Source organism: Muscardinus avellanarius (assembly GCF_963383645.1).
Source record: "Muscardinus avellanarius genome assembly, chromosome: 5".
In the NCBI taxonomy this organism is placed as follows: Eukaryota; Metazoa; Chordata; class Mammalia; order Rodentia; family Gliridae; genus Muscardinus; species Muscardinus avellanarius.
In genome coordinates this window covers 130607018-130679106 of record NC_137790.1, presented here as the reverse complement: position 1 = coordinate 130679106, position 72089 = coordinate 130607018, and the positions used below count along the sequence as shown (strand labels likewise).

Below are 72089 nucleotides of genomic sequence, written 5' to 3'. Positions count from 1 at the left end.
TGTATAGGATCGATCCCCCTGCTCACCACCAGTAGCTCTCATGATACTAACAACCAGCTGCTGCTGCTGGGAGGACATTCTCAAATAGGAGAAAATAGCAGATCAGAGTGAGTCCCTCCATCTCAGCTGGGAGCCAGCTCTCCTTCCTCCAGCGCCACAGCTCAGCTCCTTAGCCCAAAGCTCAGAGAGAGGGCCATCCCACTTGCCCCTGCCTCTCCAGCACCCACCAGGAGCCCAGCTGCCAGCACCCCACCCATGTTTGTGGAAGGAATTAATGACCACGTTTACGAATAAGAGCAGTGCATGGATCAGGCCCAGGCAGGTCCTCTCCTAGATATTCCCTGAACACAGTGCTCCCATCTGGGAGTCCTCCCACCCTGTGCCTGCCACTGATGGGGACAGGAAACAGGCCCCATACCTGTGCCAATAGGGCACTTGCAGGGGGGCACCAAAGACTGGCAACAAACTGCCTGGGCAGCCCTTCAGGATGGCATCTGAGCTGGGTCGGGGTTAGCCTGAGTGAGGATGATGTCAGTACCCAGCCCAGGAGCCAGGTGCGCAAGGTCAGGAGAGTGCTCAGGAGAAAGATGGGGCAGAGACCTGGGACACGGCATACTTCAAAGACAATCGAAGCCAGGTGCCCCTGGTGCACATCTGTAATCCCAGGGTTTGGGAGGCTGAGGCAGGAAGATCGCAGGTTCCAGGGCAGCCTCGGCAACTTAGTGAGACCCTGTTTCAAAATAAAGAATAAAAAATAGGGCTGGGAGCCAGGTGTGGTGGCGCACGCTTGTAATCCCCACGCTTGGGAGGCTGAAACAGGAGGATTACACAAGTTCAAAGCCAGCCTCAGCTACTTAGTGAGGCTCTCAGCAACTTAGTGAGACCCTATTTCCAAATAAAAAACATAAAATAGGTCTGGAAGTATAGCCCGAAGGTAGAAAGCCTCTGGGTTCCACCCCCAGTGCCACCAAAAAAAAAAAAAATAGGGTTGGGGGTGTAGCTCAGAGGTAGAATGCCGCTGGGTTCCATCCCCAGTACCAAGAAAGAAAGAAAGAAAGAAAGAAAGAAAGAAAGAAAGAAAGAAAGAAAGAAAGAAAGAAAGAAAGAAAGAAAAGGAAAGAAAGAAGAAAAATATAAAAGAGCTGGGGTATAGCTCAGAGGGAGCATGCCCCTGCATTCAATACCCAGTACTCCCCCACACAAAAAAAGACAATTGAAGCCAGGCACTGTGGTGCAGACCTGTAATCATAGCTACTTAGGAGCCTAAGGCAAGAGGATCACAAGTTCAAGGCCAGACTCAGCAAGTTAGTGAGACTCTCAAAAAAATAAAAAATAAAAAGGGCTGGGGGTATAGTTCAATGGCTGAACACCCTAAATTCCATCCCCAGTAGCACAGCAAAAGTAAAATAAAAATAAAGTGTGACCTGACTCCTTAACCAATCACATTGCTTCCCTGTCCCACCTACGGGGGAAAGGCAGATGTTCCAAGGTTTACAGAGCTCCTATGAGCCAGATGTGCTTCTAGGTACCCCCCCATACATAACCTTAGCTATCCCCCCCCACCCCCCAGCACACAGAAAGCATTAAATCTACGCCTGTGCAGATGAGGAGCTGGAGGCTCAGAGAGGCCCCAGGCCACTGGCCCCACGTCACACGGCTGTGGCGGTCCAGTTCCCCCACTTCCTGCAGGCCACCACCCCACGGTGGCTTAATGGGTGGGTGATCTGTGCAGTAACACTGGGGGCAGAACCTGCGAGGCCTCTCTGATCAGGAAGATCAGCCCACCTATGACAGGGGCATGGGTGGCAATCAGCTGTCCGCAGAACACAGATGCTGGCCACTGGCCAAGGCTTGGGTGCACTAGTGGGTGAGCGTCCGGCTCACAGCAGAGACCTTGTTTCCCACGCTCGGTCTCCATCTAGCTGGGCGGCTCTTCTCCCCGGTTACTTTGGCTCCCAGCCTTGGCTCATCCTTGGCCCCCAGGCTGCCGGCAGGACAGCAAAGTCCAGAGACTTAAAGGCACCATCAGGAGGGAGAAAGAGATTCACAGTGCGTGTGAGCTACTCGGGGCTGGAAACCTTTCTACCCACAGACCTCAAGGGCCAAAAGGAGGCGAGGGAATTATGGGAGGCCAGTAACAGCTGGAAACAGGGGAGAAGGCTGCCCGCGGGAACTGATCCTATGTCAGAGGTGGCGCACACTTGTAATCCCAGCATTTGAGAGGCTGAGACAGGAGGATGTCGGTTTGAAGACAGCCTCACCTCCTACTTAGTGAGGCTCTTTGCAACTCAATGAGACCCTGTTTCAAAAAATAAAGAATAAAAATAAAAAATAGGGCTCGGGGTATAGCTCAGAGTTAGAATGCCCCTGGGTTCTATCCCCAGTACCACACCAAAAAAAGAAAATTGGAGATTTGGTTTGAAAATATATACTATTACAGGATTTGGCCATAAATGCTTAAAGCACCTATCTTTGTATTCATATACATGATTTTGAGTTTAGGGTTCAAGCATATGAAACAAGTAAACTTGAAATTTAAAATAAAATTGCAAGCCTGGCGTGGAGGTACACGTCTGTAATCCCAGAGCTTAGAAGAATGAGACAGTAGGATGGCAGGTTCAAAGACAGTCTAAGAAACATAGACTCTCAGCACCCTAGCAAGACCCTATTTCAAAATAAAAAGGGCTGCAGGTAAAGCTCCGAGGTCGAATGGCCCTGGGTTCAATCCCCAGTATCACCAAATAAAATTGCAATAATTTCAACCAGATATGGTGACACAGGTTTGTAATCCCAGTACTGATAAGGCTGAGACAGGAGAATTGCAGGTTCAAAGCCAGCCTCGGCAACTTAGTGAAGCAGTCAGCAATTTAGTGAGACTCTGAGTATAGTCCACAGGTAGAATGCCCCGGGTTCAACCTCCAGCACCACTAATTAATATTAATAATAATAATAACGATGATGATGATGATGATGAATTTTAAATAAATAAAAACAATTTTAAATGTTCGGGAGATAGGAAGTTTAACTCCATTCCATTTGCTGTTTGTGAATGAAAACATTAACCTTTGCTAATGGTTCTTCGACAGTTCTTCCCATGTCTCCAGAGGCTATCGCTAAGACTGAGGTAATTTACAAACCGCAGCTCCCAGAACTCAGGCAGGATTGATAAGAAGAAAAATCAGGTCAGCACATGCCCCAGGGAGGGCTGAAACAGATACAAGTGTGGCTTAAAGGCCATCCACCTCTGAGAGCTTCATCCTAAGCCCCTGAAGACCTCCTGCCTCAGCAGTGCCCCGTCCCCTGCTGCCCCAGCCATCAGGACCTCCTCCCCTTCCTCTCTTGGTAGCTCTGCTCTCAACCTAGAAAAGCTTAGAAAAGCCCCCCCCCGGGGGGGGTCTTTTTTGTGTAAACACTCCCTCACTGACAGTGGCCACCTGTGTTAATAAAGATCATGGGACCCTTACCTGGGCCCATTCGAGAAGCAGAGCAGTCCATTCATCCGTTGATGGAGACCTAGGTTGGTTCCATATTTGGCTATTGGGAATTGTGCTGCTATGAACATGGGTATGCATATGTTACTGTAGTTCTCTGATTTCAACCCCTTTGGAAAGATACCCAGGAGTGGTATAGCCAGATCTTATGGTAGATCCAGTCCCAGTTTTCTAAGGAATCTCCACACTGATCTACATAGCTGCTGAACTAGTTTGCAGTCCCACCAACAGTGTAGAAGAGTTCCTATTTTTCCCCACAGCCTCACCAACATTTGTTGTTATTTGACTGTGTGTGTGGGGGGAGGGGGGAGTGGTATTGGGGATAGAACCCAGGGGCTTTACCATCTGGGCTATACTCCCAGACCTATTTTATACTTTATTTGGAAACAGGGTCGCGCTAAGTTGCTGAGAGCCTCACTAAGTAACTGAGGCTGGCTTCGAACCTGCACCATCCTCCTGTCTCAGCCTCCCAAGTACTGGTATTACAAGCATGCGAAACCACGCCCAACTGTTATTTGACTTCTTTATGCTTGCCATTCTTATGCCTGTGACTATGTGTATACATGTGAATATAATAGTCCTATTGGGAGGAAAGGAAATGGGAAGGGGGGACACCAAGCACTGTGTGAATGTATGCCACTGTCAACATGATCTCTATTTTGATGTGAGACTGTAAAGTACAACAGAAATATATATGTAAAAAAATAGAAAAGAAAAAAAACAGAACAAGTGTGGTGGCACATGTCTGGAAGCCCAGTACTTAGGAGGCTAACACAGAAAGGTTGCAGTTTCAAGACCAGCCTCAGTAACTCAGTGAGACTCTCGGCAACCTAGCAAGACCCTGTTTCAAAACAAAACAAGTTAGCTGGGTGTGGTGGCTCACACTTGTAATCCCAGCATTTAGCAGGCTGAGACAGGAGGATCACAGTTAGCAGATAGCCTCAGCTACTTAGTGAGCCCCTCTGCAACTTAGTGAGACCTTGTTTCAAATAAAGAATAAAAAATAGGGCAGAGGGTATAGCTCAGAGGTCAAATCTCCCTGGATTCCATTCCCAGACCCACAGGAAAAAAAAAAAAAAGAACTTTTTTTAAATTGGGGGGGAGGGGGCTGGAGGTATAGCTTTAAGGTAGAATGCCCCTGGTTTCAAATCCCAGGAATATTCAGAGAGAGAGAGAGAGAGTTAATGTAAGAGAGAAAGATACAGATGAGGAGGGAAGAGGAAAGAGAAAATATGAGAGAAAAATCAAGAGACGAGAAAAAAATAAGAGAGAAAAATCAAGACCCTCCATTCTCATGGAAAGAACGACTCCAGGTCGAGCCTGCGTGTGTTGTGATTCTCGGAGGCCTCTCCCTTTGGGATTTAGAGCCTTCTCATCACCACCTTGGCCCAGCTGCAGCCGCCTCCTGGATTTGACTGCCCCGGGAGCAGCAATAGGACACTGCTTAGGAGAACCCAAATGGAAATAGGTGAGGAACACAAAAGAACAGAAATGCCTGCCTTGCAGAACTGGAGGAGCCATCGAGAACAGACAGGGCTGGAACGGGGAGGGCCTCCAAATTCAGCACAGGAACAGTCGACAGCACGGGGCACTCCCGGTGAGCTGGGCCCTGTACTGTGTCCTGGGGACACAGCAGTAACAGGCCAAATGAGTTCATTGCCCTCGTACTGCTTACGTTCAATAAAACAAGTAACAGACGCAGGAACAAGATAACTACCTTTGGTAAGGGGAAAAAAACGGAGCAATGGACAACTGCCGGAGGAACTTTAGACCCACAGGTGGTCAGGGGCAACAGCTCCCTGGTATTTAAACTCAGACTGAAGAATCGCACTTTCCGATTTCATTGAGAAATAAAAACAAGGAATTCTGGGAAGATATAGACCAAAGGAAGTAACACATACCAATTCTGACACCCAATCTCCATTGCCTTAAAAACAGCATTCTACAAAGCCAGAAAATACTATCAGTAGAGGAATAAAACAATAGGTACAGCCGGGCGTGGTGGCGCACACTTGTAATCCCCACGCTTGGAAGGCTGAGACAGGAGGATCACACAGGTTCAAAGCCAGCCTCAGCTATTTAGTGAAGCTCTCAGGAACTTAGTGAGACCCTGTCTCCAAATAAAATATAAAATGGATCTGGGAGTATAGCCCGGAGGTAGAAAGCCTCTGGGTTCCACCCCCAGTGCCACAAAAAAAAAGAAGAAAATACTATTAGTAGAGGAATAAAACAACAGGTACAGCCGGTCGTGGTGGCACACGCTTGTAATCCCCGCGCTTGGGAGGCGGAGACAGGAGGATCGCGCGGGTTCGAAGCCAGCCGTGCTGACTTAAGAGACCCTGTTTCCAAAATAAAAAGATAAAAATGGTAGAAAAATAGGTCTGGGAGTATAACCCAGAGGTAGAAGGGATTCCAGGAACCTCAGTACCACCAAAACAACAAAACAATAGGTATAAGTCGGCAGGAGATAAAAAGGTTAGAAGACTGATCAGAGAGTAGAAAAAAAAACCTGTTCACTTTGCAGCCGCTGGCACCACAACAACACCATCTTACTTCACTGCACCCAACCCCAGAGAAGAACAGGAAAACAACTAAGAACCTGAAGTGAACAGCGCAGATCATAGGAGTTGTCAGCCATCAGTTCTTCCTGCACAAACACCGGCTACTACTTCCACCAGTGATGGCCGAGCTCACCACGCCCTCCAGGGATCCAGAGCTGCGATCAACACCAGAGGGGGGAAAAAAAAAAATCCCCGCACTCCTTGCAGCCGCGGCACCACAGCAGCACCATCTTGCTTCTCTGTACTCGACTCCAGGGACAATCAGGGAAACTATCAAGAACCTGAAAAAGTAAGCAGCTGCAGATCATCAGAATTGTAAACCATCAATCAGTTCCTCCTGTGCAAACACAGGCTACAAATTGCAGCAGTGGGGCCGGGCATGGTGGCGCACGCTTGTAATCCCAGTATATGGAAGGCAAAGATCAGATGATCATGGCTCACAGACAGCCTCAGCTACTTAGCAAGGCCCTTTGGAACTCAGTGAGACTCTGTTTCAAAAATAGAATGACAGCCGGGCGTGGTGGTGCACATTTATAATCCCAGCGCTTGGGAGGCTGAGACAAGAGGATCACACAGGTTCGAAGCCAGCCTCAGTTACTTAGTGAGGCTCTCAGCAACTTAGTGAGACCCTGTTTCCAAATAAAATATAAAATAGGTCTGGGAGTATAGCCCAGAGATAGAAACCCCCTAGGTTCCACCCCCAGTACCACCAAAAGAAAGAAAGAAAGAAAGAGAGAGAGAAAGAAAGAAAGAAAGAGAGAAAGAAAGAAGGAAAGAATACAATGACTAAAGCCGGGTATGATGGTGCAAGCTTATAGTCCCAGTACTTGGGAGGCTGAGACAAGAGGATCACGCAGGTTTGAAGCCAGCCTCAGCTCCTTAGTGAGGCTTTCAGCAAATTAGTGAGATCCTGTCTCCAAATAAAATATAAAATAGGTCTGGGTCTGAGACTTTGTGGTTCAACTTAGAGAAGTTGGAGATGGAGTCTGCTGCTGGATATAGCAGAGGCTCGAACAGACTCAGGCTCTGATCAGTGCAAAGTGTGGGAGGAGACCTACACTTAACACTAGACCCACTAGTAGGATCTCTGGGACCACCACACACCACCCAATCATGGTGTATCCAGAGAAGTCAGACCAGACCAGCCCTAGCTGTGGAGAACAGAAAACAGAAACTCTTACGTTGAGTTTGGTCTCAGAGGCATACATCACCCATGGAGACAGGAAGATATGAAGACTTCCCATCCGTGGAAAGCGTGGAGGGTGACCGTGTTTAACACTAGATCTAGCCCCATTGACACTGGCCATCTGCGTAGACTGAGAAAGACTCAGAGAACGGGCTTGCATCAGGAAAGATGCCAGTGGCACTCAGTGTCTGCATAGAGAGACCACTGAGGCCCAGTCTGTTTAATATTCATTTGTCTGTAGAGTTGCATTAATTTGTTGTTGGTATTGTTTTGGCCTTTTGTTCTTTATGTGTGTGTATGCCTGTGTTTTTTAACCCTCTTTACAAACCCTCTACCAAGCATCTTCCCATGTACATACCTACTCTCTTCTCTCTATCCCTTTTCTTCTTTTTTTTTCTTTTTTCTCTCTTCTTCTCTCATACTTGTCTTGTATTAAATCCACTTTATTTCACAATACCAGAAACCCTACATCGGTTACTGGACTACTACTACATTTTCACTATCTCTAAACTCTAAAATATACCACCTTACCAAACTCATACTCTTATTCTATTCAGTCCTAGCTGAGGCTTTACTCTATTCTTCCATTTATGACTCAGCACTAAGAAAACAAATAACCCAATCAAAAAATGGGCGAGTGAACTAAACAGACACTTCACGAAGGAAGAAATTCAAATGGCCAATAAATGCATGAAAAAAAATGCTCAACATCTTACCAATCAGAGAGATGCAAATCAAAACTACCCTTGAGGTTTCACCTAACTCCAACTAGAATGGCGATCATTCAAAACACAAACAACAACAGATGCTGGCGAGGATGTGGAGAAGTGGGAACTCTAAGACATTGTTGGTGGGGATTGCAAATTAGTGCAACCGCTTTGGAAACCGTATGGAGGATCCTCAGAAGAATGGGAGCAAACTTACCATTTGATTCAGCAATACCACTTCTGGGACTGGGACTAGATGGTCTCAAATGGCTTTACACACGTGGGTGGTGACTACTGGCTATTGCCAGCCGGCCAGGGGCTCATTTGGAAGCGAACACCTCCGTCCATTGCGATCGCTCGTCTTCCAGTAGGCTGAACCGGGTTTCTCACCTGTTCATAACAAGAGAACGAAAGTAGAAGCTACATGCCAGGTGTGATTGTAATCTCAGCTACTTGGGAGGCTGAGGCGAGAGGATTGCAAACTTGAGGTCATTCTGGGCAACATGAAAAATAAATGGGCCTGGGAATGTAGCTCCCTAGTAGAGCATCCCTGGGTTCAATCCCCAATAGTGCAAACAGCAACAACAAAGAAAGCAGATGTTGCAAGGCTCTGAGATGAGCCCTAAAAGACTTTAGCCCTAATGTCAATTGAACCACTTTTTTTTTTTTTTTTGTACTGGAGATTGAACCTAGCACCAAAAAAAGAGACTCTGTTTCCAAATAAAAGTATAAAATAGGTCTAGGGGTGTAGCCCAGATGTAGAAGGGTTTCCAGGAACCCCAGTACCACCAAAAAATAATAATAATAAATAAATAAATCACAAGCCCAGCCTCAATTCAAGGGATGGGGAAACAGACTACTTGTGAAATAGGTGGGCTCTCAATATAAAAAAAAAAAAAAACCCTTAGTATATGGAGACCTGGAACTGTGAACATAATCAGTCATGTTTGTCCCGGTAGTTAGATGAACAAAATCTCCAGTGAATGCTTGTGACAGATAAGCTAGGACAGAAAACATAATTAATTCAAATGTCACCAGATTCCAAGACTTACACCATGTACCCACACATGATTCATGGCTCGACTACTGAGGCAAAAAGAAACATTCTGAACCCCAAATATCAAATGACTGTCACGGGACTTGATTTTTGAAGAAGCATCCCTGTCTACCTCTATATTTCTTCCCCAAAAATCAGAAATCAAAGAACTCAACCCTGGTGTGGCCCCCACTTTCTCTTCTCTGAAAGGCCAGGGGCACCCACACCCTGCCTTTGCGAGTGTGTACAACTTTGCTGGCCTTAAATAAATCTTCGCTTGTGCTTTGCTTTTGATGCATCTGGAATTCTTTTCAAGGGTGACCAGTCAAGAACCCACTCAGGCTGAGCTGAGGTCCCCGTCTTTTTGCAGGAACCTCATTGGACCCCTGTCTGGAGACACTCGTTCCTGAGGAACAGCAGTCACATTGTACAGGGCGTACAAACAGGAACCAGAGGAATCTGTGACAGTCTTTACAGTCCACTCCATCAAGCAAGGCAGTCCATACTTTTACCCCAGAGCAGCAGGAAGTCATATCTAGGTAAATCTGGTTTTTGCCTTTTGAAGTTCACTCTGGTGAATGGGTAGAGCAAGACAGACGGCCAGGCAAGAATGTGAGCTAAGCCAGGCATGGCGGCGCACGCTTGTAATCCCCGCGCTTGGGAGGTGGAGACAGGAGGCTCGCGCTGGCTTAAGAGACCCTGTTTCCAAATAAAAATATAAAAAATAGGTCTGGGAGTATTGCCTGGAGGTAGAAGGGTTTCCAGGAACCCCAGTGCGACCACCAACAAAAAAAGAAGAAGAATGTGAGCTAAGAAAACAGCTAAGCAGCTGGCTGTCACCCAGGCAGGAGATGAGGGAGCCTGGGCTGGGCAGAGATAGCAGAGATGGTGAGAAGCGGACGTCTGAAATCTATGTGAGTCGTGGAGAAGAGAGTGCATGCTCAGAGATGAAGAGGTGGGAGACAGAAAACAAGGCCTGACTCAGAGGCTCTTTGATTTGAGCCGGAGATGGAGAAGGTTGAAAGATCAGGTGGGTGTGGGAGCAGAAGACCATCAGAAGTTTAGTATAGAGAATGGCAAGTTGGAAGCCAGGCATGGTGCCACATGCTTCTTATCCCAGTACTTGGGAGGCTGAGACAGGAGGATCGCAAGCTCAAGGCCAGCCTCGGCTACTTAGTGAGGCCCTCCGCAACTTAGTGAGACCCTGTTTCCAAATATAGAATAAAAAAATAGGCCTGGGGGTGTAGCTTGGAAGTAAAATGCCCCTAAGTTCAACCCCCAGAATGTCAAATAAATTAATTAAAGGCCTGGGAGTATATCTCAGAGGTAGAATGCCTCTGAGTTCAGGGAGAGAGACAGAGAGGGAAGGTAATACAGACAGAGAGAGAGAGACAGAGAGAGACAGAGACAGAGGGAGACAGAGAGAGAGAGAGAGAATGTCAAGTTTGAAACACTGGTCATATCAGGTAGAGAGTTGGATATTCAGATCTGAGACTCAACAAAGAAGTTGGGATTGGAGACGTCAATTTAGAAGTTCACTGGCCAGTTTTATGGGTAACCTTGCCTATGCTACAGTCCTTGGTAACTCAGACAAATATCATCTAGAGATTGCTCCAAAAATATTTAAAAGATGCAACTGAAGTTCATAATCACTTTAACTTAAAAAAAGGGAGATTTTCCTTGATAATTGTGGTTGGCCTGACTTGATCAATTACAAGACCTTAAATACAGAGCCGAGGCTACCCTAGGAAAGAGGAAATTCATAGTGCCACACGACTATCATCCCAGTACCTGAGAGGCTGAGACAAGAGGATCATAGGTCTAAGACCAGCTTAGCAAAACCCTCAGCAACTATTTCAAAAAATAAAATAAAAGCCGGGCGTGGTGGCGCACGCTTGTAATCCCCGCGCTTGGGAGGCTGAGACAGGAGGATCGCGCAGGTTCGAAGCCAGCCTCAGCTACTTAGTGAGGCTCTCAGCAACTTAGTGAGACCCTGTTTCCAAATAAAATATAAAATGGGTCTGGGGGTATAGCCCGGAGGTAGAAAGCCCCTGTGTTCCACCCCCGGTACCACCAAATAAAATAAAATAGGGCTGGGGCTATAACTGAGAGGTAGAATATCTCCGAGTTCAATGTTTGGCACTGCAAATAAACAAGCAAAACGGTTTCTACTTTTTTCTAAAATTTTATCTTCAGAGCTTTCCGCAGTGTAATGCTGTTGATCCAGGTCTCCTCCCTCTAAGCCTGCGTAGGAGAATTTTTTTTTTCCCACCTTAAATGAAATTCAACTGGTTCAGTGGTTTCGTTGTATAACATTCTAGAATTTCACTCAAACACTGCTCTCGCGACTCAGGTTCCTGCGCCGTGACCCTATAATTATATACTCTGGGAACTTGTGCAAATACTTGCTTTGGCAGCGGTCCAAGGAGCTTTCGACTGAGCCCTGTTGTGTACAGAAAGGTGTCTGTGTGACCTGCCGGTACATGTTTGCTTGGCAATGGCAGGGGTCATCGAAGTCAGGGAAATCCTAGAAACCACAGCCTCCAGTACGGTCCCTCGGTAGAGACCAGGCACCCGGACGCAAGCACCCTTGGACGTTCCCGTGCCTGTGGCCGATCCCGCTTTGACACAACTGGTCCCTCTTTCTACTGCAGTTCACAAAACGCGAATCAAGCTAGTTGAAGCACAAAGGGGAATTTGTCATCTCTGCAAATGGACACTTGAGGGGAATGCTCAGGCATGACTGGATCCAGGTGCTCGGCTGACGTGAGCGGGGATGTCTTTCATCTCAGAAGCCCCGTCTTCTTCTTCTTCTCCCCGCACCCCAGAGATCAACGAGGCTGTCCAGCAAACACAGGCCCAGTTTAGGTCAGAGCAGACCTGAAGAGGGTGTCTGCTCAGGAAGCTATTTGCCAAGCAAGAGAAGACCAAGTGTTTGCGGCCAGAGTGGTGACCTACTGAACGGGAACGTCCGCCCCAGCAGAAAAGGAAACTCCATCACTGGTGGGGTCTAGAATATTCTCTCCTGTGCTCATGAGGATAAAGAGCAGAGTGACTTGTTTTACCATTGTGTAGGGGTGGCGGGTTACTGAGGATTGGATCCAAGGACATTTTACCTCCAATCTACACTCCCAGCTCTGTTAGGGTTTTTTTTTTTTTTCACTTTGTTTTGTTTTGAAACAGAGACTCACCAGGTTGCTGAGAGTCTGGCAACATTTCTGAGGCTGTCGTCGAACCTGCAATCCTCCCGTCTCAGCCTCACAAGTACTGAGGTTACAGGCATGCACCATCCACCCACCTAACGCAGCTTTAAAGTTACCTGCAGACAATGTTCCCTCAGTTTCTGCTCCCAGACCACCGGCTCCCTTTGGTACACACTGCATGGAGGAGTCCCTCCTCTCCGTCAAAGGATGCTTTCTGGAAGAGCTTATCAACTACAGCTCCACCTGCTCCTCCTGGATGTAACTTCTGAGCCCTTCTCTCTGATCGTGGGACCGTCCAGCTGCTTAAAGGACACTTTCCCTTAACCATCCCACCACGTCTAATGCTAAGCTCCCCTTGGCTTCACCCCCAGGATCCTGACCTCAGAAACTACATCTCTATGACCAGCGTTTAGGAGAGCTCTCCAGGAGGAAGAGATATCCCTAATCCTGAAGGCAAGTCAGCACCAGCCTCCCTCCAACCGACTCCTCTTGGGGGCTTCTCAAGACAAAGTTTGGCTGGGCGTGGTGGCGCACACTTGTAATCCCCGCGCTTGAGAGGCGGAGACAGGAGGATCGTGCAGGTTCGAAGCCAGCCTCGCTGGCTTAAGAGACCATGTTTCCAAATAAAATATAAAATAGGTCTGGGATTGTAGCCTGGAGGTAGAAGGGTTCCATCCCCAATACCACCAAAAAAAAAAAAAAAAAGACAAAGTTTGAGGGTATATGACCTAATATCTTCACCAAGTTATTTTTTAATAAATCTTCTTTGCTAATGCCTAGGATACACAGAGCCTAGTCTGGAAAGAAAAGAGAACAAAGCATGAGTCACGTTCTCCTCACTTCTTGTCCTTTGATCCCACCCAGATGCCCACCTTGTTGACAATCTGCAGGGGCCAGGCCTGGAGGAGTCATTGAAGAATGCCAGCAAAGGTTCTCAGGTCCAGCTGGGGCAGTAGAGGCCGGGCTTGGGGCTCAAGAAGCACCCCAGAATTCAATCATATCTGAAATTTATCTCTAAAACCAACCACTAGATACCAATGAAATTGTTTCTACTCATTTCCACAGCACCTTGACTCTGATGCCAAATTCTGACAAAGCTAGTCTGTGCATGACGTTAATTGCCATACCGGCCAAATCCCCAACAGTTTGACACTTACACACTTAACCTATTCTTTCCAACTACACTCTGAGCATTGGAAGAGTCACTTCCCCACTTCTGAGAGGGACAATAGAGCTCTGTGAAATTAACAAGACTTGGCTAAGATTCTACCACTGGTGAGTAGGGGAACCAGGCCCCAAACCTGGGTCTTCAGGCTTCGAGATCCATGCCCCCCACATGAGCAGGGACAGGTGTCACTACCCTGGGCAAGATGACTTCGTTCTCAAAGGCCTGTATCTCCATCCTGTCCCAGTAATCGCATCTGCCACCCTTGAAGAGCCATCTCTTTTCGTATCAGAGTTGAGTTGTTATACATTCCCCACTGTGAATGCATTCACATTCCAGGTGTTACCTGACTTTGACTTCGCCAAGGAGAGACTTCAGAGCACCCCAAGAATTAGTGAGCTGACTGCAGACCCCAAGGAGCCCCACCTGCCATATTACAACCCCAATGACATGTCCCAATCGCAAGCCCAGCTGCATCCCAACCAGAATAACAGAGTCTGACATGTCCTCAAAGGTCCCATCAGGACTCAGGAAATGACCCAAACATCCTGAATCATCTTGTGACTACAGGATTGATGTCATCATCATGTACCTCCTCCTACCCACCCCTCACCAAAGTTTTATATAAAAGAGGAGCGGTAAGCTGGATGTGGTTGCACCTGCCTGTAATCCCAGTGCTTGTGAGGCTGAGACAGGAGGATTGCAGGTTCGAGTCCAGCCTCAGAAACTTAGCAAGGTCCCTTAGCAATTTTACAAGACCCCGTTTCAAAATAAAAAGTAAAATAGGGGTGAGGGTGTAGTTCAGAGGCAGGATGTCCCTGGGTTGAACTCCAGAACCAAAAAAAAAAAAAAGAGCCATAAACTGGATGAAGTGGTACAATTTTGTAATTTTTAAGTACTTGGGAGGCTGAGACAGGAGGATCACAGGTTCAAGACCAGCCCCAGCAATCTAGTGAGACTCTCAGCAACTTAGTGAGATTTTGTTTCAAAATACAAAAAATAGCTGGGTGTGGTGTTGCATGTGTGGTCCCAGCATTTGGAAGGCTGAGACAGGAAGATAGCAAGTTCATGGCTAGCCTCGGTTATTTAGTGAGGCCCTCCACAGCTTAGTGAGACCCTGTTTCAAAATAAAGAATACAAAATAGGGCTTCGGTGTAGCTCAGAGGTAGAATGCCCCTGGGTCCCATCCCCAGTAGCAAATGCACCTCTCTCACTCTGAAGGTGGCCCACGTTCTCCCTTGTGTATATCTTGCTTTGCAAAATAAACCCGTCTGCAGCTCTACCCTTTGTCTTGGAAGTTCTTTGCCACAGCATGAGGGGCTCACTGGGAAGAGAAGGAAGGCACGTGCAGAAGCCCAGCCCTGCCGGGAAAGAGGAGGCTAGCCGGGAAGACCTCAGGGGGACCGAGCATCTTAGCCACAGGACCAGGACCAGCGAGGGGATTGCGCAATCACCTTCTGGCTCTATCCACAGTCTCTGTCTTTGATAAGGTCAGAGTTTGGGGGCTGGCATGCCCCTCCACTTTTGCATTTACCCATCTGCAAGCCCAGGGCCATCTTGCCCAGAAGAAGGATAAGTAGGAGGAAGAACAAAGGAGTCTATATATGAGGTCGCTTCACCAGCTTTGTTCTCCCCACCTGTCTGGCTCCGTCATGCTCTCGGAGAGGCATCTAACCATGGCTTTTGCCCTTTCTCCATTCAAACAACATTTCCTGGGTGTTCTGTGTGGCTTTATGGCTACACCGTCCAGGCCATCACTGGCTTCCTGGCTCTAGCTCCCTAGTGCATGACAGCCCCAGTCTCTTCCTAAAAGAAAACTGTTGCATTTTTTTTTAACTTTGAAACAGGGTCTCACTAAGTTGCTGAAGGCCTAGCTAAGTTGCCGAGGTTGGTCTCCAGCTTGCAATCCTCTCATCTCAGCCTCCCGAGTATTGGGATTACAAGCTTGCACCACTATGCCTGGCCCTTGCATTTTTATGACTAGGAATTTTTCTGGAAAACAACCGCTTCCTTGGCCTTATCAATTACCCACAAAATGGTCCAGTATTGAGGTCATTATGAGAAATGTTCTGCAATTCTATTCAAGTACAGGAGCTTCCAACAACACACACAAGCTACAGAAAATGAATCCTTCAAGTCCACACTCACAGGTAGTATAGAAGAGTATGTGTGCAAACGAACCAAGCCTGTGGTTCAACCTTATAATAAGGTCATTCTTTAAGCGAGGACTAATTTTATTCACATTTGGTAACAAGACACTCGAGCTGTCAACACAGATGTTTGTAAGTGTCACAAAGGCCCTAAAATAGCACTTGTAGCCAGCCACCAAATTCCATAAAGCTGATGGCTAAATGGGACCCTTCTTCCCTGCTGCAAAATAGTCTCCACATTGAAAAACATGTTGTCAGTAGCGGCAAAGAAGCGTAGGCTTGTTTTATTTTTAAAGAGTAGCGTTGTTGCTGTCTTGCAGGGAGAACTGTTTACATTATATTTTCACATGCAAAAATTAGATTGGGATATTTTGAGGTGAACCCTGAAGGGTGAGAGCCTATTTTCCTCTGCAGAGGTCAGACTAATTCACACTGTTTTAAGGAACTGAATTCAATCTGGATTGACAGTTCCCCCGCTGTTTGCTATCCACACTGAGGGTTTCAGCAGTAAATTTGGAATCCTAACAAAATCAGAGCAACTAAAATACCATACAAAATCATAGCAAGGTCGTGTGACATTTTATATGTAGGGAAATTCATGGCATTATCTTTGCTAAGCAACTATTTCCCTCTCTCTTCCCTGTTTTCCTTGCCTGGTAGTTTTCTTTTTTTTTTTTTTTTTTTTTTTTTTTTTTGGTGGTACTGGGGGTGGAACCCAGAGGCTTTCTACTCCCAGACCCATTTTATATTTTATTTGGAAACAGGGTCTCACTAAGTTGCTGAGAGCCTCACTAAGTAGCTGAGGCTGGCTTCGAACCCGTGCGATCCTCCTGTCTCAGCCTCCCAAGCGTGGGGATTACAAACGTGTGCCACCACGCCTGGCTGTACCTGGTAGTTTTCTGATCTCAGAACAGAGGATCTCCTTGCAGTCAGCTTCCCAAGAATGGTATCCACAAAAAAAAAAAAAAATCCAGTAATTATTGAGTGACTATTGCATACCCTGGCTCATATTGGGCTTTATTAGAGGCACTTCAGAAAAAGAACTGAAAATAGAACTGTCAAGATGGGCATGACACACACAAAATAAGTAGAAAGCACGTAAGTGGATAGGTAGCTAAATACTGAATTTCAAAGTGTTGATTCAAAGTGCTATTTGAGTTTAGCGAACAAAGATGGTGTGATTCTTGGAAAGAAGAATCAAAAGAGATATATATCTCTTTGAAGTAGAGATAAATATTAAGTTAGATCTCCTCCCCTGATCCTGATGATAATAAAACCAACACAGTAAGTAGAAAAAAGTAAACAAAGTACTAATTTTTATAATCTACTATGTACCCACAAGTGCTTGGCATTAATTACCCCCATTTAATCTTCAGAAAAACCCATTTTACAGATGAGAAAACCAAAGCTCAGAGAGGTTAAGGACCTTGGCCAATGACGGAATCAGGTTTGTCTGCAATCTAAATACGTATTCTTTCTTTCACATCACATATCCTACTTCCCCCCAAGAGGCAGACAATAACACTCTTCTTCTTTGGATGGAAATTATCTTTCATTACTTTGGAACTACAAAACTAAAGTAACAATATTCAAGAAGAAGCCAGCGGTGGTAGTACATGCTTGCGATCCCAGTGCTTGGGAGGCTGAGACAAAGAGATCACAGATTCACGGCCAGCCGCAGCAACTTAGTGAGGCCCTGTGCAACTTACTGAGACCCTGTTTCAAAATAAAAGAATGAAATATGGCTGCAGAGGTAGCTCAGAGGTAGAATGATCCTGTGTTTCATCCCTAGTCACACACACACACACACACACACACACACACACACACACACACACACGGTTCAAGAAGAGGAAACCCTGGCTGAACCTAGACTTTCAAAAAAGTAGTAATGGAGCCGGGCATGGTGGCACATACTTGTAATCTCAGTCCTAGGAAGGCTGAGACAGGAAGATTGCAAGTTCAAGGACAGCCTCAGCAAGTAGTGAGATTCTCATCAACCTTGTTTCAAAATAAAAATAAAATAGGGCTGAGGGTATAGCTCAGAGGTAGAATGTCCCTGAGTTCAATCCTCAGCACACAAAAAAAAGTAGAAATGTTTTGTTACACAGCTTGAAAAAGGTGCGGCCACTTATTGGCTCAGAGTGTTCTAAATCCCCCAAGAAGTAGAAAAGGAAATAGAAGACTTCCAGAAATTAGAAACAAGCATTGAGAGGTCAAAAAGAAAGCCCTCACTCCCAAAGTAGGAGGAAGCAAGGAAGTATATAGCTTCCTAAGAGTCCTAATCCAAGGCGGAGGGCCCCAGGGACCCACACAGATGCTTGGGAACCAATCAGCACCCAGGACTCGGATCTCAGGTGACGCTGCCCAGTTTAGCCACAGGAAAAATAGTGCCCAGTCTTCAAGATGGTCCCACGATCCTCACCTCCTACACTCACACATTTCTATAGTCCCCTCCCCTGACACCCAAGGTTGGTCTGTGTGATCAACAGTATTTGGTAGAAGTAATGGGATGTCACTTCTGATGCTAGGTTATAAGATCTCTCCTCTCTTTCTCTCGTCTCACTCTAGCAAGAGCCAGTGACTGTCTCATGAACATCCCTCTGGAATGGGGAAACGCCGAAGTTTGCCAACAGCTCCAGCAGTGAGATTAGAAGCAGACTCTGGCCTGAGTCAAACTCTGAGATGATTGGCTCGGATGACATCTAGTTGGCAGTCTCAAGAGAAATCCAGAACCAGAACCACCCAGCCAAGTTGCCTCTAGATTCGTGATCTCAGAAACTATAGGAGGTGAGCCGGGCGTGGTGGCGCACGCTTGTAATCCCCGCGCTTGGGAGGCTGAGACAGAAGGATCACACAGGTTCAAAGCCAGCCTCAGCTACTTAGTGAGGCTCTCAGCAATTTAGTGAGACCCTGTTTCCAAAAAATATATAAAAATAGGTCTGGGAGTATAGCCCGGAGGTTTTAAAGTCCCTGGGTTCCACCCCCAGTACCACCAAAAAGAAAGAAAGAAAAAGAAAGAAAGAAAGAAAGAAAGAAAGAAAGAAAGAAAGAAAGAAGCCATAGGAGGTGATAAAGTTTGTTGTGTTAAGCTACTGAACTTCCTATTAAGGTACTGAACTTCCTACTGGATCTAGGGTAGGATGGGGCTTAACAATAAGATAGAAGAGTGAATCCTGACACAAATGAGCTGGGTGATTCCTCAGTCTCTGGGGCTCACAGCTCACTCTCGTGCATCTTGCTTCCACATTAACTAGGGTATCATCCTCTAAGAAATCTCCCATGTGTGTGTGTGTGTGTGTGTGTGTGTGTGTGTGTATGTGTGTGTGTTACTGGGGATTGAACCCAGGGGCATTCTACCTCTGAGCTCCAACCTCAGTCCTACTTTATTTTGTTTTGAAACAGAGTCTCACCAAGTTGATGAAAGTCTCACTACTTACTGAGGCTGTCCTTGAACCTGCAATCCTCCTGTCTCAGCCTCCCAAATCCCAGGATTATAAGTAGGAATTTATAATTTAAGTAGGAATCTGAGCCACCATGCCCGGCTCAGATTCCTTTATGACAATCATGATCTGTTAGGACAGATTTAGTTGTCTGTCCACCCCACAAAACTGTGAACCATTTGAGAGCAGTGTGTGATGAAACTCTTGTCACATAGTAGGTGCACAGAGAAGTGAAAAAGACCTCCAGGAGCTCAGATAAGGGAAGCCACAGCCAAGCAAAGCAAACAATAATAAGAATGGCCGGAAGAACAAGGAGAGAATCTTTTTTTTTTTAAATATGAAACAGGACACAGAAACAGACACAGAAAAGGAGCTTCTCCTAAAAGAAGCTGGGCATCCAGCAGCGCAAGGATCAAAGCACCAGGCAGCCTGCCTCGGGGTGGAAACTTAATTCCCAGAGAGTGGAGGAAGGCGAGCTGAGGTCCACAGCCTGGCCAGAGACCAGGACACCAGCTCTAGACAGGACACAGCCTTCAAGCAGGCCTGGATGCTATCCCAACACAATCGACCTTGACCGAGAAGCCAGGCTACCTTTATTTAGGATCCAGGCACAGCTGCCGTGATGGAAAGGAGTCGGGCCAGGTGTGTGCTCAGCAGGGTCAGCCAGTCTAATCTGGGACTAGGCTTTGGTTAATCAGAAACTAGGTTTCTAGAAGACGCTGGGATGTCAGGCGAGGGAGGAGGGGACCGGAGCACATGAATTTTACATTTGTTTCCTTTTTTAAGATTTGATTCGGGAAAATTCAGCCGAAATTTAGCAGATGGAAATTCTTTCCTACATCTTGATCCAGGCACAGGGAGAGGGAAGAAGAGAATAGAAATCTTCTTGGAGGGCAGAGTCTTCCCCTTCAACCTTCTACCCTAAATCCAGACATCTGAGGCGCGCGGTGATCTGAAACGAAGAGTGTGATGGTGAATTTAATATGGCTGCATCTCGAGTCCCTTTGGGGAACTTCCCAAACAAGACAGGTCCTGGAATTACCAACCACTTCATCCTGCAAACCAAGCAAGAAGAGGCTCCTCCTCCATTCGAGCAAAGCCTGTGCCACCACGACGCACTGGGTTCCTGCCTGGGACACTGCTGCTCCCTGCTCCTGGCTGAGCAGCTTTCTGTTCCTTCAAACCGTGTTCCTGAGCCCGATGCAGCGCCCCACACCTACTATCCCAGGACTTAGGAGCCTGAGACAGGAGGACTGCCATTTCGAGGCTAGTCTCAGCAATTTAGTGAAGCCCTCCAACTCGGTAAGATGCTGTTTCAGAATCTTTAAAAAAAATTTTTTCAAAAGGGCTGAGGGTGAAGCTCAGAGGTCGAATGACCTTGGGTTCAATCCCCAGTGCCCAAATAAAACAAACAAACAAGCAAACAAACACCTGGGTTCCTGGCTCTGGGCTCCCTGCAGAGAGCGCAGCAATGTATGCTGTGGACCAAGTAAAAGAAATGACCACCTGTGTTAGTGTCCAGCACTCACAGCCCTCCCAGCCAGCAGAAAGCTCTTGGTGGAGAGGGGCCACCTGGCACCCAACAGCCAGCACCTCAGTGGGTCCTGTTCCCACCCAGGGAGGCCCAGCTGTGGGGTCTGGACTGGGAGAGGAGATCTTCAGTGTGACCTCTTGCGGTTCCCCACCTCATCTCCTCTGGGGTTACCTGGCTCTTCCCAGCTTCGGCAGCCACGGCTGGCCCCACCCCAGGCCTTCTCCTCCCTTTCTTTGCCATTGTACATTTTGGTTTTCTTATCATTAAAGTAAGTTTGCAAGCTGGGCATGGTGGCGCACCCTTGTAATCCCAGCATTCGGGAGGCTGAGACAGGAGGATCTCAGTTCACCGACAGCTTCAGCTATTTAGTGAGGCCCTTTGCAACTCAGTGAGACCCTGTTTCATATTTAAAAATAAAAATTCAAAAATAGGGCTGAAGGTAGCTCGGAGGTAGAATGCCCCTGGGTTCCATCCCCAGTACTGCATAAATAAATAAATAAATAAATAAATAAATAAATAAATAAATAAATAAATAAATAAATTTTCAGCTTTTACCAGCAGGACAGATGGAGTTGAGCAGAGTCGGCTGGGTGGAGTGATTATCTTGGTGTGGCAGAGAAAGGGATCTGGAGATGGAATCTGCTCTAAAACCAGAATTGGGAGATCCTCTGCACTTTCCAGAATGACATCTGGGTGTGATGGCCCATAACTGTAGTCCCAGCACTTGGGAGACTGAGACAGGTGGATCGCAGGTTCAAGGACAGCCTTAGCAAGTACTATGACTCTTAGCAACCTAGAAAGACCCTATTTCTTTTTTCTTTTCTTTTTTTTTTTTTTTGTGGTACTGAGATGGAATTCAGTGGCATTCTACCTCTGAACTAGACCATCAGCCCTATTTTATTCTTTATTTTGAAACAAGATCTCAATAAGTTGAGGAGGGCCTCACACGTTGCTGAGGCTGGCTGGCTGCAAACCTGTGATCCTCTTCTAAAGACACTATTTCAAAACAAAAAATAAAGGGGTTGGGGGTGTAGCTTGAAGGTAGAATATCCCCAGAGTTGAATCCCCAGTACCACACACATATACAAAAATAGAATGATACAAATCCTCTAGTGTGGTGGTGCATGCATGCAATCCCAGTACTTGGGAGGCTGAGACAACTGGATCTCAGGTTGAGGCCAACCTCAGCGACCTAATGAGACCCTCGGCAATTTAGCAAGACCCTGTTTCAAAATTTAAAAAATATATATATGGCTGAAGTTGTAGCATGGAGGTAGAACACCCCTGAGTTCAATCTCTAATACCAAAAAAAAAAAGATATAAATCAAGGTTACTGGCTGCCCCCCAGTCTTGGGGGTAGCAAGAATCCAAGATTAATATTTCATGGAGAACTAGGTAATAAAGCACACAATTAATGCCCTTTTTGGTACCTCTATCTCATCGAAGCCTACAGCCTTGGGTGGGAGCCCAGGGCAGGAGATGTGCAGAGCCCAAGGCTGTCAGGCAGGCTGGGGGTGGGAGAGCCCATCCACCAGCTCGGATGCTCAGATGCACACCAGTCACCTCCTGCACCCCTGGTTCCTCGTCTCTTCCACCATGGTGCCAATGCCCTGTCAGGAATATCATAAGGATGGAATGAAACTGCATGTACAGCATGTATTTTTTTTTGTTTTGTGATTTTCCACACTGAGGATTGATGCCCAAGGGCACTCTACCACTGAACTACTTAGCAACCTGAGACCCTGTTCCAAAACAACAACAACAAAAATTTAAAAAGGGCTGAGGGTGTAGCTCAGAGGTAGAATGTCCCCAGGTTCAATCCCCAGTAATACCAAAAAAAATTAAGATAAAATCAAGTTATTAGGATGGGACTTAATCCATATGATCGAAGTTTTTATAAGAGGAGGAGATTATGACAGGCATGCTCACGTCGAGGGCCACCATGCGAGTCACAGTGAGAAAGAAGATGATGTCTACAAGACGAGATGGGGACGCTCACAAAAAACTACACCCGCCAACTCTTGATCATGGACTCCTGGTTCCCAGAACCGTGAGGGAATTTCTGTCTTTAAGTCACCAGGTCTGTGGCACTTTGTTGTGTCAGCCCCAGCAAATGAATACAACCCCCAGTCCCCAGTCCCAGCTCTCAGCACCAAGGTCTCATCCTTGGAGAGGATGTGCCCGCCCACTCAATCTACACAGCGCCCTCCACTCCTCTGTTTTCTTAGCCATGAATTAATTTCACAAACAGAAAATCATTTTATCTGGTGGCCGACATAGTGTCTACGTTAAACTAGAATATAGCTTCAGTAAGAAGTGGCTTTTACAGGACGGAGCCTGGCACAGTGTGCCCCGAATGTCTACACTGCCAAGAGCCAAAGAAGTTACAAAGATAGCTATGATGGGTCCCCTGCAGCCTGCTGCCTGGGTGTGCTAAAAATCCTGGTACTCCTGGAGTGCGGGAGCCCAGGCTGCAGACAAGCAAGCGAGGGTGGTCTGGAGGGTCAGCGCAGAAATGCACAGGGATGGAGGGGAGGAGGTGTCCCAGAGGGAGTGGAACGGCCAGAGGATTAAAACCAGTGCATGAGTGTGGGCAATGCACTCGGTCCGATCGGTCCGATCGACCTCCAGTAACCTGTCCTGGCAGGAAGCATAGGAGCAGGAAGAGAGGTAGGCAGGAGCTTCACCACAAAAAGCTGGCATTCCAAGCTAAGGGACTTGAATTCATTCTCTCTCTCTCTCTCTCTCTCTCTCTCTCTCTCTCTCTCTCTCTCTCTCTCTCTCTCTCCCTCCCTCCCTCCCTCTCTCACTCTCTCTCTCTCCCCCTCCCTCTCCCTCTCCCTCTCCCTCTCCCTCTCCCTCTCCCTCTCTCTACAACTTCCTCTGCCTTTAAGTAGAGGAAAAAAACAAACTTGACCTCTTCGGTTTGTTGTGCAAACAGAAGGAGATAATAATATGTGAAAACATCCACCAATAGGTCCAATTTATAATTCATTTAAAAAATCAGTTGAATAAAAGTTAGAACAGGCATGGTGACACACACCTGTAATCACAGTACTTAGAAGGCTGAGACAGAAGGATGGCAGGTTTAAGGTCAGCCTCAGCAACTTAGCAAGCCTCTGTTTCAGAACAAAACAACAACAACAACAAAAAAAAAAATAGTAAAGGGCTAGGGGTGTAGCTTGGAGGTAGAATGCCCTGGGTTCAATCCACAGTACAAACAAGGAAGAAAAGGAAAATCAGGAGGAGGACGAGGACGACGACAGGGAGGAAGGAGGAAGAAGAGGAAGAAATTCTTAAAAATCAGTTTCATGCCGGGCGTGGTGGCGCACACTTGTAATCCCCACGCTTGGGAGGCAGAGACAGGAGGATCGCGCAGGTTCGAAGCCAGCTGTGCGCGCTGGCTTAGGAGACCCTGTCTCCAAATAAAAATGTAAAAATAGGTCTGGGAGCGTAGCCTGAAGGTAGAAGGGCTTCCAGGAACCCCAGTACCACCCCCCAAAAAAAATCAGTTTCATGCTGGGCATGATGGCACATGCTTGTAATCCCAGTACTTGGGAGGCTCCAACAGGAGGATCGCAGGTTTGATGAGAGGATCGGCAAATTGTGAAACCGTCATTAACCTATTGAGACCCTGTTTCAAAATAAGAATAAAATATGTCTGGTGTGTAGCTCAGAGGTAGAATGCCCCTGGGCTCAATCTCCAGTCACACATACACACACACACACACACACACACACACACACACACACACATAGTTATGTAACTTTCTGTACATGTTGTGTTTCATACGGTCACCCAGTGGGTGGCATACTAGTTCTCATCCACATTCACAATTTTACCAATTGATTCTTCAGTTATCTACCCCTTACCTATATTCATCCAGCAACTTATTCCATTCTGGTTACACGTCCTTCTTTGCCCATGTAAAAGTAAAACTGTGCGCACAAATTTATAGAAATCACATACAAGCAGTGGGCGCCCTTAAGGCCAAAACACTCCTACAGCTCAGCTAAAATTATTGTTGCTAATCTAATGCCATTGTGATCAGAGGACATAACTGATATAAATTGAGCCTTCTTAAATTTCCAGACATGTGTTTCTGTGGCTCAGTATAGGACCTCTCTAGTAATCATCCTTTATACACCTGAAAAGAATGTGCATTCTGCTATTGCTAAGAGATGTGCGCTGTAAATGTCAGGACAAGTTGGTTGACAGTGTTGTTCAACATTAATCTACCCTTGCTGACTGTCTATTTGCTCTACTAATTATTTAGACAAGAGTATTAAAAGATCTCACTATAATTGCGGATTTCTCTACTTTGCAATTCTTATTAGTTTCTGCTGCATGTATTTGCACTACTGTTATTAGGTAAATAAAATATTTAAGATCATTCTATCCTCTTTTTTATTTTATTTTATTATTTTTTTTGTTTGATAAACTGATTTTTTTTAAATTGGTGCACTGTATTCATACATCATAGTGGGATACAAACTTTTATAGACATACATGCACACATCGCCCAGTCAGCCCCCACCCGATCCCCACCCCATTCCCTCCCCATCCCTCCTTCCCATGCTTGGCTTAGTGGTTGACTTCTAGTATTATAGCAATTTATCCAAAATTAAAAATGATAATTTCACATAACAGTTTCATTTGTCTGATACCAAGCTTTTGATGACTTAAAGATAACATTTCAATATTTCTTTTTGCTTTCTTTCTTACCAGAGAATATTTTTTTTTCTATTTTTTTAGGTGAAACTATCATATATTTATATATTTATTTTTCAGAAAAAAAATCTATCCTAATATGGAATATGGACTCTAGATACCCAAAACGATCTTGACAAAGAACAAAGCTAGAAGATATATATTTTCTGATTTCAAACCATATAAAGCTACAATAATTGAAACAGTGTAGTACTGTTCTAAAGGCAGATATATAAACCACTGGAGTTAAATAAAAGCCTAGAGCTAAATTCTTCCCTATATCATCAAGTTATTTTTGACAAGGTTTCCACGAACATTTGGTGGTGGAAATAATAATCTTTTAACTAAATATTGTTGAAAAATAATACTTACATGGAAAAGAATAAAATTGGACCCTTACCTAATCCCATATACAAATATTAACTCAAAATAGATAAAAGACCTAAATATAAATCTTAAGACTATAAACTTTTAGGAGAAAATCTGGGTCATAAAACCTCACAACATTGAAATTGGCAGTGATTTCTTGGATATGATTTCAATGGCACAGGCAACAGAAGAGTATACAAACTCCCTAAAAAATAAAAAAAATATTGTATATCCAAAGACAATGTAAACAGAGTTAACAGTTACTAATAGAATGGGATAAAATATTTCCAAATGCTATATCTGAAGGTATATTAATATTGCAACTAGACATCCTAAAAATTAACAACAATAAAGGCAAACAATACCATTTAGAGATAGGTAAAAGACTAACATAAATAATGAATCTCCACAGATAACCAATCTTAGTTGTCTGTTGGATGGAAAATCTTGTTTCTCTGGTTCTGGTGTGTGTTACCTATTTCTTCTTTGTAGTTAATCTCTTTGAGTATTTTCTCTAGCGCTGGTTTTGAAGACATAAATTCCTTCAGTTTCTGTTTGTCATGGAAGCTTCTTATTTTTCCATCTAATTTGATAGAAAGTTTTGCTGGGTAGGAAATTTTTGGCTGGAAGTTGTTTTCTTTCAGAGTTTGGAATATGTTACTCCAAGCCCTTCTGGCTCTCATGACTTGGTTTGGGAAGTCTGGAGTGATTCTAATTGGTTTGCTTCTGAATGTCACTTGGTCCTTTGTTTTTGTTGCCTTTAAGATTCTCTGCTTGGCTTCCACATTGGTCATTTTGACAATTGTGTGGCGTGGGGATCCTCTTCTCCGATCCTGTCTAAAGGGAGTTCTATAAGTTTCCCGGACCTGTGTATCAACCTCTTGCTCTATGTTTGGAAAATTTTCTGCTATTACTTCCTTGAAGAGATTGTTGATCCCTTTGGTTTCACTTTCTTTTCCCTCCTCTATTCTAATTATTCTTAGGTTAGCTCTCTTAAAATGGGCCCATATTTCTTCAATGTCAGATTCCTGCTGTCGGATATTTTTTTCTAGATTAGAAACTATGCATTCATTTTTGGAATGATCATCTTCTAAGAGTGAGATTCTGTTCTCTATGTGGTCTAATCGGTTGTTCATGCTTTGAATTGAGGCCTTTACTTCATTAATTGCATCTTTTATCTCTTTTTGGCTCTCTCTGAATTCTTTTCGAAGCACCTCTATTATTTCTATAGTTATTTTCCTAATTTGATCTTCTAGAAATCTCTGATTTTCTGTTTTATCAGGTTCTGATGTTGTGGGGTTGTGGGCATTCATTGCTCCATTGTTATTCCTCTTTCCCATGATTTCGGAAGTTTGTGCCTTCTCTGGGTTCTTCCCTTGGGTCACTATGACTTCGCTTAAGGTGCTCTGGATCTCGAGTCTGTAGTATCTCTGACCCCACTACTCCTTTACTGGGTTGTATCACAGAGTCTCCAACCAAGGGAGTCAATAGAGGCTGCTTTAGACTATGGGGGGGGGGGTGCCATGTTGCACATTCTCCTATGGTGTGATATCTCTGCCACCGCCCCTCCCCCACTGGGTCAAGTCCCAGGGAGTACAGTACTGGGATTTCTCCTCTGTGGCCCACAATTTGACTCACTGTTCTTGAGTACGCAGATGTAGCTGTACTGGACTTGGTGAATTCGCTGCTGCCGCCGCCGGTGGCAATATGGCACTGCTGCCACGCCCTTGGCCATGAGGCTGGCATATTTTTTCTTCTCTGGTTTTGATTTCCACTCTGAGTCCCTGCAGCGTGTGCTGAGCTCAGCCACTGGGAGCTTTAGATGTTCCCTGCGCCAAGAAATCCCGCCTGGCTGTTCCGCAGCGGCTCACCTCGGCTTGCTGTAGCCGTCCTGTGAATTCGCCGGTTGGCCGGCAGTATGGCGCTGCTGCCGCGTCCTCGGGCGTGAGGCCGGTGTATCTCCTCTGTGGCTCTGAGCTCTGTTCTCAGTCCGCTTTCTCTCTGGAGCCTGGTAATTTTTTTGTTTCTCTGGTGATGGTGTTTTCTGGCTATGAAAGGCGCTGATTTTTTGGTAATGGAGATTGGTTGTTAGCGGTGCTCTTAAGCCCCACTTTTCTCGGTCGCCATCTTCCCGGAAGTCTCCATTCTATCCTCTTGAAGAATTAACTCTACTATAATTAAATGACCTTCTTTATCCCTGGTAATAGTCTTTGCTCTGAAATCTCATAGTAATTTAGCCATTCCAGCTATCTTTTGACTAGTAATAGTATGTCATATCTTTTGCATCATTTTTACCTTTACCATATTTGCATCTTTTTTTTTCCAAATCTGGGGATGAAACCCAAAGGCATTTGACCTCTGAGCTACACACCCAGCCCTGTTTTTTATTCTTTATTTTGAAACGGGTTATCATCGAGTTGCAGAGGGCCTCACTAAGTAGCTGAGGCTGTCCACGAACCGCGATCCTCCTGTCTCAGCCTGCCAAATGCTGGGATTACAAGCGTGCGCCACCACACCAGAAGCATATTTGCATCTTAATATTTAATTCTTTTGTAGGAAGCTTATAGCTGGATCTTGTTTTTTTGTTTTGTTTTGTTTTGACCAATTTGACTATCTCCTTTTGATGGGGGTGTTTATACCATTTACATTTAATATGATCACTGATAGTTAGGTTAAGTCTATCATCTCAACAACTGTTTCATAGTTGTCTCATCTGTTTTTTGTGTCCTTTTCCGCTTTCACTGCCTTTTATTTGATTTCGTTTTTCTCATGATTTCACTTTACTGCTTTTGTTGGCTCATTAGCTAAAACTTCACTTTAGTGGGTTCAAGATTTGCAGTATACATCTGAAACATATCCTAATCTATCTTCAAGTGACACCATGCTTCACATATAGTATAAGAAATTTACAGTAGTATATTTAGGGGTCACACTTTCCCCACATCTTTGCATGGCTGGTAACCTTGGATTGGTTACCAAATGTTGTGTATTTCACCTTGTCAGGTATGGATATCTTTGTATTTATATAAATCTTTTTGAACTTTGTTCTGTACTGCATTAATTTCCACAAAGTTTAATCCTTTCACATCTTGCTTTTAAGATGTATTAAGCAGGACCAGGACAGGGTTTGACCTATGGCTAATTTTTCTCTGCTAGTGAGGCAAGACTCTTCTTTTCTTGGATACTCTACCCAATTTCCCCCTGATTCGTGAGATTTTGCCATCCTTAGCTCTGTGCGAATGCCACATACTAGTCTTTCCAAGTCTTACAGGAGAATCTTTCCTTCTCTCTAGCAGTTTCCTCCGTGAATGCTCTTATCAGTAGATAAAAGTGCCAGTTTCTGGGGTTCTTGGGACTCTGTCCCACACACCCTAGCTACATTGGTCTCCCTGGACTTTCAGCCCATGTCCTCATCCCAGGGTTGTCTGCCTGGTTCCCATCTTCCTGAACTGTGGCCTGGAAACTCTCTGCAGGCAATAAGCTGGGTTATGTGCGTGGCTTAATTTGTTTGTTTTCCATCCGGCAGGAATCAATCTTTCCCTGCCTAATGTCTTAGAAACCATAGACTTATATATTTTGCCTAGTTGCTAATATTACTTCTCATGCTTGTTATTCCATCTTGGTTAAATGTGAGAGTCCTAGCCAAAACCATGGGGACACTGTGAAAAGAATTCTAAGTATTATCCAATCAATAAAAGGATCAAAGACCAACTGTTGAGTGTGGCCAAGAGATTGGGATGATAATGATTTCACTGACATCCTAGAATCCAAAACATTTCTTGTCCCAAGTATTTGGACAAAAGATACTCAGTTTGCATGCACATAGTATTTACTAGTTAAGGACATGTAAAAATAGCCACCTACCTTTTCACACCTGAAAAATTAGTAATTCCCTATTATTAAACAATAATTATTCTGCATTTAATTTTCTTTGGTTGTCCCCAAATTATCTGTTCACATTTGGCCTTATATAAATAAAAAAGTGAATAAGTGCTGGGGGTATAGGTCAGTGGTAGAACACTGCTGAGTTCAATCCCCAATACCACCAAATCGGGAGGCTGAGACCGGAGGATCGCAGTTCACGGACAGCCTCAGCTATTTAGTGAGGCCCTCTGCAACTTAGTGAGACCCGGTTTCAAAATAAAGAATAAAAAATAGGGCAGGGGTGTAGCTTGGAGGTCAAATGCCCCAGGGTTCCATCCCCAGACTCGCAAAAAAAAAAAAAAAAAGAAAAGAAAAAAGAAAATCTCCATAGATACCTATAGGAAGAAAAATGAGAAGACAGGGAGGAAACCTATAACTTTTCTAGTACTATATATTTGCTTTTTTACAACTATATACACTCCCTATATATTTTTTATTGAAGTAAAATAAACAGCATAAAATTCAACACACTGAGCATACAAGTAGCATTAAGTACACCCACAGTATTGTATAACCACCACCTCTACCCATCTCCAGGACCTCCCTATCATCTTAAGTAAACTCTGGACCCATTCAACAATAGCTCCCTCCCAGTTCCTGGTTCTACTTTCCTTTTCTACTTTCAATGTTCTACTTTTCCTTTTCTACTTTCAATGTTCTACTTTCCTTCTCTGTGAACTTGACTCTTCTAGGTATCTTGTATAATTAAAATTGTACAAGATTTGTCCTTCTGTATCTGGCTTATTCCACTTGGCATGTTTTAAAATTGTTTCCATGTTATAACATGTGTCAAAATTCCATTCCAGGTATAGTGGTACACACCTGTAATCTCAATACTTGGGAGGCTGAGACAGGAAGATCACAGGGTTAAGCCTAGCCCTTGATAATTTAGTGAGGCCTTGTTTCAAAATAAAAAATAAAATGGGTTTGAGGATATAGCTCAGAGGCAGAACACCCTTGAATTCAATCCCCTGTATCACCAAAAAAAAGGAAATTTTCTTCCTTTTTAAAGCTAAACACCATCATATTATGTGTATATATGCCATACTTTGTTTACCCATTCAATTTTTTTTTTTTTGGTGGTACTGGGGGTGGAACCCAGAGGCCTTCTACCTCGGGGCTATACTCCCAGACCTATTTTATACTTTATTTGGAAACAGAGTCTCACTAAGTTGCTGAGAGCCTCACTAAGAAGCTGAGGCTGGCTTCGAACCCATGCGATCCTCCTGCCTCAGCCTCCCAAGCACGGGGATTACAAGAGTGCACCACCACACCTGGCTACCCATTCAATTATTGATGGACATTTTGGAGGGATATTTTCCTCTTCCGGCAACGTGAATAACATTGCTATACACATTGTTAGGCAGTATGTGTTAGAATATTGGCTCCCAACCTTTTTGGGTATAGACCCAGGCGTGGAATCACTGGAACCTATGGCAATTCTAAAGAACAGCTCCAATCTGTCCACTCTGTGGCCAACACCTGATATGTGGGGCTTTCTTGTTTTGTTTTTGTCTGCTTATTTCTAGCTTCCAATGGGTGTGAAGTCTATCCCGTTTCCGTTTTGACTTACATTGCCCTAGTAATTGGTGATATCGATCATCTCTTCATGGATCTATTGCCATTTGTCTATTTTCTTTGGGTAAATGTCACTTAAGTGCTTGGCCCTTTTTTAATTGTTTAGTTGACTCTCTTATTTTTCAATAAAAACAAATAATTATTCTTAGAAAGATCCAAATTCCAAAAAGTAACTTAGGTTCCAAAGCAAGGGCCTTATTAAGCAAGGCCCTCAGGTTCTTATGTATGTGAGTGTGAGTGTGTGTGTGTGTGCATGTGTGCACATGCGTGCAGTGTTAAAGGTTGAATTTAGGGGTGTTCTACCTCTGATCCACACCCCCGGCACTGTTTTTGTTATTTTGAAATGGTCTTGCTAAGTTGCTGAGAGGCTCACCAAGTTGTTGAGGCTGGCTTTGAACCTGTGACCCTCCTGTCTCAGCCTCCCAAATCCTAGTTACAAGTGCACACCACCAGGCTCGGCCTTTAGGTGGGCTTTTTTTTTTTTTTGTGATACTGGGGGTGGAACCCAGAGGCTTTCTATTTGCAGGCTATACTCCCAGACCTATTTTATATTTTATTTGTAAACAGGGTCTCACTAAGTTGCTGAGAGCCTTACTAAGTAACTGAGGCTGGCTTCGAACCTGCGCGACCCTCCTGTCTCAGCCTCCCAAGCTCGGGGGATTACAAGCATGCGCCACCACACCCAGCTACTCTTTATTACATTATTGAAGTACAGGCATGTTTGAGCAAAGTAGCAAGTGTGTTATGCTCTTAGCTCAATAAAATCTAAGCTTTGCTTTATAAGATGTCCCCATTCCTCTCCTGGAAGATAGGAAAAGTCATTCAAACCCAGGGGCATTCTACCTCTGAGCTACATCCTTACTTTTTATTCTTTATTTTGAAACAGGGTCTCATTGAGTTACAAAGGGCCTCACCAAGTAGCTGAGGCTGTCCTCAAACTGTGTTCCTCCTGTCTCAGCCTCCCGAATGTTAGGATAACAAGCGTGCACCACCACGCCCGGCTAAGTCATTCTTTTTTATTTGAAGTTTTTCTCTTTTTTCCATAGCTCCTGGGACAAGCAGCTGAATTAGAGCCTAAGAGACACAGTGTTTCCCAGAAGGAAAAACTTGATTTGCTGCGGGGGAAATCCAGTTTTGCTAGTAAAAGCTCCTTATCTATCTCCAGTACAACCTCTATATGCTTATCACTCTGGTACATATCTCGGAACTATTAGACATTACTGAATATAAAAGTCACAGAGTGATGGGTGTGGCAGCTCAAAGAGAGATTAGATCTGCATTGGGCAGCAATTGCCGGGTGATTTTCCATCTGGGGCTCAGGTGTAAGTAGCAGAGCATGCGTTGTCCAGCACCTTATCTTTTGACGTTCCTCCAAAAGCAGTGTGTGTGTGTGTGTGTGTGTGTGTGTGTGTGTGTGTGTGTGTGTTGTAGGAACTAGAGCTTCTACTCTCAATGAACAACAACAACAAAAAAAAACAATCGAGATAGTGTTGAACAGAGGATAAGAGCACAGACTTTGAAGCTAGACTACTTAGATTTTTAACCCAGGTACTTACTAATTGGGTTTTCTAGACAAATCCTTTAATCTCTTTGCTTCTCAGTTTCCTCATCTGTGAAATGGTACTTCCGTAAAATGACTGCCAAAAGGATTTCTAGGTGTACACATACATCAAGACAAATCAAATTGTATTCTTTAAGCATGTGCTATTTATTGTGTGCCAATTATAACTCGGTAAATTTCTTTTACAGTTAAAACACAAGACAATATGTGGCCACAGAAAATTCTAGAACAATTTGGAACATTTTGAGATTATCGCCATCATAACACAGAGATCCCAGAAGGATATTGGCCCAGCTAAGAATGGTTTCTGCTGAGAAGTGGGACTTAGAAAAGGAAGCTGAGCCTGGCGTGGTAGCGCACGCTTGTAATCCCAGTATTTGGGAGACTGAGACAGGAGGATTGCAGGTTCGTGGCCAGCCTCAGCTACTTAGTGAGGCTCTCTGCAACTCAGTGAGATCCTATTTCAAAATAAAGAATAAAACATAGGGCTGGGGGTGTAGCTCGGAGGTAGAATGCCCCTGGATTCCATCCTCAGTACCATAATAAAGAAAAGAAAAGAAAGCCGATAAGAGTGCTGACCCCCTGAACTTACTATTTATTACTAAAGTAAAATAAAGAAAAAAAATTAAGTAAAATTGCATCTGGCTAAAAAAAATATATACCCAAGATCCCAATTTCCCATTAAAACACCTAAGAATACTTATAAACAACAAGACAATAACAATTTAAAAAAAATTTAATGATATTTCCAATTCAAGATTTGGTGCCTACAGTAATTTTCTGAGCCTACAAAACTATTAGAAACAAAGTGGGAGGGCAAACACACACACACACACACACACACACACACACACACACACACACACATATATATATATATATATATATATATATATTTTTTTTTTTTTTTTTTTTTTTTTTTGCGGGTCTGGGGATGGAACCCAGGGGCATTTGACCTCCGAGCTACACCCCCTGCCCAATTTTTTATTCTTTATTTTGAAACAGGGTCTCACTGAGTTACAGAGGGCCTCACTAAGTAGCTGAGGCTGTCCAGGAACCGTGATCCTCTGATCTCAGCCTCCGGAATGCTGGGATTACAGGCTTGCGCCACCACGCCCGGTTTAAACATAGTTTCTTCTATGCTATAATGCAGAGAGAAAGAGAGAGAGATTTTAAGAACTTTCTTTTCAGCCCCTTAGCAATTAAGATTGACAAACAATATCAATTGGGAAGCCGAGACCCCTTTACTCCACAGGTGCGACCTCCTTTTCATTTGTTCTTAGCCAGGCATCGGTCCCAGGTACCTTGATGGAGAGGAGTTTCTGTCCATGCCAAGAAACTACAACTCCCAGGAGACCCCTCGGCAGGCACTGGGCGGGAAGAGGCGAAGGTGTGTCTGACGTCAGGTGCGGTCTTGACTCCACCCACTGCCTTGCGGCATCCTCCAAGAAAAGCTCCCTGGAGCTTGTAGGTGTCTGGCCCAAGGGCTGATCATGGAGTCACTAGACGACATTCTCTGGTCAAGACGCGTGGGAAGGCGGGTGTAAAAGCGGGCTGGTGCAGCGCCGCGGCTCCTCTGCAAGCATGGCAGCCGAATTGAGCCTCAATTCTGCAAACGGCCGCACCCGAGTGGGCAGCTCCCAAGACGCCCCGGCTAGAAGGTGCAGGGGCAGAGTCTACTTCCACAGTGGCACCCGATCGAGGTTCAAAAGGAAACGGCCTTTGTCGCGGGAAAGCCACTGCGCGCGAGAACCCTGGCTCCCTGCCAGCCCTAGAAACTTCATTCCGTGGGACTATTATGACAGTCTCTATGTCAGAAACATGGAGCTATACTGTAGCCATTATCTGGAAGAAATAAAATGGTGAAGCTGCTTTGGAAAACTTGGGCACTTTCTCAAAAGGTTAAACGTAGAGTTATCATCTGACCCCCAAACAAAACTCCTAAGTAGATACATAAAAGAGGTGAACATACATGCCCGTGATAAAACTTGTGCACAAATATTCGTGGCAGCATTTTTCATAATAGCCCCGAGGTGGAAACAACCGAAAGGGTCACCCATTGAGAACAGATAAAACAAAAAGTGATACAGCCATATAAGGGAATAATATTCAGTTATGAAAAGGATTGAAATACTGATATATCCTCCACCATAAATGAGACTTGAAGACATTGTTTCGTGAGAAAACCAGACACTAAAGGCCATGGGGCACAAGATACATTTAAATTTAATGCTCAGACTGTGAAAAGCCGGAGAGATAGAAAACAGATTTGTGGTTTTCAGGGAATAGGGGGAGAAGGAAATGGAGTAACCTCGAACGGGAACAGGCTGCTTTGGGGATGAAGACATTTTCTGGTATTAGGTAGTGGTGATGGTTGCACAATGACAAAAATATAAAGCCCTAAACACTAAATCACACAATTTAAAAAGGTGAATTTTATGGTATGAGAATGATACCTCAGTAAAGCTGTTGTAATAAAGAAAGAAATAGTCCTCAAATGGTAATAGGCAAGTTTTCAGAAATGGCCAGTTGTTTCTACTTTTCTGTTTTTGACAAGATCTATCTATCTATCTATCTATCTCTCCCCCCCCCCACCATACCATGCTGGGGATTGACCTTAGAGCCATTCTACCACTGAGTTACAGCCCTAGTCCTTTTTATTTTGAATTTTGAAACAGGGTCCTAGTTACAGCCCATTGGCCTCAAACCTGCATCCTTCCTGTCTTAGCCTCCCAAGTACTTTGATTACAGGTGCGTGCCACCGTACCTGGCTGAGAAACCCTGTTTCTTAAAAATAAACTAATAAACCAGTCGTGGTAAACAATGCCTGTAACCTCAGTATTTGGGAGGCTGAGACAGGAGGATTGAAGGTTCACAGCCAGCCTCAGCAACTGAGAGAGAGGGTTTTTGCAAGTTGGCAAAACCCTGTTTCATCCCCCCCCTCCCCAGTACTGGGGATGGAACCCAGGAGCATTCTACCTCCAAGCTACACCTCCAGCTCTATTTTTTATTTTTTATATTTTATATTTTGTTTGGAAACAGGATCTCACTAAGTTGCTGAAAGCCTCACTAAGTAGCTGAGGCTGGCTTCGACACCACACCCGGCATTGGCTTTCTCTCTCTCTCTTTTTTTGAGGTACTAGGGATGGAGCCCAGGGGCTTTCTACCTCCGGGCTACATTCCCAGACCTATTTTATATCTTATTTGGAAACAGAGTCTCACTAAATTACTGAAAGCCTAAGCAGCTGAGGCTGGCTTCGAACCTGAGATCCTCCTGTCTCCTTCCTCCCAAGTACTGGGATTCCAAGCGTGTGCCACCACGCCCGGCTTATTCTTTATTTGGAAGCAGGGTCTCACTGAGTTGCAAAGGGCCTAAGTAGCTGAGGCTGTCCGCGAACCGCCACCCTCCTGTCTTGGGTTTGGGGGCTCGAAATCCAGGCGGCTTTTCCTTCCTACCTCTAGGAGCGTCCCGCGCAGCCCAGACCGCCCGAGTGCGCAGGCGCAGGCGCGGCGCAGTTCCGGGTTAGCGGATCAGGTGCGAGGGCGCGGCCGCCTGCGCGCCTCGGGGCACGCTCTCTGGCCCCGCCCCGCGGCCCCTTTCATTGAGAAACCCCTTAGCGATCACGTGAACGCGGCGTGCGGCCCGTGACGTCACGCCGCCGGGACCAATGGGCGCCTCTGTTTATGTGGGGCCCGGACGTCTTCACGCCCGCGCCGCGCGTCGGCGGCCTGTGCTGGGGAGCGCGGAGCGGGAGCGGGCGGCGGCGGCGAGGGATCTTCTGCAGCCGCGCGTCTCCTTCCCGGAGCGAAGCCGCCGGCCATCGCGGGCAGCTGGGTCCGCGTCCCGCCTCAGCGCCCGGAGGACATGCGGGAGAGAGGATGAGCCAGAGGGACACGCTGGTGCATCTGTTTGCCGGGGGGTACGGCGGCGGGCTCGGGGCGGCCTAGCGGGCGCGGGCGCGGGGTGCGGGGCGGCCCGGGATCCAGGCCCCGCGCAGGGTGCGCGGCCGCGGAGGGCCGGGCGGGACGTGCGGAGGCCGAGGACAAAATGGGCGCCCGGCCGCCCAGCCTCTGCACGCCGCGCACGCCCGCGGCCAGCGGGGCGAGCTGGGGGTGTTAACAGCGCTTGGAGATTTTCCCCGTTTGCGCGATGGGGCGCAGATCAGCCGCGCCTTTGGCGTCCCGTGGCTTTTTTTTTTTCTTTTCCTCTCTCTCTCCCAAGAAAACCGATCGCCCTCTTGGCACACTCGCTGCGGCTTAAAGGAGAAAGTAGGGGCTGGAGAGAGAGGTCAGATATACACTCCGATGCTCGTGGTCACTGTGTGTGTACCAGAGTAGGACCGAGCCTCAAGTCTTCGTTCCGTGGTGTCAGCAAGAGTGCTACAGCCATCTTGCTGAGCTGGTTTAGTCTCCCCGTTAGATAGGTGCCTTTCCAGGTTATTTGGGGAATTGAAAGTAATTTCAAGTTTTAGGTTTGTTACTGGAGATTGAACCCCAAGGGCATTCTATTTCTGAGTATCCCCCCCCCGTCCTTTTTTTTTTTTTTAACTATGAAACAGGGTCCTACTTAGTTGCTGACACTCGAGATTGAACCCCAAGGGCATTATACCTCTGAGCTATATATACCCCAGTCCTTTTTTTTTTTTTTTTTTTTTTAACTGTGAAACAGGGTCTCACTAAGAGATTCGAGATGGAACCCCCCCAGGGACATTCTACCTCTGAGATATATCCCCAGTTCTTTTTTTTTTTTTTAACTGTAAAACAGGGTCTCCCTAACTTTCTGAGACTCTAGATTGAACCCCCCAGGGGCAGTCTACCTCTGAGTATACCCTCAGTCGTTTTTTGGCTGTTCTTTATCTTTTTTTTTTTTTTTTTTTTTTTTTTTACTGTGAAACAGGGCCTCGCTAAGTTGCTGAGACGCGAAACTGCCCTGCTCTGTCTCAGCCTTCTAAGTACCAGGATAACAGACATGCGCCACCATGTCCGACTTAAGTTTAAAAGTTATCTGTAGTATTAAATAATTTTATCAAAAGTGGCTATAGTGAATTATGTTAAGTCAGCCAGACTCTTCTCACTATATAACCATACAAAATAGCATCCCCTTGAATCCTGTCGTTTGTTCTTGGATCAACCACTTTACAGATATTAAAGAAATACAAACGTAGTTCTGTTTGTGATTGTCTTGCCTTGAGTTCGATCTACGGATTCTCTTGCCAGTGATGGCAGTACTTTCCTTGGTTGGCACACATTCATTCTCCAAACTGTTCTGAATAAAATATTTTTATATTAACTTGTGAGACCCACTTTTCATATTTTTGAAATCTTTATGTCCAGTAATGAGACAAGTCATTTTAAAAATTTAAGCAATGTATATGTTAGCAAGAACTAAAATAATTGTTGTTGTTGTTGTTGTTGTTTGGCAGTACTGGGGATGGAACCCAGGGGCATTCGACCTCCGAGCTACACCCCCAGCCCTATTTTTTATTCTTTATTTTGAAACCGGGTCTCACTGAGTTACAAAGGGGCCTCACTAAGTAGCTGAGGCTGTCCGTGAACCACAATCCTCCTCCCGTCTCAGCCTCTGGAATGCTGGGATTACAAGCGCTCGCCACCACGCCCGGTTTAGGATTATTTTTAAATAATTGGATTTCCTCATGAAAGTAGTCTAGTTCCTGCCACTCAATCTGGATAAAAAATGGACAAACCCTTGATTTTAATTCCTTCGTCTATACAAAAAAGGAGGCTGTATTAGATGACATCTAAGGCCCTTTGGGATTCATGTATCAAGTTTTGTTAAAGATAGCACACTGATATTTGAAAGAAATTGTACTATTTTCCCAGTTTGTATTAGAACCAGCCCCTTTGTTAAGTTTATGCCTTTCTATTTAGGTTTTCATTAAGAATAGGAATGGGGGGTTTTTGTAGTAACAGATTCAGACCTCCCTCCATCTCCCCAAAAAATCTAGCATGAGCAAGTCATTTAGTTGTAAATTCCCTTCCTTTGCATTTCGTTTTGATGTTTACATGTAGTTCCATACGTAATTTCAACAAAACATCTCTTAGAATAAGAGAGAATGGAAAGTGTCATCTGGGTCAGCCCCTTCAAAATACGGAAAAATACTCAGGTGTAAAAAATTCACTTTCCAAAGGTCAAAGAGCTTTTCATATAAGTGAAATGAGGTATAAGTAATATTAAAAGGTCCTGCCAAATGGTATGTTACATAAATTCAATTTCGTACAATATTGTGGGAGTTGCTAGTGCTAAGAAATGGAAAGTATATTGTATTGGTGAGAGTGTGTGTGTGTGTCTGTGTGTGTGTATAGCACTGGCGATTGAACCCAGAAGCATTCTACCTTTATGCTATACCCCCAGCCATTTTTAGTTTTTGTTTTGAAACAGAAGCTCACTAGGTTGCTGAGAGTATCACTAAATGGCTGAGGCCAATCTCGAACCTGCAATCCTCCTGTCTCAGTCTCCCAATTACTGAGAATATGTGTGCGCCACTCTGTCCCGCTGGTAAGGTTCTCGTTAATTGAAGAAGTCTGGTTCTTTATATGCCAAAGTTATTTGTTTAGACAGTCATTTTTTAGAAAGTTCTTTAAAAATAGCTAGACTTATTTCTGGTCTTGATAGAACTGTGTAAATTGGAAGTTGTGAAATTTATTTTTACTTTAATAACCACTTAGTAAGAGGAGGGGGTCGGTCTCTATAGGCTGCTTGTCTAGACTACTTCACATACAGGTATTCTTTGGGTTAAGTTCAGTATACTTTAAAAGAACCAATTTGTGTTGCTGGGGACTGAACCCAGGGTCTTGTACAGAGTAGGGTTGTACCTACTATGATTTGTACCTCAGGCCCTGTTTTTATTGTTGTTTGTTTGTTTGTTTTTGGTACTAGGGATTAAACCCAGAAACATTCTACCTCCACGCTACTCCTAGCCCTTTTTATTTTTTATTTTGAAACACAGTCTTGCTGAGGGCCTCACTGAGTTGCTGAGGCTGACAGAACCTGTGGTCATCCTGTCTCAGCCTCCCAAGTATTGGTATTACAGGTGTGCCCCACCACACCTGACATAAGATTTTCTTAATATGGAGTTTCCTGATGTCTATTTTCTAGTAATATTATGGTGTATTTATGAGAATCTCAGAAGAGAGTGTATATGTGTTGCTAAGAATTGAACCTAGGAGCATTCTACCTCCAAGCTAGACACCTAGCCCTTTTTATATTTGTTTTGAAACAAGGTCTCACTGGGTTGCTGAGTCTTGCTGAGCTGCTGAGGTTGGCCTTGAACCTGTGATCCTCTGGTCTCAGCCTCCCACATATTGATGTTACAGGCCTCCAGCCTGGGACTGGTTTTTTAGGTTTTTGGGTTTTGTTTTGAGTGTGTGTGTGTGTGTGTGTGTGTGTGTGGTGCTAAGGATGGAACCCAGCGGCTTTCTACCTTTGGGCTACACTTCCAGACCTATTTTCTATTTTATTTGGAAAAAGGGTCTCACTAAGTTACTGAGAGCCTCACTAGGTAGCTGAGGCTGGCTTTGAACCTGCACGATCCTCCTGTCTCAGCCTCCCAGCACTGGGATTTGCACGCCTGGCCAGGGCTGTATTTTTAAGTAGGAATATTTGAAACAGATCAGCGCTGGACCTTGGGTCTGGGTGACACACTCACATGTATAACTCGTGCTTTAAGACACCCTTTGGTCCCATTTCGCTTTGCCAGAGTTAATATTCAGAGTTTGTAAGGTCATTGGTTAGGTTAATTGAGTTACAGAGGCATATCATGGCAGTCTGGAAAAAAAGAGGTAAATATGATTTAAGTGTAGCAGTACCCTTGAAAACACTGTGCCTGTATAGAGAAATACAAGGAAAATGAAATGCATTTGAAATACATTGATAGAATTGTCCATTGTTTATTGTATCCCCTGCGTAGGTCTATCAAAAGTCCACTTTTTTCCCCTCTCCTACTTGAGGGAGAGATTTTCTCAAAAACGAGCAATAAACTTTCAGACTTAAAGTGGGTGAGGTTTTCTGGATAGCTCTTATGACAAAATACATGTACTATGAACTATTACAGATTATCTTGAAACTTTATTTTGGCATCATTGAATTCATTAAATCACTTTTCTCTCTTAGTCCATTTAGACTCCTGTAATAAAAATACTATCATTTGGGTAGCTTGTAAATGGCAAGCACTTACTTCTTAAGCTCTTGAACCTGGGAAGTCGAAGATTAAGTCCCTGGCACGTTCTGTGTCTCATACTGATGGCAGAAAAGCAAACCATGAAGGCCACAGACTAATAGTCATCGTAGTCTTCATCGTGGGCCACATGGGGAAAAAAGGCCAGATGTTCTTGACAGAGTGAAACTTAACTGATTCTACTAAATTTTGATACCTGAATGCACATCTCTTTGTGAGAAAATGATAAGTAGGCATAAAGCCTATTTTTGCATATGAAAGTATAGTTAGGTAGCTCCAGTTGCAAGCTAAACTAACCTTTTTTTAAAAAATCATTTTTAAAAGAACTGTTGACTAATCGGACTTGACTATTTGGCAGACATTTTCTCAGATTTTGAAAGTAATGATAATAAGATTAGTAACGTTGGATGTAGAATGTAAAAAAAAAGTCTCAAGAATAACGTCAGTGTTTTTAGTTTGGGCGCCTGGAAAGCTGGAATTGTCAACTGAAGTGGACAAGATTGCAGATGGGGTAGGGAGAGATCACAAGGTCAGTTTCTAATCACAGTACTTGGGAGGCCTGATAGGAGGATCACAGATCTGTGGCCAGCTTCAGCAACCCAGTGTTTTAAATAAAAAATAAAATAGGGCTGAGGTGGGCAGTGTGACTTAGAATATCCCTGGGTTCAATCTCCAGTACCACAAAAACAGCAGGCAAAAAAAGTTCAGTTTTAGATGTTTGGATGAAGTTTGAGAAATAGTAAAATTCAAGAAGGTAGTTGTGTAGGTGGTTGGATGTGTTAGCAGGAAGTTCAGGAAAGAGGTCTGGATTAGAGGTGAACATTTAGTAATCACTGGAATATGGTGCCAAAGCCTAGGTGAAACCATTAATTAAGCAAATGAATAAAGAGGACCAAGGACTAACCTTTGAGGACTCCAATAAAAGGAACCAGCAAAGTAGACAGGGGGAGACTGGGAAAATGTGACTTTCTAAAACCCAAATGAAGCAAGTGTATTGTATCCAGGAAGGAAGAAGTAACATTCAGATGTTACAGTTGCTGAAGTTGATAGCAGAGTGTTACCATTAAATATAACAGGGACTTTTGCTGATTTTGATGAGTTGTTTCTGGAGCAGGGAAGTAAGTTTGATGCAAGTGGGGGAGAAATTGGAGTCAACAGATGAACAATGTTGAAATTTGATGTTTGGGGGTGCACAGAAACAAAGTAATCGTTGATGTGGGAAGTTGGAGTTGTGCTCTGTGGGGGTTTTGTCTGCCGCTGTTCATCCTGAGAGAAGGTGGTCAGCTGCCTCTTGGGCTGTATGACAGGGTCTCCTTCCATGTTTGTCAAAGTTGTTGGGCTAACATTTTCTGGTTTTCCAAATTAGTCTCAATTCTGCTTTAGCATTCCTAATAAAGGAAGAGCTTGGTTAGTTTTATCCTGCATCAGAAACACTACTTGTATTTTTAAAAAATACCCTGTGTGTGTGCATGTGAGAGAGAGTTTGGGAGAAAGAGACTAGGAATTCAATCCAGGGACATTCCACCTCTAATCTACAAGCCCCACCCTGTTTTTGTTTTTTTGTTTTTTGGGTTTTTTTTGTTGTTGTTTTGTTTTGGTGGTACTGGGGGTGGAACCCAGAGGCTTTCTACCTCCGGGCTATATACTCCCAGACCTTTTTTATATTTTCTTTGGAAACAGGGTCTCATTAAGTTGCTGAGAGCCTCACTAAGTAGCTGGGGCTGGCTTTGAACCTGTGCCATCCTCCTGTCTCAGCCTCCCAAGCGCGGGGATTACAAGCGTGAAACTGGGTCTCACTAAATAACTGAGGGCCTTCCTGAGTTGCTGAAGCTGGCCTTGAACCTGTGATCCGATCCGGCTATCTAGACCTCCTAAGAACTGGGATTACAGGGTTGTGCTGCTATGCCCTTTTTATTTTGAGACAGCATCCTGCTAAGTTGCCCAGGTTGGTCTAAAACTTGTGATCCTCAGCCTCCCTGAGTCAGTGGGATCACAGCTGTGCTGTGCTTTTCTTTTCTTTTCTTTTCTTTTCTTTTCTTTTTTTTTTTTTTCTTTTTTCTTTTCTTATCGTACTGGGGATTTAACTCTGGGACCTTTTACCTCCAAGCGACACCCCTAGCCTTATTTTTATTTATTTTGAAACAGGGTCTCCCTAAGTTATGGAGGCCTCAGTGAGTAGCTGAGGCTGGCCTTGAACCTCTGATCCTATCAGCCTGAGCCACCACACCTGGCCCCAGCCACGCCCAGGCCGGGTTTTTGTTTGTTTGTTTACTGAACTGGGGATTTAACTCAGGAGCATTCTACCCCTGAGCTACACACCCAGCCTTATTTTTTTTTATTCTTTTTCTGTCCTCTCCCTCCCTCCCTCCCCCTCTCTCTCTTTCTCTCCCCCTCTCTCTCTCTCTCTCTCTGTCTGTCTGTCTGTCTGTACAGGGGATCTCAGTATTCGGGAGGCGGAGACCTGAGGATCTAGGTTTGTGGGCAGCCTCAGCTATTTTTATTCTTGATTTTGAAAAAGCAGCTAAGTTGCGGAGGGCCTCACTACATAGCTGAGGCTGGCTGAGAACTGCCCCCCCCTTTAATGTTTTGTTTAATGCTTGTCTCTTGGTTACTATGTATCTATTAAACAAACAAAAACCTCAACTCCACATAGCTTTTTGCCTCTACTTCAGGTGGGTACAAACATTTAACTAGACTGCTGGCGTGCCAGAATTTTTATCCTCATTCCATACAATAAGCAGCACTTGGAAGTTTTTACATAGTTACACTCCCAAAACTTTGGTTTTATTGCCATCTACAGTTTTCCTGTTGACTGACAGTGTAGCTGTATTCTGGTAAATTTCTGATAGGGTTTGATTGACATATTTCATGCTTGGCATTCAAGACAGTGGAAGTTTTAAGTGTCTTATAAAAGGTGTTCAGTGATAGCTATGTTAAACAATTCCTAGGTAGTTTATAAAATTAGTGCACTATCATATGCCATAATTATGGTGATATATGACATAATAATCTAAAGAATGATTATCTAACTCCAGAAAGGAGCCTGGCCTTCTCATGCCTTTAAACTATACATGACATTTGTGCATCAGACATTTGTGTGTTGGGATGGTATGGGGGATAGAACCCAGGGGCATTCTCCTTCTGAGCTACCACCCCAGATGTTTTGTTTATTTATATATTTATTTTATACTAGGGATTGAACCCAGAAGCATTCTGCCTCAAAGCTACAGCCCCAACCTTATTTTCTATTTTGAAACAGGGTCACACTAAGTTGCTGAGGCTGGCCTCGAGCCTGCAGCATCCTGTCTCAGTTTCTCTAGTACTACGATCACGGCTATGTGCCACTACACCGGCCATATAGCAGACTTTTTTTTTTTTTCCAGTGTGGGATTTATCATTTTATTCTATGAACATTGTCTTTGAAGGACATGTTTTAAATTTTGATTAAGTTCAGTGTATCATCTTTCCTTTATGGATCATGACAATATCTTTTTTAAGGATTCTTCCCCTAAAACCAGGTTGAGCTTTCTTATGGAATTTTTACATTTCACGAATGACATTTAGATTGATGCTACATTTTAAGGTAATATGAATATATACTAGAGAATTATGGGTTAAAACTTATTTTCCATTCGAATATTCAAGTACCATTTTTTGAAAAGTATTTTCTTTCTGCATAGAATTGGCATTACATTTTTAGAGAATATTTATTAGCCATGTATGTATGTGTGTCTATTTGTAGACTTTCTTCACTGAATTATCTGTATAAGAAAATTCACATTCTTTTGTTTACTATTGATTTTTTTTTTTTTTTTTTTTTTTGCGGATCTGGGGATGGAACCCAGGGGCATTTGACCTCTGAACTACACCCCCTGCCCTTTTTTTTGAAACCGAATCTCACTGAGTTGTAAGGGGCCTCACTAAGTAGCTGAGGCTGTCTGTGAACCCAGATGCTGGGATTACAAGTGTGCGCCACACACCTGGCTATTATTGATTTATAATAACTTTACATCATCAAACTTTATTCATTTCAAAGTTGAATTAACTATCTCAGTCCATTTCTTGTATATTTTCATATTACTTTTATAATCTGTTTGCCAATTTGCAAACTTATACTTACACTGAATCCATAGATGAATTTTATTTTTTTTCTTCTCTCTGTGTGTGTGTGTGTGTGTGTGTGTGTGTGTGTGTGTGTGTGTGTGTGTGTGTTGTCCTGCTGGATGGAACCCAGGGGCCTCTACCTTTGGCCTGTGCCCCCGACCTGTTTTATTTGGAAATAGGGTCTCACTAAGTAGCTGAGGCTGGCTTCGAAACTGTGTGATCCTCCTGTCTCAGCCTCCCAAGTACTTTTGCCTGGCTTATTTTCCATTTTTAAAAATACTGATTTTTGCCGGGCGTGGTAACAAGAGCAGAGACAGCCTTGGCAACGTAGGGAGACGCTCGGCAACTTGGTGAGACAGTCTCAAAAAGTAAAATAGTCTGGGAATTAGAATGTCCCTGTGTTCAGTTCTCAGCATGGAAGGGAGGGAGGAAGGGAGCACTTTAATGAGAAGTGTGAGGAAACTGAGACTATATAGCCACAGGTTCACGGCCAGGCTCAGCAATTTAGTGAGGCCCTGCGCACCTTAGACCCTGTTCCAAAATAAAATAGGGCTGGGGTGGAGTTGAGAGGCGGAACGCCCCTAGGTTCAATCCCTGGTGACACAAACATACAACCAGTGAAACGCATAGATGAGTATCAGAAGGCCTCTGTAGCCCTTTTCCCCATTCCCCATGATTGCTAGCCTTTCTTCATACCTAGGGAATCACAGGCTCTTTCGGCTAGTCAGTCGTCTTGGTTCCGATTCTTCCTCGTTTCTGGATTCTTTCCAGCCTCAGTATGTTATGCATAGTCCTATCTTGACAATTTTTTAACTTTAAATTGGTTATGCAAATTGATGTTTGTGAAGAGTTTGTTTAGTGTGTTACAGAAATAATTGGAGTCGTGTCCATTGCAACCTGCGTTGGTCCTGTGTCCTGTCAGCCGGCTCTGCTTTAGTCTCCTCCGGCTTCACCTCATCTTGAGCACTCAGTGCCCTTAATCATTAGGCTTCCTGGGGATTTTGCAGGACAGACCTGTTTGCTGCTTTCTCGGCACTCGATCACTGACCCATGTGCCTCACTGAAATCCTTCTCCAAATGGCGAATGTTGTGCTCTGTCCAGTTTTTAGCTGTAAAAAGCTGCTGGGCAGGTCCTTGTGTGGCCACGCCTGTCTTTCTCCTGAGTCCTGAGTCAGCACATAGAGTGATACTGTAGGGTTACTTGCAGCTGTGTGTTGTAACTTTGTGAAGACTGCTGCCCTTTTTTCTAAATGGGTGTACCATTTTGCACTCTTCCCAGCAACGTGAGAGGTTTTTAGTTGCTCTTTATCAGCCCTCGCCTTTGTGAGTCTCTTTGATTTTAACCATTAGTGGCTGTGTATCTCATAGGGATTTCCTTTGCGTATCCCAGGTGACAACTTCTTGAAAAGCCTCCCGTGCCTCTGTCTATATATCATTGCAGAAGTATGTTAAACCTCTTTACTGAGTGGTTCTAGGCTTGTCAGTGGTTTCGAATACAGGCGCTTTATCTGGTGTATGATTTGCAAATGTGTTCTCTTAGTCTATAGCTTGTTTTTCATTTTCTTATCAATCTATTTCATAGTGAAAGTGTAATTTTGGCAAAGTCCAATTTTTAAATGTTTTCTTTTATGATTCATGCTTTTTTGTTGTCGTTCGTTTAAGAAACCTATTCCTAAACCAGAATTAAAGAGTTTTCTCCAAATGTTTTCTTCTACGAGTCTTAATAATTACATGTTTTTACACTTAAGTCTTTGATCCTTTTTGGACTATTTTTTAAGTATGGTGTGAGTTTAAGGCCATGTACTATTTTACATATGGGTGTCCTCAATTTTTAACTTTCTGTGTAAATACTTACATTTTTCTATTGTATTTTCTTGGTGGCATATACTGTTGCTTCAGGATGACATGTTCTTCATCTTGCTTAATGACTTTCACTTTCCTACGTTCCTTCTGTGATGTTTTCTGTGTATTTGTCTCGGTTCTGGCTGGCTTTGGGTAGTATTTTCCTGTGGTGGGCTGCTTTCTTCTGCTTCCTGTCGGGCCTGGTGTGGAGAGAGTGCTGGCCTGACTCACTCAGCTTTTCTGTTTCGCTGCAGTAAAAGCTCTCTCCAGCCGTTCTCTTAAGTTGAAAGCGGTTCTCAAGGCCTCTTCTGGTGGCTGTGTGTGATTGAAAGAAAGTTACTTCCCTGCGCTTGAGAGACTGAGACAGGAGGATCACACAGGTTCGAAGCCAGCCTCGGCTACTTAGCTACATAGTGAGGCTCTCAGCAACTTAGACTATTTCCAAATAAAATATAAAATAGGTCTGGGAGTGTAGCCCAGAGATAGAAGGCCCCTGGATTTCATTCCTAGCACCACCAAAAAAAAGAAGAAAGAAAGTTACTAATTACTCAGCCTTTCGCTTACCTACCTCTTACAGTTTAAAAAAGTTTTATATCATTTTAAAGAGTTTTTATTGTTCTGATTACCAGTCTTTTATTCCTCTTTTAAACTGGTCAACCTGTCACGCATAGGTTTCCACATACAGATCTTGCACATACTGAAATCTGCCTGGTAATATTTTTTGTAAATAGAGTATTTCTGAGTACTTGAGTATTTAAAGTAAGCAGATATATATTTATCTATCAGTGATTTATTTCTGTATTATTGCTCAGAGTAGCATTTCTTAAGTTTTTAACAGGTAGGAGTTTGAAAGATAAGATATACTTTGAATAATCTAGGTTTTAAGAGAGCCACAAATCATACATAGGCCAGGAGCCCTAAATCAAGTCTTAGGACAATATTTAAAGCCCCATTGTTAGTCCAGCGTGATAGCACACGCTTGTAATCCCCGCATTCGGGAGGCTGAGACCAGAGGATCGGGGTTCTTGAAGAGCCTCAGCTACTTAGCAAGGCCCTTCACAACACAGTGAGACCCTGTTTTAAAAATAAAGAGACTAAAAATTAGGGTTAGGGGTGTAGCTCAAAGGTAAAATGCCCCTGGGTTCCATCCCCAATACCACAAAATAAATAAATAAAGCTCCAATGTGATTTGGTGTACATTTTAGTAACAATACCTACATTCAGAATCATCTTTAGCTAACTATTCTTGCTGGTTAGATACTAATCTCACTTCTTTTTAACAACTGAAGCATTTATATGCAGTTAAGTAATTGAAACTTGAAAGTATTAGTCTTCGCCGGGCGTGGCGGCGCACGCTTGTCATCCCCGCGCTTGGGAGGCAGAGACAGGAGGATCCCGCAGGTTCGAAGCCAGCCGCTTGCTCTGGCTTAAGAGACCCCACTTCCAAATAAAAATATAAAAATAGGTCTGGGAGTGTAGCCCGGAGGTAGAAGGGCTTCCAGGAACCCCAGTATCAAATAATAATAATAATAATAATAAAGTATTAGTATTCTAAAATCATTAAGATTTTAAAATTCTACTAAGTTGTCAATGCTTGGGTCCCTACGTGGGTTACAGCTCTGGTGTGTGCACTGCTGAGTAGATAAGTTCTGTTCTGTCTCCTGTAGATGCGGTGGCACCGTGGGAGCTATCCTGACATGTCCACTGGAAGTTGTAAAGACGCGGCTACAGTCATCTTCTGTGACACTCTACGTATCTGAAGTTCAGCTGAGCACTGTGGCAGGGGCCAGTGTCAACCGCGTGGTGTCCCCGGGACCTCTGCATTGCCTGAAGTGAGGCGTAACACCGTGACCCAAGAGAGGGGAAGGGGAGGGGGAGGGAGGGAGGGAGGGGGAGAGAGGGGGGGGGAGGGAGGGGGAGGGGGAGAGAGAGAGAGAGAGACAGACAGACAGACAGACAGACAGACAGACCGACCCCTACCATGCTTCAGACGTTCTTTACAAACTTACTCTGGTTTATATTCATTAGAAATGATAACCTCAGAAGTAGGACTTGGTGGCTCAAGCTTGTAATCCAGTACTTAGGAGGCTGAGACAGGAGGACAACAGGTTAGAGGCTAGCCTCAGCAACTTAGTGAGACACTTTCAAAATTTAAATAAGTAAATAAAAAGAGCTAGGTATATACCTCAGAGGTAGCACGCCCCTTTGTGGTTTTTACTGGATTAAACCCCAGTACCACAGAGAGGGAGGGAGGGAGCTGATCCCTAGTAGAGTACAAAAGTTAGATGGATAGTGTAAAATGTTATTTCCAAATCATGTATACTTCGGATAGTTTTCTACCTTTATCCAATGGGTTTCTTTTCTAAAGCTATTATAGGTGTTTTATTTTAGATTATTAACTCACTTATTTTTAAAATGAGGTAGCATTAATGCTAATTCTGCGTGTGTGTGCACACGCATGTGTGCACGTGCATTTAATTTTCTAAGCACTCGTGGAAGTAATTATATTTAGTTAATGGCAGTGTATGATTTTTATATAACCTGTTAAAACCTGTTTCAGTTCTCTTTATAACTGAAACAGTCGTACCAGTTTTAAGTGCTTTCAGAGCTGCATGTGGTGGCGCACACCTGTAGTCTTAGCAACGTTTGAGAGACTGAGGCAGGAGGGTTAGAGGTTCAAAGTCCACCTAAACAACAAAAAAAGATGCTCTTCAGTGTGGTTTGACATTTCCTCGTGGCTTAAAAAAGATTTTGTTGTTATATTTTACTACACATCATATTTTATGCCTGGATTTAAAAGTTTAAAACTATTAAAATCAGGTTTCACATGTTCAAACTTGTGCTTATAACTGAAAACCTTGTTGACTGCCTTATCAGCTCACTTGCATTTAATCTATTTGAACTCAGTTCAGTAGTGTTTATTTTGTAGTAGCAAATAAGCTCATCCACTCGTTTACCTTTGCTGTGGAAAGATTTCATCACATTTTACTTTTTTTGAAGTTGGTTACTAAGTACATGAACAGGTAGAATTGCTAACAACTGTGAATTCAAATGCCGCCGTCGTTAGAAATAATTACTTCTCTCTGGTTAACCATAGAAAACCTGTTTCAATGAGGCTTTGACGTTTATTGCCACAAATTGTGTGTCCTTGGAATTCTTCCTTTGTCCTCCATGAGACTTTTTCTATTTTTCACAAGTTTCGCTTTTGCTCCCTCATAGGAGTGTTAAAAATCCCTCTGGGCTCTCTTGGAGTTCTGGAATTCCTCAGAGGCCCTCTGTAGGCTTGCTCACACACACTTATCTTCCCGGTAACCCAATAGCACGTCCTCTTTTTCCTTACTACTGGAACTAGCATGAACTAGCTGACGCCTGGCCTGGGTCGGTGTGGACTCCGTGTGAGAAGCCTGGCCTTGGCGCTCAGCCGCCTCGCGGAGACCGTCCTTACGCACGTAGACACGAGAGCCACTCGGCCTGTCCAGTCTGTTCCTCTGAATTCTCCGCTCTCCTCCAGACTGTTCATTCTCGCCTCTGAAACTTAACTAATAATGTCCTCTTAGAAAGCGCTCTGTTACTGAGATGCACCTCTGTCCTTTTCTGCCAGGGTATATGTACCTGCCTTATTAACAGCATTTGTTAATATCTATTAAATTCGTTTTTGTTACTGTTTCGCGCTTAGCAAAGTTCTCGGCCTCGGGGCTTTGCCCTCCCTTCCCACCCTTTCCTGGCTGCCCTTGATACAGTGAGCGCAGGGTGCAGCCAGCAGTCCTCCTGCCCTGCGGGGGTTGGGGCTGTAGACTTTGCCGTGGCATTTCAGCAGCCTGGTAAATGCCCAGTGTCAAGTGAACGACCTCAGAACTAGGAAGGAACTACATTCTATTTGAGAATAGAACCTTCTGGTAACGGTGTAAAATTGAGATTTGAGATAAGAGGAGCTTGATTCTCATCTGAAAATCAGCATAGAAAGCTGTGGTTGTTAGGTCTGTATGGTTATAAATCTATATGGTTATTACTACCAGTCTTTAGTACTGCGATTTTTAAGTGAGGAAACTGTCCAGAAAAATCAAAGCATATGATAGTACAAAATAAGGAATTTAGAACCAAGCTTTCTCATACCAAGTAAATGGAACACCAGGCTTTGAAGATTATTTCTTACACATATATATTTTTTCTCTCTCTCTTTCAGGGTGATCTTGGAAAAAGAAGGGCCTCGCTCCTTGTTTAGAGGACTAGGCCCCAATTTAGTGGGTGTGGCCCCTTCCAGGTAAAAAGTAAATTTATTTTAAGTACAGTTAAGGCAATCTTCCTTGTCTCAAGACATCTGAGATTTAACCATTTGTGTACAGTAAAATTTGTAAATGTAGTTTTTAATGTTTATGGAAAATACTTGCTTTAGTTTTTAAGGACTCCGCGTGCTAACCAGAACAAATTTACAAAGTACTACTTGGTGGCGAGAAGTGCGCGGGGTAACTTGGTGGCTGGCAGGATTTCAGTAGTGTTAGAAGTGAACCGTTTAATACGAATGCAGAGGAAATGTTCCATGGCATAAGGGGGAAGCTTGTAGTATTTGCATTGTTGATGGTCTAATCCTGGGGGGAGTAAGGAAGTATGGCGGAATGTATCTAGAAGCTTAAGAAACACTCCTTATAGATAAGAGTTAAATATTAAAATTCCATGGATTGCCCTGAGACTCTGGGGCCAAAGGGATATGTTGTATGTTTATAATAGATTAAATAAGAGATAGTAAATTGGTAACATTTGCAAAATAAACCTGTAAATTCCCTTAGAGTTAGTGGCTACATGTCAAGTCTTCCTAGTAGAATGCTTGCACTCTCCTGACTCAGGAGTTGGAAGAACTGTGGTATTGGGGAAAGGGGCCTTAAAAAATACACAGGACAAAGACAATAAACTACTTATATTTTGAATATAATTTTATTCAAATATTTATTTTACATAATATTTTTCTAAATCTAAAACAGCTCTTATATCTTTAAAAAAAATGTCATTAAGAAAAATCTTTTTTTTTTTTTTTTTTTTTTTTTTTGTGGGTCTGGGGATGGAACCCCCAGGGGCATTCTACCTCCGAGCTACACCCCCTGCCCTATTTTTATTCTTTATTTTGAAACCGGGTCTCGAGGAGTTGCAAAGGGCCTCACTAAGTAGCTGAGGCTGTCTGCGAACCGCGATCCTCCGGTCTCAGCCTCCCGAATGCTGGAATTACAAGTGTGCGCCACCACACCTGGCTCTTTTTTTTTTTTTTTTTTTTTAAGTCAAATGTTTCCCTTGGGCCTAATGAAAATATTAGCCATTTTTCTGATACCATTTTAGACGGTTGACTTTTTTCATGATTTAGCTAAACTGAACATGGATACCCAGCTCTCTGCATCCAGACTGTTTCAAACTTATGTCTTATTAGCTGTCTTCTCTTCTTCCTCCTCCTCCTCCTCCTTTTTGTGGTACTGGGGAATGAACCCAGGGGCATTCTACCTCTGAGCTACACCCCCAGCCCTATTTTTTATTTTTATTGTGACAGGGTCTCAGTAAGTTGCAGAGGATCTCACTATAAGTAGCTGAGTCTGAGTCTGGCAGTGAGCCTGCCATCCTCCTGTCTCAGCCTCCCAGGTACTGGGATTACAAGTCTTCTCCACCACCAGCTTAGGCTCTTCTCTTTTTAAGAAATTATCCAATATTTTGCATTCTCGTTGTAAAAATGAAAAGTATGGCATGACACTTTCACCCTAAACACATTCTCTCTTATCCCATATTCTTTCCAAACACTCATTCTTTTCCTCATAGATAACCATATAGATAAATACTTCAGTATCTGGCCTCCTGGCCATTTTTTGGGTTGTCATATATATATTTATACATAAATGTATGATTATCATTTGCATAAATTAAATGTATACTAAATATGTAACCTAATTTGTGTTGAATAACGTGGGGTAGGTTTCTTTTTTTCTTTTTCTTTTTTTTTTTTTTTGGTGGTGGTGGTACTGGTGTTCCTGGAAATCCTTCTACCTCTGGGTTACACTCCCAGACCTATTTTATATTTTTATTTGGAAACAGGGTCTCTTAAGCCAGAGAGGCCGGCTTCAAACCTGTGCTATCCTCCTGTCTCCGCCTCCCAAGCGCGGGGATTACAAGCATGCACCACCACTCTCAGCTGTTTTTTGTTTTTTTTTGTTTTTTGTTTTTTGTTTTTATTCCATAGTCTGTCTCATCATTAATAAGCCTTCCCTTTTGCATACACATTTAACTTCAGATTTTTTTTTTTTTTTCAATTTAAAAGTGGTGCTAAGCTCTGCGTGGTGGCACATGCTTGTAATCCCAGCATTTGGGAGGCTGAGACAGGAAGATCACGGTTCACAGATAGCCTCAGCTACTTAGTGAGGCCTTTTGAAACTCAGACCTTGTTTCAAAATAACGAATAAAAAATAGGGCCCCTGAGTGGTTCTATCTCCAATACTGGGGAAAAAAAAAAAAGTGGTGCTAGCCAGGCATGGTAGCACATGCCTGTAATCCCAATACTTGGGAGGATTGCAGGTATAAAGTAGGGCTGAGAGTATAGCTTTAAATTTTTATTTTAAAAATAAAATAATGCGCCAGGCGTGGTGGCTCACGCTTGTAATCCCCGCGCTTGGGAGGCAGAGACAGGAGGATCGCGCGGGTTCGAAGCCAGCCGCGCACACTGGTTTAGGAGACCCTGTTTCCAAATAAAAATGTAAAAATAGGTCTGGGAGTGTAGCCCGGAGGTAGAAGGGCTTCCAGGAACCCCAGTACCACAAAAAAATAATAATAATAATAAAATAAAAAATAAATAATGTCCCTGGGTTCAGTCCTTAGCATTCCAAATAAATGAGCAGATTGGTGCTTTTGAGCTAGGTGTGGTGGTGCGTGCTTGTAATGCAGCTCCTTGGAAGACTAAGGCAAGAGGATCATGAATTTAAGGTCAGCCTGGGCAACTTAGCAAGACTCTCAAAAAATAGAGAGTCCTGGGTAGTATCGCCCAGGCTCAGCCCCGTTAGAGTGGAGTGGTGCATAAACACGGCTAAGCCTTCGTCTTACTCACTTCTAGGAATGCATTGTTTATTCCACGTCACAGTTTGGCATTGACAGTGTATCCTGTTTTATCTTCAAAGTAGAATGTTGGTTTTTGAATTGTTAATTTCTCCTTTTTCTTAAGCACATTAAAGGAACCAGTAGAAGCCGGGCATGGTGGGCAAGCTTGTAATCTCAGCATTTGGGAGGCTGAGACCAGAGGTTCTCGAACAGCCTTGGCTACTTAGTGAGGCCCTCCACAACTTAGTGAGACCTGTTTCAAAATAAAGAATAAAAAAATAGGGCAGGGGTGTAGCTTGGAGATTGAATGCCCCTGGCTTCCATCCCCAGACCCACACAGAAAAGAGACAGTGGAGAAAATCCTCTTTGTACTACTCTGTCCCTATTGGACAGATCATCAGGAGTGACGAGGAATACCAGGATGTGTCATACAGCACGCAAATAATTCACTGCTTGGAAAGTTAAACCGTAGGCAGGTAGTGAAGCTGAATAAAGCTATAGTAGGTTAACAGGAAACATCTACAAAGGTAATGGATGTTTATAAACTTGGGAAAATGTATCCTGACCTGATGGGAATGATTTCTTTTGTTGGAATTGTTTTGTGTGTTTCAGAATCTGTGGAGTTGGGGACATATACCTCAGTGGTAAAGTTCATCCTTAGTGTGCATGAGTCCTTCGGTTCAGTCCTCAACACCAAAAAATAAAAAGTTTACTGTAAACTACTCCGAATAATATAGTTTAGAATACACCACAGTGTCTTAAAATTGCTCTGCCAGTGCTGTGATTAATTGGATCAACTGTACTTTCCTGTACCCACCAAAAAGTGATCTGTCGAAACGCTCATGACAAGCCAGACATGGTGGACAGCCTCAGCTACTTAGGCCCTTCGCAACTTAGTGAGACCCTGTTTCAAATTAAAGAATAAAAAATAGGGCGCGGGGTGTAGCTCAGAGGTCAAATGCCCTGGGTTCCACCCCCAGTCCTGCAAAAATAAATAAATAAGTAAATAAGTAAATAAATAAATGCTCATAATTTATCTACTTAGCTCATTTAAATGTACAGCCTTGCTTATGCATGGGGTATATAATCATCAGAATCTTAACACAAATACTTCTGTTTTAGTTAATCAGTTGCTATGTGGCTGTCAAAGTATTGGGCAAGGGTTTATTTGAGAGTCGATGCTAGGAACTTTACATTTGAGGTTTTTTTAATGAATGGATAGAAAAGCTGCTTTAGGGTGTTAATGAAAAAATGTATAAATTAATTTGATGTTATATAATGTATAAAATTATGATAATAAATATACATTTAAATATTATGAATTGCCAGTAATTCCAGTACTTGGGAGACTAAGATTGGAGGATTGTATGTTCAAGATTAGGCTCAGCATTTTATCAAGACCCTCAACAACTTAACAAGACCCTGTTTCAAAATAAGAAAATTTTTGGCCGGGCATGGTGGCTCACGCTTGTAATCCCCGTGCTTGGGAGGCAGAGACAGGAGGATCGCGCAGGTTCAAAGCCAGCCGCGCGCGCTGGCTTAGGAGACCCTGTTTCCAAATAAAAATGTAAAAATAGGTCTGGGAGTGTAGCCCGGAGGTAGAAGGGCTTCCAGGAACCCCAGTATCACCAAAATAAATAAATAAATAAGTAACAAAAAAAGAAAATTTTTAAATGAGGCTGCTGAAGCCAGGTGTGGTGGCACATGCTTGTAATCCCAGCGATTAGCAGACAGCCTCAGCTACTTAGGCCCTTGTAACTTAGTGAGACCCTGTTTCAAATTAAAAAGAATAAAAAAATAGGGCACAGGGTGTAGCTCAAAGGTAGAATGCCCTGGGGTTCCATCCCCAGACCTGCAACAAAAAAAATGAGGCTGCTGAGGTGTAGTTTTAGGTTTAATCCACAATGTCAAAAATAAGGTAAAAATAATAAATATCATGAACTAAAAATATGCTTGCTTTTTATATCCTTATTTTAGAGCAATATACTTTGCTGCTTATTCAAACTGCAAGGAACAGTTGAATGATGTATTTGATCCTGATTCTACCCAGGTACACATGATTTCAGCTGCAATGGCAGGTATGAATGTATAATAATACTAAAAGAAAAAAAAACTTTATGAAACCCAGAGACTTAATATTTTATGATTGTATATTGAAAAGTTAAGATGATTAATGTGCTTTTTCATTGACTAGTATCTGCAAAGATGATTTATATTCATCTGTATAAAATATTTGATGAGATACATACAGAATTTGTTATAGCTTAGTACTTTCTTAATTAGTATACAGAGAATGTGAATTTTGTATTGTCTGTATAGTCTACTGAATATCTGGTCATTACCTTTAACAATTTTAAGACTCCATCCATGATTGCACTGTAAGTCATAGAACTGTAATTTGCTCTTCTCTCCTCGATTTCTGTTAGTGCCTTTCCCTTTTTGCTGCATGTTTTGGCTTCTGTCTGAAATGTGCCGGCAGTTCTTGGTAAAGTATGCATTTTGTCCTGTGCTCAAATGCTGATATTTTTGCAAGTGATGTGTTTTAACTCCAAACAGTTATTATCATGTATCTATTTTTAAAACAAGCTTATTATTCTTGGTAGTTCAGACTAGTTAGCACCTAAATTCAGCTGCTGACTCTGTGTACATGCTTGTTGTAGGAATGTTTCCAGGATCTCTTCTCTCATCACTCATGAGTATATATGACCCTGAACTAAAATACATCTAGATGCAGGTCCACACATAAAAGATAAACCGTGAGAGCGCTTTGACCAATCTGGTCCTGGAATCATTTACTGTCTTGCATGTTAGACAAAGTCATAAACTGATTCTGGATAAAAATCTCTCAAGTTTTCTGAGATTTGTTGCATATTCAACCATACACAAAGTTCCAAATTATGCTCTGACTTTATAAAGCAGACTATATAGCTGCTTTCATCACCTATTGATCAATAAATCAGGTGTCAGTTACATGCTTAATAATGAGTGCCTTAAACTGTTAATCATTTCCTGCTTAGAAAAATTTGCTCAGCCAGGTATGGTGGTGCATGCCTGTAATCCTAGTACTTGGGAGGCTGAGACAGAAGCATCACAGGTTCAGAGCCAGCCTCAGCAGTTTAGCGAGGCCTTCCGCAAATTAGTGAGACCCTGTTTCAAACTAAAAAATAAAATCGGGTTGGGGGTGTAGCTCAGAAGTAAAAGTTTAATCCCCAGTACCTTCCAAAAAAAGGAAGAAATTGGATCAATTTGAACCACATATCTAACCAACTAAGTGTAAGTTTAAAGAAATAATTTCTAGAAGGTTGATAGCCTTTACCATATATCTTGTGTATACCTTACAAATTATTTTCGTGGCTTTTTATATTTTGCATTTATTGACTGGCTCATTGAAGTCTTAAAGGTTTCGGAAGGGACATTATTAAAGATCTCGTTTACCAATAAGGAGATCTTGGGCAAGTTAGGTAATTTATATAAGTCTCTGTTACCTTATCCATGAAGCGAATGGGTTGATCCTAGGTAGATTTGGATTTTGCAAATTAGTTCTTTTATTTAATGTTATAGAGATGACCAGTTAAAACTAGAATTATTTTCTAATGTACTTTTTACAGATGTTGAATATGGATATGATTTTCCCCTACAAATTTGAGTGGGTATAAGGTAAAAGTTGGTGGCAATGACAGATTTAATAATCACTGTATTAAGTTTTTAAAAAATATACTTCTGTATTATCGGTGTTTATGGTTTTTATTTTTAGTTCCCCAAATCAAGAAAGTAGATAAGCAGTTGTTTCACATTGAGAATATTTGTGATTAGTAATGCAAATTTAGAGGTTTGGAATATCTTTATTCTCACTGAAACATCTTTTTGCTGTAAGTGTCTCCTTAGAATTTATTACTATATTGTATCACATTGCAAAGAAATTAAGTAGAATTGTCACCTTGCACATCTTTCTTAAGTGTGTACAAATATTACTTTATCTGTGCATTGACACTGTTTCCTCACTGAATTCCTAGCATTTGATAAATTGATGGTCATGTTTGCTCAGAGATTACTGCACAGGACACTTACTGTTTAATTTGAAAATATTTCTTCCATTTGTTTGCAGTTATTCTGAGAATTGTGCTTTCAGAGTTTCCTCGACTATTCATGAGCATTAATATTTAGGTTTGCAGTTTTTACACATCACCACGTAGTTGGTGAAATTGAATGGTCCAGTGAAGACTAATAAGGTAGCCTTTTTGCCCCCTTTAGTCTTAAAATACTGTAGGCCACATTCCTCTGGGTTTACTTCAGGGTCATTTTAGAGTTTTAAGTATGAATGATTTGTGGGTGTGAAGAACTTCGAGACAGTCATGGGAAAAGTCATTTTAAACTGCCATTCAAGGGAAAAATGCTAACCTTGTCGCTTCAGTATAAAAAACTCAGTAAGTAGGCAATTCAAGATAAACATAGGAAATTTTGCCCCACCAGCTAGCACACATTCTAAGAATTTAGTAAGGCATAGTATACATATTTTTTTATTCAAAGTAGCCTCCTTTGGTTTTATTTTTTCATTTTATCCATGTCAACTCAAACATTTAATTTAGATACTAAAATTTTGTTAAGAGTAGGTCAAGCCTCTGAATTGTAGTTAGAAATTTGTATGCAGGTAAACATTTTTTCCAGTTATGAGCTATATAATCAAACTAAGTAGTGTTGACTTTTTGTACGTTTTAACTGCCTGTTTTCCTCCTACATATAACCTTTGTCAGTCAAAGTTATCCTAGCTATTAAAACGAACTTGAAAAGCCGGGCGTGGTGGCGCACGCTTTTAATCCCCGCGCTTGGGAGGAGTCAGGAGGATCGAGCAGGTTCGAAGCCAGCCGCCTGGCTTAAGAGACCATTTTTCCAAACAAAAATATAAAAATAGGTCTGGGAGTGTAGCCCGAAGGTAGAAGGGCTTCCAGGAACCCCAGTGCCACTAAATAAATAAATTAAATAAATAAATAAAACGAACTTGAATATCTGGGCAGATAAGTGTATACAAAACAGTTGTATTAAGTTTCTTCTTTCTTGTACTTTCCAATTTATGAAAGTTTTTTATCTGGCATGTTATAATTGAAAAGGAAATGAATTCTAATTTTTATTATGCTACATAGTCATCCAGTTAGTGTTCAGTTTTGTAGTGTGTCAGTAATGTAATTTGATATTTTCTACATTTCTACATTGTTTTATTTGCCTACGGTATACAGTTACTTTTCAAGATATGTTTTTCTATAACTTAACTTTTTTTTATTAAAAGTTAAGTTCTTAAATACAAATTTTGTCTTGCATATATAAAATATTTTTAAGCGATATTTTGTCCATGGCAGTTCATTCAGCCACATGGATAGTGGGCAAATGCTTTATGTGATTATGTGTAAGCATTCTTCCTGTTTTCTGTTTTGTAGAACACAAGAAATTAAATACAAAATAATCCAACATACTCCCTAAGTATGAGTGTGCAATATTACTGATAGAGCACAAAATGTAAAAGGTGTTATTGTAGCAACATATTTTATATAAAAGTTGCAGGTAGTCTCAAAATGAAATTTCCTGAATATTCTGGTTGGGTTTTTTCAGAGTCACTAAGTAGGCTAATTGTTAAAGACTAAAAAACTGTGTTTTCAGTTCTTGATTATAGAATTTATTTGCTAATAGTGGTAGGAAAGTAGAATATGATAATCCTGTGGATTTTTACTTTTTTAGTTGACAAGGTTAGCATTTTTTATTTTAGGCAAAATTGGTCTTTTAGGTAAGTATTGGATTAAAATTGCTGCAGATGGCAGGATTTTCAGTCCTAGGAACATTTTTTTAAAAAATATGGCCCATTCTGATATTCCTTTCTTTTTTTTTTTTAACTTAACATTTAAAAAAAAAAAAACTCACACAGTAAATATTTCTCAGCTCCTTCCAGTGGGATTCCGTTTGTACACATGTTTCTGATGAGGTCACTGCTTGTTGTTATGATACAGAAAAGCCTGTGTCTATTTTAGGCATTTACTGTACATTTCTCCCGAGAAAAGAGTGAGATCCTGTCATCTCATGCTCCCCATCCGCAGGTCACTTCCTGTAGAAATATGGACTAACTTACACCTCGTGAGTACTGATCTGAGCATCTCTTGCAGCCTCTAGTATAAGAAACACATCCTGGGATTTTGTGGTAGCTGTAGAATGAATGAAAGACGGGAAATGAATTTCTCTTTCCTGAATTTGTGTGTGTGTTACTGAGTCTTTTGTAAGAATTTAATTCTGATCCCTTTGTAATCCTTCTAGAAGGAAGAATGGGATACTTTTCAGTCATCATGTAAGCCTGGGGTCTTCAGCTTGGCCCTAACAGCCTCGACCTGTTACGTTTGATAACAGTGTATCATACCGTCCTATAACTCTTAGATAAAATAGTTCTCTTTGCTTAGCATAACATATCTAGAAATTTAATACAGTGCTTCCCATTCTCTGCTGATACGTGGGTTTCTACTCTTTTGCAAAAATAGTGATCTTAATACCAAGTAAATGCAAGATACAATATATGGGATCTTAGCTGTTTTCATTTAAATTACTTTTTTAAATAGTTTTAATAGATTTCTCTTGGGACATAAATTACATGGGTTTTGTTTTTCAGAAGTTAGTTGAAATAAAAAGTACTGAAAATATAAATGCAATACTACAGGTATCACTCACTTAATAAAATAAACATTTTCAGCAGCTATGATATCTAGAATTTGTTTATCTGGTTTTTAATTGATTTACACTGCCACATGGAGTTTTATATGAAGCAAAGCTTTAAAAATTGCATTTTCAAAGCTCTCAAGCCTTCTAATAAAACACTGACTACACTACTAACAGTATGGCCAGTATCTTGACCTTGCTCTGACTGACTGAATGAAGCTCTACTAATCCTTCTAACCTACAGATGGGCCCCTCATATACTCTTGACTCTGTCTCAGTGTTTCCATGGGTGCTTCGAATAGTATTATAAATTAGCATGTTCTCAAAATGTCACAAAGCTAAAATGCAAAACGAAAGGTAATAGGCAATTTCTGAATTTCAGGAGCACCATTCCCAATACCGTTTTGTGTTCTTGTCTTAATAGTAGTACGAAGATATGTTTAGCTTTGACTAACCTCAGATTGCCTTATCAGATATAGTTTTTAAGTTATGGTAAATTTGTTTTATTTTTTGAATGAATAGATTGTTTTTCTAAATTTAATTAGCATGTAATATCCGCTTAGTTTATTGTTTTTGGCTAAAAGAGAGTTATAGCATAAAACTCAAGGACTGACCAGAGTTTTAACTTCTAAAGGACAGACATCTAAAAACCTGCGGAGAATGGCAAGGTTCTTTATCCAGCCTCACAGTTTGCTGGAAGTAAGACTTGTATTTTTATTGAGAATTCATTCTAATTACTGAGAGGACTGAGCCAGAATAATTATATAGTGAGCATAGTTTAGCTGTAATAGCAATTATAAGGGAAAGCAGTCTCTCACCTCAATTTTAATGTGACTTTTTAAATAGGGGTAATTTATGCCTGGAAATGAATTTTAGTTAAGTGGGAAATACCTGTTGTTTGCTTTCTGGCTTTGTCTATTAATATGCACAGAAAATAGCTTAAAATATAATTGAGCCCATAAGTCCATTTTTATTCATAGCAAATTTTTAAGTAATGTATGTATACACACCTGCATATGCCTCCCCACCACCAGCAGCTAAAAATGGAGGAATTTTGTGACTTGGAAGTATATTATGGACAGAAACTTAGGTACCAAGTTTATATTTTTAGAATAGAACTTAAAACCTGGTGCTGAGCTTTTCAAATAAAGTATAATGAATTAAGTGAAATCGTATTTAGTTAGTCTGTTTTGATTCTTGCTTAAAAATTATTCTTATTTTAAAAATATTACTTAAAAATAAGAATCATTAAATTGAGGTTTGACCAGAATATTGGTGTCTGATTGTTTTAAAATATAGTTTGAATAACTTGAATATAACTTTTTTACTTAGAAAACACTAGGTTCAAAAGAAGAAAAAAAAATTATACAACTTTGTTCTCAGTTAAGCTGGGCCATGTAAGACAGATATTTACTATTAAAATTATTTTTATTTCAATTTTTTTCTTTCTTTTCAATAAGAATAAATTAATGAACCCCTTATTGAAAAAATGTTTCTGGCAACCTGTTCAACACTTTAAATTTTATTACTTTAAAATTGGCTGATGTTTCTAAATTCATTGGTCCCATTCTAGTGTATCTGTTTATATATGTAGTATTAAAAGCACCTGAGTCTTAGAAATTTTTAAAGGAATTATTCTACCGAATTTTTATACTATTTAATTGCTTGCCACATTGGAAGCAATTGGAACATCCCTTGGGTTTCTGAAGGCTGATGATCTGAACACTATCAAAACTGCGCTCAGGGAGTAAAATTTGAGTTAGCTAATTAATTATCTGACATCTTAGAAGGGAAAAGAATCTTGTGAGACAAATGCAGCTTTGTAAACAATTTAAGTAAAACTATTTTGCAAGCCAAGAAACTTTTGTGATTGATTCCACATTGTATATTAATTTTAAAAGCAAGTTATTCCTAAATACATCAAAGTATTTTTTGTTCCTGAAAGTGCTTATATTAAATGTGCTGCTTATAGGACATCGTTCTAAAAATAATGCGCTTAACCTGCTAGTATTTGATAGAAAATAATAAAACAGTTAAGATCCTCAGATATGTTTCTGCATGTAAGTTTTCATCAATTTTAAAAGCCAGTTGCATAGCTTGATGTAAGTAACTGTGAAGTTTGTATAACTGATTTTGAATTTAAAACCAAAACTTGAGAACTGTTTTGTGTAGATGAAGCAGTCTTTTTAAATGCCCATCATCAAGACTGAGTTTTTTGTGCTTCAATTTTTCCAAAACTAGGAAGATGGAAAGTAAAGGAGATACAGGAGCCTAGAATCACACAGCTTGCAGAGGTCTTAATTTCTACCCAGACTTTGTTTATTTAAAATCTGTAAAAATGAGAAGGAAGCTCCAGTTTGTAACTCTTTTAACTTCTGCGTTTTCCTACCTGTTTAAGTTGGTGAAAAAACAGATCCGTCCTATTAACCCTAACAAGATACTTCACCGTCATATTGTAACAGTAGTGCTAAATATGCTTACAGCAAATAGTCATGGGCCAAAAAGTCTTTCTTGTTTTACAGATCAAAATAATAGTAAGCCTGGCACGATGGCGCATGCCTGTGATCCCAGTACTTGGGAGGCTGAGACAAGAGGACTGCAGGTTTGAGGGCAGCCTCAGCAATTTAGCAAGACCCTGTTTCAAAATAAAAAATAGGGCTTGAGTATAGCTCAGAGGTAGAGAGACCCTGGGTTCAGTGCGCATGCACAGCACACACATACACGCCCCACTCTCGCCCCCAGATGTATATTTGGTAAACCTTCATTCGTGGAAATTTCGTTTTGAGTGTAGTGATCTGTGATGTGAATCACTTCCCCAAGTAGCTTCTGTAGAGTGCATGCTCTTTGGTCCTAGAGTACAGAAGTTTATTTTTGTCTGTGGAAATGGGTTTCTGAATTCAGTTTAGGGACTTGAGAGCACCCTAGCGGGTATTCTGAACAGACTGAGCGAACACTTGTCATACAATCAGATTTGCTCTTTTAAAGAGTCTTTTAGTTGAGGCCAGAATTTGAAAATTTATGTAGATTAGAAGGACAGATGTTTATGGTTACATGAATTTGTAGTATAAAGTATAAATTGCCCTACATCAGTAGCTTAAATATTTATAGACATTTTCCTTAACGTAGAGTCATCTAATTTAAAGAAGCTTTAAGTTAATAGTGTGTTCTTCATCTTTACCGGAGCTCATTTTAAACGTGTTTTCTTAGGTTTTACTGCCATCACTGCAACCAACCCCATTTGGCTCGTGAAGACTCGGCTACAGCTTGACGCAAGGTATGGTCTTCCTCTCAGATAATGACCTAAAGTGGTCACTTTAAGTGACCTTCCTGTAAAGTTATCAGTGGTGTTTCAGTGCCAGGTTTCTCTTCCGTGTATCTCCCTTTTTACCTTTTGCAGCTGAATTTGGCTTTTTATTTTGTTTCCTGTTGAAACTTATCATACATCAAAGTAATATCATAGTTGGTGGTATGAGATTTTCTGAGTAAAAGAAAAGTATATTCTGTGTTTTCTTTTTTAATAAAAGAAAAAAAAAGATGTTTTAACCCAGCCCAAGAAGCGATCCTTTGCCTGCATGAGTACCTGTAATCAGCCTCCTTGCACGAAGTAAACCACATGGCCAGCTAGTCTAGACTGAATCTTTCATGACTACTGAACATGTCCAGTGACCTTATATAGAGAAAGCCCTGGACCAGGACATAGTGCTCACGTATGTGTAGACTTTTATCTGTTACCACTGACCTCAACTTTATAACAAAGATTCGCTTGTTTTGCAAAACTGTATTGAGCAGACACTGCCGTGTGTTAGAGACACCTGATTCTCGAGTCAGAGGGGGCTAGCTCTAAGTAGAGTGATCCAGGAGTAGTGGTCTTTTTTAGCCCGTCTTATAGAGAACAAACAGTACAAACCTCAGAGGATGGAAGGTGTGGGCCTTCACATATTTTGGAAACAGCAGGCCAGGAGCAGCAGCAGTGAGATTTTGGGTATTGCCATCTGACTCCCTTCGGCCTTAGACTAGAGGATGGGGAAGGCTGCTGCTCTTTAAATAGAGGACTGCCCCCATCCGGTGTGTTGTAGCAGTAACAGTGTTCGTAGTTGAGAGCTGCTTGAGGCTTGCTCTGTGGCCTAGGTTCTTTTACAACATATTTCTTTCCTTGTATTTTGGTGTTTAAAAAATACTGTTATATTCTGGAGGCTATAAATAAAATGGATCATTAACAATTATCCCTGCTTATACATGTGTCCCACGTTTTGTGTGGCCAAACTATATTCTGTTTGGAGACTCAAGATAGCTACTTGCTTCATCTGGACTAGCTCAAAATTTATTGCTTTAAAGCTAAAGATCTGAAAATAATGGTGGAGAAAACTTACAGGTTAAAAATTATGACATGCCGGTCCACATTTACTATTGTAGAACCACCACAATCAAATTTTATTATGCTATAGAGTGGCTCGACAGGGAATCCAGGAAAAGCCTGGCTTCAACCTCTTTAATACTTTCTGTTCTTTAAGCTTGTGGGATGGGATGAGCTAATAGTGAAAGGTTAACAAGAGTCTAATCTCTTCACACTGAAGTCAGAGCAGGGCTTATATGTCGACCTGTCACTCTTCCAGACTTCTTGTGAGAAAGGAAGGCTAGTGTCAGAAACTAGGTGTAGTTGGTTACATGAATCATTCCATTGAATAGGTATTTAATATTTAAACATCTAAACACAGTTATTCATAAAACTGGAGGGAGTTTTGTGGTTTTTTGTTTTGTTTTGTTTTGTTGGTGGTGGTACTGGGGGTGGAACCCAGAGGCTTTCTACCTCCGGGCTCTGCTCCCAGACCTATTTTATATTTTATTTGGAAACAGGGTCTCACTAAGTTGCTTGAGAGCCTCACTCAGTAGCTGAGGCTGGCTTCGAACCTGCGCGATCCTCCTGTCTCAGCCTCCCAAGCGCGGGGATTACAAGCGTGCGCCACCACGCCCGGCAGGAGTTTTTATTTTTTAATCAGGTGAGAATTTTGTTTTTCTTTTTGGTACTAGGGATTGAATCCCAAGGGCTTCTTCTACCCCTGAACTACTCCCCCGTCCCTTTTTATTTATTTATTTTTCTTGACACGGTCTCACCAAGTGCTGAGGGCCTTGCTAAGTTGCTGAGGCTGTCTGAACCTGTGATTCTCCTTTGTAGGCCTTAAAGGTACTGAGATTACTGGCGTGTACCACCACACCCAGCCAGGTGGGGATTTTCATTGTGATTTATTTATGTTAGAAATAGGTTAAGTAGCCGGGCGTGGTGGCGCACGCTTGTAATCCCCGCGCTTGGGAGGCAGAGACAGGAGGATCGCGCGGGTTCGAAGCCAGCCGCGCGCACTGGCTTAGGAGACCCTGTTTCCAAATAAAAATGCAAAAATAGGTCTGGGAGTGTAGCCCGGAGGTAGAAGGGCTTCCAGGAACCCCAGTACCACCAAAAAAAAAAAAAAGAAAGAAAGAAATAGGTTAAATATAATTCATAAATAGCTAAATTTTTATTTCTTTTTATATGAGTAGTACTTAAATGCATTTCTTAAAAGGAAATAGGGAATTATTTGTGTAAGAGTAGACTTTGCACCCGTAAGAGTAGCTCCTTGCACCCATAAGTGGTACTAAGGAAGTTGTGTTAGATACAGATACAATATTGAATAAATACTTGATAACTATACAGGTTATCATCATCAGGATACTGATATGGCCATAACCTTTCTTTTTTGTGGTAGTAGGGATTGGACCCAGTGGGTGTTTTTGTTTTGTTTTGTTTTGTTTTGTTGTAGTACTAGAGATTGACCCAGGGGCATTCTACCTCCATGCTATACCCTCCAGACCTATTTTATTTTTATTTTGAAACAGGATCTTGCTAGGTTGATGAGAGTCTTACTACTTGCTGTGGCTGTCCTCAAACCTGTGAGCCTCCCTCTCGGCCTCCCAAGCAGTGGGATAAAAGTGTGCAGCCATCACGCTCAGCTCTTATTTTTATTTTGAAACAAAGTCTAAGTTGCTGAGCACCTCACTAAGATGCTGGCACTGGCCTCAAGCATTTAACCTTCTACATAAGTAACCTGTAATAACATTTTCCCTTTTTGCCTTTCAGGAACCGGGGGGAGAAGCGAATGGGCGCTTTTGAATGTGTCCGTAAAGTGTATCAGGCAGATGGACTCAGAGGGTTTTATAGGGGCATGTCTGCTTCGTATGCTGGCATATCAGAGACCGTGATCCATTTTGTTATATATGAAAGTATAAAGCAAAAACTGCTGGAATGTAAGGCTGCCCCTGTGATGGAGAATGACGACGAGCCTGTGAAAGAAGTCTCCGACTTTGTGGGACTGATGCTAGCGGCTGCCACCTCGAAGACGTGTGCCACGACTCTAGCATACCCACACGGTAGGAGAGCTGGTGTGCGCGCGCGCCTCCTGTAGACCACAGGTGTCCCCACGCTAGCCGGCATCCGGCTTCTTGGGACGTGTCGAATCTTCCTAACTTCAGAACCACAGAGTGCAGTTCCTGGGACTTTATAATGGGATTGAATCCACATGGCACAAGGCTGGATTCCGGCCAGTGCCCTCTGCCAGGCAGCACGGCGGCCATCAGCATGAGCTCGGCCCTAGACCTCAGTCCAGGCAGGCTTGACCCGGTGGACTCGTCCTTTGAGCCAGTCTTCTGGTTTGGGGGGAAAAAATGTGTATATAGGTGCTAGAGTAGATATTTCTCATAGGAAATTATTGTTAATCTTCACAAAACCTCTATAAAGTGCTTCATCTTCCCTAAGTCTGTGTTTGCAAGAACTTATCCACAGTTGTTATGCTTTCAAGTGGGAAACTGAGAAGAAATGTAGAAATTAAGTAACATACCCAACTAAGGTCACATCCACACTAAGGTCGAGTCCACACTTGGTTGGGTTTTTCTGTGGTGCTCTTGTTATTGTTTGTATACTGGGGTTGAACTTGGGCATTCTACCTCTGAGCTAGATACATCGCCCTAATTTATTCTTTAAAAAATTTTGAAATTCTCCCATCTGACTGCCACATTTTCTCCTAATAGCGGACTTTAGTGGCTATGCTTGTGGGATAGGACGATGTTGCCATGATCTGGAGTAGGAGGGCTTCACAGTGTCCTCCTCCTTTGTGAAATGGCTGAACAGAATTTTATTTTATTTTTTTTTAAATAATGTCTCACTGGGGCCGGGATGTAGCTCAGTGGCAAAGCGCCTGCTTTGCAGGTGTGTTGCTCTGGGTTCAATCCCCGGTTCCAAAAAAGACCCCTTTAAAAAAAAAAAAAAAAAAAAACTATGAAATAATGTCTCACTAAGCTGCTGAGACTGACCGCAAAATTGATCTCCTGTCTCTGCCTCCCAAATACTGGAATTACAGGTACATGTCACCACTCTCCAGGAGCCCCGATTTGAAGTCTATAATCCAAAAGACCAGGCTATTTTACATTATTTTATGCTGGCAAATAGGGATGTACTAGTAATTTGTCTTTAAATTTTATAATATTAGCTTGCTTCACTAGTAGCTAAAGAAACACTTAAGAATTTAATTATTTTTTGTAGTTTTTGTTTTATTCACATGTAGCCTTTGATTTTTGGTGTAAGGTGTTTTTTTTTTAACATAATTGCAAGTGACATACTTCATTATGAGAAAAGTTGCAGTTGATACCAAGTTGCAGTCAAATGTATAAATAGCATGATTCACTAAAGATAGTACAAGAGGTTGAAAATAAACACTTCTACTTGTGATTGCTTTAATCTGTTTACCCATCCAGGCCCATAAGGGATATTTTGTTGCAGGAGAGGGGAGTGGAGAATGGATGGAGAAAGAGCAGTTTGATTCTTGAATAGGAAGCTCTAAAATCCTTGTTTCCCTTTACCTCATGTTAACTAAAATCTCTCAGTAGCTTCAGTTTCTCACCATTTAAAATGAAGAAAAATTAGACTGATCTTTAAGGTTTATTCAGCTAGTAAAATGCTGCGGTTTTTTCCTGCGTGATTCCCAGACTGGGCCTTATTGCTGCCAGCCAGTGTTTGAGGCAGTTCCAGCCACGTTGTCTTCATGATGTTTCGCATGCGTGGACCATTGTGAATGGTTCTTAACCTTTTGCTTCTCACTGTGTCCTCGCTGGTCTTCGGTGCTGCCTCTACTCCCTCCCTCCCTCTCACTTTTCTCCTTTCACATCTGTTCTCCGTCGCATCTTTATCTTGTGTACAGCTGATGCTTTAATCAGCTCACACCATCTTGAAATATTAGAAGCCTTATATTACTATAATGTGACTGGTTTCAGTAAGCTGCACGTTAAAACCCCACTATCCGTTGTCCTAAGCTTGCATTTACATTCTGACAAATGGGACGTGCTCAGTGTGATGGAGAGGGTATGAAGAAATCAGTAATGTTTAAATAAGATTATTTTGTCTCTTTCCTTAACAGAAGTTGTAAGAACAAGACTTCGTGAAGAGGGAACAAAATACAGGTCTTTTTTTCAGACACTGTCTTTGGTTGTTCAAGAAGAAGGTTCTGGGTCCCTGTACCGTGGTCTGACGACCCATCTGGTGAGGCAGATTCCCAACACAGCCATCATGATGGCCACCTATGAACTGGTGGTCTACCTGCTCAATGGATAGCGCCGCAGGCCCCTCTGTGCAGGGGGAGACCAGGAGTACGTGGACCACGGAGTGCGGAAGCCAGCATGGTGGACAGAGAGTGGTTGGGAACACGTAACTAGGCCTGAGGGGAAGCTCAGCTGCAGGAATCAAGGTGACCACGCCACATTGCTCAGTCCTTCAGTCACGGGAGCAAAGCCTTGGTCGCCTCCAAGGAGTTGCCACTAGAAGCACTCCTTCCTCAAAATTGCCATTTTTCTCTACACATCTGACAGATAACAGTTGTTTTGTTGACTTACAGCGTTCAGAGCATAGTGTTGTTTATTCCATGCGCATTTGTTCAGTCTTTGAAACAACGCCATCCCTAATCATACACTGTACTGTAACTATCCAAAGGCTGTGCTGACATTTGATTCCTGTAATATTGTAAAGTAACAATAATAACAGGTAGGGCCATGGTCTTATTTTCCCATCTACCTGAGAGGAACTACACAATACTTTAAGTTGAATTGTTTGGCACTTGTAGTCAAGTTTTTGACAACTAATGAAAATAGTGTCTGAATCCCCTACGTATTTTTAACACTAAAATGTTTTGGTTTTCACACCTAACAGGTGCTTGATGTTCAGCACATTTAATGTAGACTTTAAATTGTTTGCATATCAAACTCACATGGTAATTAGTTTGGGACTGTAAAATAAACTAATAAAACATTGATTTCTGGCCATTTCGGTGACTTACACATGTCCTCAAATCTCTCATTTTATAGTACATGAGTGAAAGCAGTTGTCTTTTTAGAAATTTACTAAACTTGATTACCCTCTTTCTCATACATGGGTATCATTTACTTAAAGTAGAAAAAAATTGCTTTTAAATCTTCCTCAGCTTGCTTTCACATTAAGAATTTGAACCTTTAGGTTATTTCCAGGTCTGCATCGATTATACTTATTTGTAGAGAAAATGGTAATTTTCAATTTTACCCTTATATTTTTTTGAAGGTGGGTAATATCTGAGACAGTAGAAATACTGTAGAAGGGTCCTCTGCTCTGTGACTCCGCAGGTACAGGTAACGGTCTTGATTGACTTAGAGTTGGTAAATGAACAAGCCGCTTTGACAAGAAATTTACTCTGTCCTGGTTTCCTGAAGAGCCCGTCACAGGTTGGAATTATTTTGGGTTCCATGTGCTGACAGGACACAGTTTCACATTTTGCTGTTTAGTCTTCTGTACTTTGTTACTTTAAATTCCCTGTGTGCCCACGGGAAGGGGTTTGCTGAGATACCGCTGGAGACGTGCCGTGAGCACACTCCAGCGTGGTACTCGTTTCAGTGTACCTTGACTTGACATTTCGTGCAATGGCTTTATCTTAAGTGTGACTCTGAATGCACTTTGTGGCCTTGAGGAGGGAGGGGTGAACCAGTCAGAACTCCACGTTCAGACTGGTTTTGTGCATTGGTCGTGCTCGGGCAGAGCGTGTTGGGGGCCTCTCCGGCCTCGCCGCGCTGCGTTGGCGGCCTTACAGTGTTGCGTGTCCTGCGCACTCTGGTGCCGTGACCCCATGGGAGGTGCTGCCAGCTCCCCGCGTCGCGGGCAGGCACGCCCTTTAATCCCCACCTTAACTTCCTCGTAATCAGCAGTAACTGGATGCTTTTGAGGTGCTCAGTTGGAATTTAAAATATTCCAATCTATTCGAAGACCAAAGGCAAATTCAATTTCATTACCTTTGGAGTTATCTTTCATTGTAGATTTTTGCTTTGACATTTGTTGTGAGGAATGTACCACCCCTGCCAAAAAAAAAACCAAGGTTTCTACCTTCCGTCTGTAGAGAAGGTCGCAGCCTCTCATGTTTGCCTCTTCAGGTGCCATTTATACTGCCTGACACAGTGCCATTTACCTTGCGAGAACCCCTGGGTGTTGTGCTGAGCCTAGGACGCTCCCTAGTCCTGCCGACCCCAGCACTCCACACACGGGGAATGATACGCAGCCAGTGGCCGAGGCGCGTCTCACTGAGTGGTAGCAAATGCACAAGTGTCCTTCAAGGATCAACATGCATTCAGTTGATTTGTATTTAGCAAGGAAAACTTAACATTGACCTTCAGTGCATTATATTTGGCTTTTTAAAGTATTATGTACATACTAGAAGGAAAAATGATTTTAGAGCCTTAGACTTTATTTGTGCAACAACTTGAAAAGTTTGGGTTTTTTTTTAACCCCCCCTGAATACAATTTACCACAGAGATCATTCAAAAAAGGAAATTAGTTATAAAAGTTATATACAGTTTGTCGCAAAAATATTTCTTTGAAGATTTTTTTAATTGATTCTGATGCTTAAAAATGTATATTCAAAGCATTGGACTTTTTTTTTTTTTTTTTTTTGGTGGTACTGGGGTTCCTGGAAGCCCTTCTACCTCTGGGCTACACTCCCAGACCTATTTTATATTTTTGAAACAGGGTCTCTTACGCCAGCGCAGCTGGCTTCGAACCTGCGCGATCCTCCTGTCTCCACCTCCCCAGCGCAGGGATTACAAGCGTGCCCACCACGCCCGGAGGCGTTGGACATTTTTAAGACGTGTTTTTGTGTTTGTTTTCTGTCAGATAACTTTTTTTTAATTTCTGGTATTGAGGTTCTTGGTACTCCAAATTGGTATGTATTTTTATTTTGGAATCTTGATGGAACATTGAGCTTATTCAGGTTCAAATAGTAGACATGGAAAGAATGCTCAGGCACAGCTAGAAAACAACTCCCAGAAACAGTCTCCTGCGCCCCACAGCCTAGACCTGAGAAGGCCAGCCCTGCAACTGGCTCCTGAGCAGCGCCTTTAATTCCAGGGAAAAAATACCACCAAGTCCGTACTGATTCTCATTAGTGTGACTTTGTCAAACCAGCCTTACTAGAAGGCTTCCAGATCGGCTGAGTAACCTTGGAATCATGATCGCTGTCAGGGGGTTGTGTAACCCAGCTTTGTCTTCTAAAA

At 42.6% G+C, this 72089-nt stretch overlaps 1 protein-coding gene across 2 annotated transcripts; it reads left to right on the top strand.

The window, feature by feature from the left end:
* Positions 1–36498: 36498 nt before the first annotated feature.
* SLC25A36 (solute carrier family 25 member 36) lies at positions 36499–69138 on the top strand (the record flags this gene model as incomplete). Of its 2 annotated transcripts, none has more annotated exons than XM_080696331.1 (7): positions 36499–36539; positions 48428–48592; positions 50944–51021; positions 55797–55897; positions 63714–63780; positions 66616–66905; positions 68948–69138. In XM_080696331.1, the coding sequence occupies 7 exons, from the start codon at positions 36499–36501 to the stop codon at positions 69136–69138; spliced, it is 933 nt and encodes a 310-aa protein (XP_080552457.1). The 2 variants fall into 2 exon arrangements, with proteins under 2 accessions (XP_080552457.1, XP_080552456.1); XM_080696330.1 differs by having other exon boundaries at positions 68945–69138.
* Between the last annotated feature and the right edge of the window lie 2951 nt (positions 69139–72089).